The 63,920-nt window shown below is 31.8% G+C and overlaps 3 protein-coding genes and 1 pseudogene across 3 annotated transcripts; 3 read left to right on the top strand and 1 right to left on the bottom strand.

Moving 5' to 3' along the window:
- The first annotated feature begins 6,006 nt into the window (after nucleotides 1-6,006).
- LOC148543661 (disease resistance protein Roq1-like) lies at nucleotides 6,007-23,465 on the top strand. Its single transcript, XM_088500452.1, has 6 exons — nucleotides 6,007-6,510; nucleotides 16,014-17,124; nucleotides 17,244-17,546; nucleotides 19,890-21,380; nucleotides 22,868-22,933; nucleotides 23,433-23,465. The coding sequence occupies exons 1-6, from the start codon at nucleotides 6,026-6,028 to the stop codon at nucleotides 23,463-23,465; spliced, it is 3,489 nt and encodes a 1,162-aa protein (XP_088356578.1). The 5' UTR covers nucleotides 6,007-6,025.
- On the bottom strand, nucleotides 12,358-13,977 carry LOC148543662 (uncharacterized; annotated as a pseudogene).
- Nucleotides 23,466-27,921: 4,456 nt separating the features above from the next.
- On the top strand, nucleotides 27,922-34,217 carry LOC107624702 (disease resistance protein RUN1-like). The gene is made up of 6 exons (XM_088498622.1): nucleotides 27,922-28,415; nucleotides 29,549-30,653; nucleotides 30,772-31,074; nucleotides 32,356-33,858; nucleotides 33,998-34,066; nucleotides 34,209-34,217. The coding sequence occupies exons 1-6, from the start codon at nucleotides 27,922-27,924 to the stop codon at nucleotides 34,215-34,217; spliced, it is 3,483 nt and encodes a 1,160-aa protein (XP_088354748.1).
- A 5,016-nt stretch (nucleotides 34,218-39,233) lies between these two features.
- Nucleotides 39,234-60,564, top strand: LOC107624696 (disease resistance-like protein DSC1). Its single transcript, XM_088498621.1, has 6 exons — nucleotides 39,234-39,739; nucleotides 54,214-55,015; nucleotides 55,451-55,753; nucleotides 56,344-57,822; nucleotides 58,566-58,625; nucleotides 60,511-60,564. The coding sequence occupies exons 1-6, from the start codon at nucleotides 39,234-39,236 to the stop codon at nucleotides 60,562-60,564; spliced, it is 3,204 nt and encodes a 1,067-aa protein (XP_088354747.1).
- Nucleotides 60,565-63,920: the final 3,356 nt, after the last annotated feature.

Genomic DNA, 63,920 nt, shown 5'->3' with positions numbered 1-63,920 from the left:
GCAACATTGCTTTGATAAACTTGCTTCTTGCTTGAGAATCTTGTAGTTATGCCTTGCGATGGGTCACCAATGATGAAATCATGAGGGTAGCCTTTCAGAAACTTCCATTCTCTTAGCCTTTGAAGTAAGGTTCTATCTTGATGAGTTTCAGTAGACTGTTCTGTTCTGGATTCTCTGGCTGGTTCAAGAGACAAAACAGAAATGTCTCTTCCATCCTGATGAGATATTTCTGGACGGACAGGTTCATCACTTGGGACAGTTTTGGGATTGTCTTGGCTTGGTTGATGGTTCATATCGGCTTCACTTCCTGCATCATCATCTAAAGAGGCACTGGAAATTGAATTAGTATCACAAAAGGACACATGTATGGATTCTTCTATGGTGCTATGTTCCTTGAGGTAAATCCAAAATGCTTTGCTAGTGGTGGAGTATCCAACAAACATTCCTTCATAGGATTTTGGATCAAATTTTTTAAGATTTTTTTTATTGTTAAGTACAAAGCATTTACATTCAAAAACATGGAAATACTTAAGATTAGGTGGGGTTCCTTTCCAAAGCTCATATGGAGTCTTCTTTAATCCTTTCCGAATGATGGTTCTATTCAAAATATAACAAGCTCTATTTACAGCTTTAGCCCACAAAAATTTTGGTACATTATTTTCACAAAGCATTGTCCTAGTCATTTCTTGAAGGCTTCTATTCTTCTTTCAACTATCCCATTTTGTTAAGGAGTTCTAGGACATGAGAAGTTATGTGCAATACCAAAATCATCACAAAATTTTTCAAAATCTTGATTTTCAAATTCTTTTCCATGATCACTTCTCAAATGGGCTATTTTCAAATCCTTTTCATTTTGAATCTTTTTGCAAAGAGTGGAAAAAGCATGAAAAGCATCATTCTTATGAGCTAGGAAGAGAACCCAACCGAATCTAGAGTAGTCATCCACCACCACTAAACCATAACGTTTACCTCCTAAACTTTGAGTTCTAGTTGGACCAAAAAGATCAATATGCAACATTTCTAATGGCCTTTTAGTGGAGATTCCATCTTTTGGTTTAAAAGAGGATTTTACTTGTTTGCCTAATTGACAAGCATCACAAGTAATATCCTTTAATGTTAGAAATTCCTCTCACCAAGTTTTTCTTAAGAAGTTTAGAAATTTGGTACATACTTGCATGACCCAATTTCTTATGCCAAAGCCATTTTTCAGATTCAAAAGATGTAAAACATTTTACTTTTTGATCCTTTAAGTCCTCTAGAGTTAATCCATACACATTATTGCACCTTTTAGCCTCAAACAAAATTTTACCGATTTTTTCACATATAACCAAGCAATTCAATTGTCTAAAAACAACCCAATAACCAATATTACACAATTGGATAATGCTTAGTAAATTATGTTTCAAACCATCAACAAGCAAAACATCATTAATAAAAGAAGAGAAGTTCTTACCAACTTTACCTAAGGCCACTATTTTACCTTTTCCGTTATCACCGAAAGTAACAAAGCCTCCATCATACTCATCAAACTTGATGAAGAATGTTGTCTTTTCGGGCATATGCCTAGAGCACCCACTATCCATATACCACATGTTGTCCTTTTCTTTTGGATGCTAGGCAAACCTAAAAAACAAGCTCAAGTGACCTTAGGTATCCAAATCTTTTTGGATCCTTTGATGTCAAACCATCTCCTTTGTCCCAAGCCATTATAATCACAAACAATTTTGTAAACCTTGTTTCCAATCATTCTTTCATTAAAGAAGCACTGAATAGGAAAATGACCATTCCGATTGCAAAATCCACAAAATCTTTGAGTTGCTGTTTTTCTAAAGCTTGTTGGGTTTTGAAACCTTATGTCATTAGAAGATGATGCCATATTGGTAAAGGAAGGTTTTTCAACAATTTTTGCAGTTTTATGAAAACCCAAACCAGCTTTATCGTAAAGAAGTTTTTGACTAGCCAAAAGTTGATTTAAGTTTTCAGAACTTTGAGCAAAGGTGGCTAAGTCCTCTTTAAGTCTTTTTACCTCTTTAAGCAACTTTTCATTTTCTTCAAAACAGTTAAGATATGAAACTACAAAATGCTGTTTTTCACAAGCTTTTATTTCAACTTTCAACCGCTTTGTTTTTTCAACAAGATCAACAGCGATTTTAGCCTCTCAATTTTTCTTTTAGAAAACCATTTTCTGCCTTCAGTATTTCTATTTGAGAATTAAGATCTTGGTTTTCACTTAGGAAACATTTAATTTTTTCAGAAAGATGATCAATCATGAGATGAAGGTCTTAAGTTGAGGGTTCATGAAATATTACCTCGTCAACTATGTCGGCCATGAGGCATGTTTGAGACTTGGTTTCGGTTTCATCATCTTCATCAGAGTCATTTTCCATATCTTCCCAAGAAGCCATGAGACCTTTCTTCTTTCCCTTTTTCGGCTTGTCCTCCTTCTTCAGTCTTGGACAATCAGATTTGAAGTGTCCAGCCTCTTTATAAATAATATTTAAAATTAAATATAAAAGTTTATAAATTATTTAAATTTTAGAACTTATAAAATTTTTAAATTTAAATTAAATAAAATATTAAAAAATTTATTATATCATTATTATGTGTAACAAAATCAAGATAAACATTTATAAAGTAATTATTTATAAACATTATATAACTTTATTTATTTATTGTTTCAACAGTTAGGATTGAGACTCGAATCTAAAACCTTTAGGTGAGGATGGAAAGACTATGTCATTTGAGCTATGAAGCAAAGATAAAACATTATATTCAAAACATTCTTTATCTTCATGAATAATTCTAAATTTTATATTCAATTTATTAAATTATCTTTAATTTTATTACTTTTTTCAAATTATTAATTTATACTTTTATTATATTCTTTCATTATATCACACATTATTATTTTTCTTACTATTATTCTCTATACACATATCTGTTATTGTCTCAACACAACTGTTATATTACCTTGTTCTTTTTTGTTTTTCCTCCCACTTTTTTTTCATTCGATTGTAATTAATTATCACCAAGTATTATTGTTACAATTTTCAATCTGATCTATCACTTTAATCTATAACCATCCATTATGTTAACTTTATGAGTTGTTAAAGTATTATTAAAAGAATTCGTTTTTATCTCTTTTAAATATCTAGATGTATAAAAATAATAATTTTTTATTGACGTGCATGTTAAGTAATTTTATTGCTCTTTTAGTAAAAAATTTAAGACATAAAGCATTAAAAAATTTTGTTCAAATTATCAAAATTTAATTTAATGTTAGTAATTCTAAAAAATAATATCAAAATATATTAATTTTAACTAATATAATAAAAATAGTATATTATTGTAAGTTTTTAACTAATAATTATAAATTTAAGTTACAATTTAATATAATACCTTAGAATATAATGTTATTACTTTTCATATTTGACTGCTATTATATAAGTTTCACGTTTGCTTTATTATGCATATTAATTAAACTATAATTTATTATTTTATTTGTATGTTTTGAAATAATGTGATCGTACTATAAAGATGACATTAATTTTTATAACTAATGCGAATCTTTTTATTATTTTATTTGCCATTTAAATACTATCCTTAAAAAAATAATTACTTAAAGTAAAACACTATATAAAAAATTTAGTCCGTTTCCTCCTCATCCTTCACTTCGTCTTCTTCTTCTTTTTCATCTTTTTTTCTTCATTTTCTCCTTCTTATTTCATTTTCTCAAAATTTTTCTTGATTTATTCTCTTGAGAGGAACAAATACAAGAAAGAGAGAAAAAAAATATCAAATAAAAAAATAAATGACTGCAATAACATGAAAAAGAAGAGGAGAAGGAGAAATAAAAACAAAACGCAGCAACATCACCAACAAAAGAAGGAAGAGGCAGTATACGAATAACAAACGCAAAGTGAAACGGAGTTAATTTTTGTTGGATTTAAACCAACTTGATTGGACTTGATTGTCAAAAATATTTAGATGTGTAGTAGAAATGAAACATACACTCTATCTGCGGACACTCAATCCGACCCTACCTAATCAAGTAGAATTACCAACTCGATTTGCAGCGAGTAGAGTAGGGTGTGAGTATAGTGCTATTGACCAATTAATTTGCCAATTATCCATGCAATACAATTTGTTGATTCGTCGGAAGTTGTATTAGTGACCGTGACAACCGCGTTAGTTTTAGATTAACTATAATAAATGGACTAAATGCAAAGTTAGTGGTAATTGCTAATTGTTAAACGGACAAAATCATGCGTCAGATGATTAAGATCAATATTATTAACATTACCTTGGATTAAAGTTTACAATTAGATTCCACTAAATTGAGCTCAATTTTACTAAGCCAAGTTTGAGCTTAGACCGGCTCATACAGAGCTCAACCCATTTTCAACCTTAGTTGTTAAGAAAGAAGAAAAAGCTAGGGCCAAAACGAGAATAAATAACTGATTTAGAAGACGTGTATTAGTTGATAATGATGTAAGCATTGCCCAATTAATTTGCAAATTATTCACGAAAAACAATTTGTTCATTTGTCCCTAGTGAGCGTGACGACCGCGTTAGTTTTGGATCAAATATAATAATGGATATTTGGGAACAAATTATGGGATTGAAATGTACAAATACAAGAGGTTAGTGGTAACTGATAAAGGGACAAAATCCGCCTCGGATGATTAAGATCAATACTATTAATATATTATCTTGATGCTTGATTGCTTGTGGTAGCAAATAGACAACAAACTATAATTTTCTATATAGCGTCCATTTATGGTTGGGTTGGCAAAATATTTATTTTTAAAAATAATTTATCAAAATTAGTTCTTAAAAAAATAACCTTTTAAATACAGTAACATTTACATTTAATAAATAAAATTAAAAATAATTTTTAATAAACATAAATAATAATTATATTTAGTAAAATAATTTTTAAAATTTAAATAAATTATAATAAATATAAATATAAATATAAATATAATGATAGTTATTAAATTTAAATATTTATTAATATATAAAATTATATTAAATTTTAAAATTTTAATAAGTATATATTAACTCTTCCTTTAAATATTTTTAAAAATATTTTTGTATAATCTTTTTAATTTACTATAAAGAGCTTTTTAGGCAGGACCAGATGCATATGTTGTATTTTGTGCTTGTAGGGACAAGTACCCCACTAACATTTTAAAAAATATAAAAAAGTATATATGTGTGTGTCTTAATTAAAAAATTATATTTGTTTTCACATTAACAAAAAATCTATTTTTATGTCAAAATATTTATTTTATATATATCCTTATATGTAAGTACTAAGCAGCAGTATTAATTGATTGAAAATACTAAAATATCAATATATAGTTTTAAGATTTTGCTATTACGTCTCTTAAGAGTATTGATTAAACATATTATAAAAAATATTTTAGTGTTATTTATTATAAAAATAAATTTATTTACGTTTTTATTATATTAAATATATCAAAAATATTAAAATATATATATATATATATATATATATATATATTTCTTATAGTATGTTTAACTAATGCATTACAGCATTAGAACATAAAATAGCAAAACCACCATATTTTTAATAGAAAAAATAAGAATTAATTAACATTAATTCAATATTTTAATTTTAAAAACGAATACAACTCTCTATTCAGCAAACATTTTAATCATCTTTATTTTTTCCGTTAAGTCCCGAATTACGGTTATAATAAAGATAATAATTTTTTATAGACCCACGCAGAAATTGAAAGAATGAATTCCTGTGACTTTCTCGATCACTCCAGATGCAATTGCTCTCTCATTTTTGTAAAACCACTCACATGTTAATTTCTCGGTTGACGTTGACCAAGTGGAATCTTCGTCGCATATAATCTACACATTAATACAAGATATGATTATTAGCAGTCCTGACCTGAGACAGAGTTGGTTTCTTATTAATTAAGTGCTAAATTATTCCGATCCCCTCTTATGCCCACTGCACTCATCACTTCATTACCATCATACACACATGTCACTTTCTTCTTCTTCTCAAGCACCTCCCACTCATCCATACGATGTCTTCATCAGCTTCAGAGGGGAAGACACGCGCAAAGGATTCCTCAGCCATCTTCAAGCCGCTCTCCGCCAAAACCAAATCCAAACATTCAGAGACGATGACGGCATGGACAAAGGAGGTCTCATCTGGGACGAACTTCTTCACGCCATCAGAAACGCAAACTTGTTTCTTGTTATCTTCTCCGAAAACTATGCATCCTCTACGTGGTGCTTGAAAGAGCTGGTGGAGATCATGGAACGCAAGAACAATAACAATAATGTAGTGATTCCAGTGTTCTACGGAATAGAGCCCACACATATTCGCAAGCAGAGTGGAAGTTACCGCAGAGCTTTTGTAAATCATGAGAGATCTCCGGAGGACCGTTGCCACGTGCAACAATGGAGGACTGCACTCACTCATGCTGCCAATCTTTCTGGCATCACCTTTGATGACCACAGGTAATATGAATTTGTAAGAAAATATTTATTGTTAAGTTTTTTTTTTAATTAACAAAAAAAATAGAAATAATTTTATATTTGAATATTTTATATAACAAATATTTTTATTTATCAATTATATTTAGATATAATAATAATATAAAAATATTTATTTATTTATTATGTAAAAATTTAAAAAAATAAAAAAAGATATTATAAATTTTTTAAAAAAATATTATTTTTATTTTTTTAATATTTTTATTTTTATTACTAAAAATTTATTAAATAAGTTAAAAAATAAAAAAAAAACTTTTTTTAATTAAGTTAATCACATCCAAGCAAGCATTGTATATTAGATTCAGGCAATAAATGATTAAGGTCATTGGTCAAAGAAATAGATCTATATATTTAATTAAGGTGGAAATTCGGTCATTTAAAGTTGATAATTGAAAGCTATTAGATGATTTGACTAAAATCGACTGGACCTGGTAATTGATCCGGCCAAATTAATGGATCATCAATTCAATCAGTAAATTATAGGTTAAATTGATTGACTTGGTCATAATTAAATAATTTTATAAAATTTAATTTTTATATTAAATTAACTTATTTCCTAATTCATTATTAATTAGTATCTATTACATTATTTAAACATATGTTAAAAATATTAATATTAATAAATGTTATATAATTATCAATAACAAAAATATATTATGATTAATAAAATAATTTTGCTTATCTTTTTTTAATTTATAGATATTTAACAAAGTTTTAATTATATATAATTAAAAAATAATTAATTTAAAAAAAATAAATATAAAATAAAAAAATAAATTAAATTAATATAAACACTATTAATTATAATAAAAAGATAAAAAATATTTTACATTTACATGACTAAAAATTAATACATAAAATTATTAATTATGATAAGTCTAAAAATTAATAATATATTTATAAAAAGATACTATACGTTACAAAGAGTAAACTTAGTCTAGTAGTTACCAGACTCTATTACATCTTGCTGGTCTCAAGTTTGAACCCAACCTAGCATATCCTCCAATCTATTTATTTATTTATAATATATAAAAGCTGATATCAACTCTCTCCACAATGAGTTTAAACCTTTTTTTTTCTACTAATGATGCAATATAGTAATTTTAATGACTTGACAAATGATGAAAATCAACCAATCACTACTAAGAAAAATGTTTTAAAAAAATTAAAACAAAAAACTCTTATCTATTATTATTCAATTGAAACAACATCAAGTACTAATTAAATGCAATAAACATACATTAAAAGTGTCATAATAATAATAATTATAAAAAATTTCAGTTACAAATATTCAAATTCTACAACTTATACATATTAAAACTGTTACTACTACTCTTTATTTCTTTAATCTCTCATACTAATTGTCAAAAATTTTTTAAATTTAGTATAATATTTTTATATATTTTTCATTCTCATTCATTTATTTTTTAAATTATTTACAAACAAAAAAAACCATAAGAAAAGACAAAGTGTAGCCATTAATGCAAATCGAAAAATGAAAAAAAATAAAAATACAGTTTTGTATAACTCTAATATAAATAACCTATGTCTTTTTTAAAAATAAATAAATTCAAAATCTATTTATAATTTGTACCAACTTTCTCCGCAATGAGTTTAAGCCATCTTTTTTTTTTAATGAGAAAGGGGGTCGAAGACCCCAAACAAAAGGAAACAAAAACAGCAAAACAAAACTAGGAGTCCCTAGGACGCATACAGCCAAAACAATCTAAATCTAAGGCCAAAGATATATCAAGAGGGGGCACATCCATCATAAACATGGAGGCCAAGGGGAAGAGTCTGTCTTTTTTTTGCAAGGATGTCTGCGACATAATTCGCTTCTCGCAAAGTGTGGGTCCATTCAGAGATAGTCAGACGTTGAGCTTGAATGTTGATATTTGCGAAGAGTGATGCACATGGGTGTCTTGTAGCGCAAACCGCTCTTTACCAGCTCCAAAATTGATGTAGAATCCGTTTCAACAATGATTTGGTGGAAGTTCTTTGTCACTGCAATTTGAAGGCCACGCACAACCCCCCAAATTTCAGCTTGCATTATGGAGCAACTACCCAAATTGCAAGAGAAACTAGCAATATATCTCCCCAAGTGATCTCTAAAAACTCTACCACATGCTGCATTATTTTGATTTTCATAAAAGGAGCCATTAACATTGAGTTTAATAACATCTTCTGCAGGAGGGAACCAGCGGATGAGGTTGTTGCGGGCTGGAACGGTGTGCTTCATTTTCCATTGGTTCTCCATAACTCTTAGGTATTCCGCATGTCTCGCTTTAATATTGATTAAAGCCAAGGCAAAAGGAATCAACTTATTTTCAAACACCAAACTGTTTCGGCAGGACCATAGGTGGGAAGTCGCGTAACCAAACAAATTTGACCAGTTTGTTTCTTTCGATATATTGCTTAAAAGCCAGTTCGAAAGATCAGAGCCGAAGAATGAAGGCAGTTGACCTGAAGGAAGGAGATTGCACCAGATGCTCTTGGCGAAGAAGCAGTCACGAAGGACATGTAAAGTGGATTCTTCATTGCTGCTACACCTGGGGCAGCGATCATCACTTGTCATGTGTCGTCTCTTCCTTACTGCATTAGTGAGGATAGCGTCATAGGCCACTAACCATAGGAACATGCGGATGCGTTCTGGACCTTTCCACTTCCAAACAAGGCTGAAGATGTTGTTGGGTTGACCGGTGGTATCTTGAATATCTTGATAAGCTGATTTAAGTTTGAAAGATCCATCTGAGGTGAGCGCCCAAGCGATTTGGTCTTTCTCCTTCCAAGGAGATGGTGGGGCCAATGCATTGATCTTTTTGACAATATCGTCCGGGAGCCATTCCTTAATCCTCTCGATGTCTCAATCCCCTGACATAGACAAAAAATCCGTGAGGGAGCTATTATAATCAATAGTATCAATACTTACCTGGTGAACATGCTTATCCAGGCTCCCTAAATTTGGCACCCAATTGTGTTTTCAGAAATTGATTTTTGAGCCATCCCCAATCTGCCAAATGGTATTTTTTTTTGAAATTTTTCCAGTCTTCGCAAACTCCTTTCCACAGATTTGAGTTGCTCTATTTTCGCTCTACTCTCGGGATAATGTCTTCACCTCCTCCATATTTGGATAGCAGAACTCTAGCCCAAAGAGCATCCTTCTTCTCAATGAGGCCCCAACCCACTTTCATCATGAAGGCTCGATGGAGGGTACGAGCATGACGAATGCCCAATCCACCATTATTTTTATGCTTGCCAACTTTTCTCCAACTCAAGCGATGAATCTTTTTTGATTGAGCGGTATCACCCCAGAGAAAATTTCTGCATTTACGATCAATAGCATTACAAGTAGTAGAGGGAAGTAAGGCAGTTTGCATAGTGTATGATGGAATAGAAGAAAGGACAGATTTTACCAGGGTGTTTCTTCTTGCCAAGGAGAGAGTTGAAGCCTTCCAAGAGTTGAGTCTCGTGTTGAGTTTGCTAATGATATCATCGAAAGTACTACCAGACACCTTATTGTGATGGAGAGGAACTCCAAGATATTTACCCAAGTTGTCCGTTCTAGCGAAGCCCAAGGCATCACTGATTTCTTCTCTGATGGGGCCCCCAACATTGCTAGAAAAGAAGATATACGACTTTTTTTCCTGGCTAACCGTTTGCCCAGAGCTCTCACAGAAGGCATTAAGACATCTTTTTATAACACTAGCTTGGTCCATATTAGCCTCAGCAAAAAGAATCAAGTCGTCTGCAAAGCATAGGTGAGATAGTGCCGGACCCCGTCTCTTGATGCGAATCGGCTTCCAAAAACCGTGATTGACCGCACAGTTAATAAGCTGAGATAGGTGTTCAATGCACAGGACAAAAATGTAAGGAGATATTGGGTCTCCTTGTCGAATATCCCTTGTTGGTTTAAACTCCTCCAATTCTTCACCATTCCAAAGAACTCGCATTCTTGAGGAGGAGATACAGGAGAGAATAAGTTCAATAGTATTGGAAGGAAGCCCAATGTTCTTTAAAGTATCCTCCACAAAAGACCATTTGAGCTTATCATATGCCTTTTCGAGGTCGATCTTGATCGCCATCCATCCCTACCTCCCCTTTTTATTTCTCATGGAGTGGATTACTTCCTGTGCAATGATAATGTTATCCGAACTTTGTCTTCCTGGCACAAAGTTGCATTGGGTCGGACTGACCAGCTTTTCCATGATTCTTCTCATACGACTAGCCAAAATTTTAGTAACAATCTTGTACGAAACATTACATAGGCTTATGGGCCTCATTTGTTTGAGGTTAGACACAGAATCTACCTTTGGTATAAGAGTGATGAGGGTCACATTCAGCTCACTAACATGTTTGGGATTTTGGAAGACAGTTTGGATCAACCTACAGAGGTTAGGTCCGACTTTATCCCAATACTGTTGGTAAAAAATAGCTTGTATGCCATTCCTGCCCGGCGCTTTTAGGCTCCCAATACTGAATAAAGTATCCTTAATTTCCTGGTGCATCACTTCACCACCCAAGATATTAAGCTCAGTAGTGTTAAGAGTCGGAAATTCATTTTGTAGCACATAGGGAGGGTTATCGCTGGTGTCTTGGTAGAGATTCGAGAAAAATGAGAAAGCAAGCTGCTCCAAATCGTTTTTCTTAGTGACCCAAGTACCATTATCAAGGCAAGAACTCTGTTTCTTCTTCTTCGAATCATCATATACCCATGGAAGAACATGGTATTACGATCGCCAAATTCGATCTAATTACTCCGAGATGTTTTGAAACCACAACAATTCCTCCTGAGCAAGCACTTCTTCATATTCTTTGCATAGCCGAAATTGCAAATCCTCTAGGTAGTGGTTGAATCCATTAGAGAGGGAATTTGCAATGCCTTGAAGTCGAAGGAGAATTTTTTTTTTCTTTTGAAAATATTTCCAAAAACTGAATTGTTCCAATCCTTGAGAACTCTCTGGAAATTGTGAACACTGTTTGACCAAGAACTTTCAAACTTCCAATAGTTTCTAACCATGCCATCAAATTCTGGGTGGTGCAGCCAAGCTGCAAGGAAGCGAAACGGTCTTTTCCTTCCATTACCCATACTATTTTGAGATAATTGAAGGCAGAGGGGGGCATGATCTGATTTGAGCATAGGCAAATGTTTAATGCAGGCCTCAGGAAATTAAATTTGCCAATCTAAATTTTCCAAAGTACGGTCCAGCTTGATCACTAAATTACCCCTTTTTCCAGGTAAAAGGCCAGCCCACAAACCCCAAATCAATCAACCCACAATCAGAAACACAATTCTAAAAGTCAGAGCAAGCGCCAGCGTCATTTCTAATAGCACCTCCACGTCTTTCATGGTCATGTAAAATGGCATTGAAATCACCAATTAAACACCAGGGAGCATTAATATTCTCAGCCAGATTCCTCAAATTGTTCCATAAAAGCTTTCTGTTTACTTTTTGGGGACTACCATAAATGGCTGTGAGTAACCAAGTAGTAGAATTATTATAAGAGACTAAAAGATGAATGAATTATCTATTATGGTCAAGGATGTCAACCTTCCAAATACTTGAATCCCAAAGAGCCCATATACCGCCGGAGTGGCCATTTGCTTCCTCCACAAAGCAACCATCAATACCTAATTTATTTCTAACCTCTTTCCCCCGATCCCCACTTAAATGAGTTTCAAATAAGAGAAGAAAATTAGCATCAAATTCATGCCTTAAATCTCTAATAAGATAGCACCAGTACCTCTACAATTCTAGCTAATAATATTCATAAGTAAGAAATAAGAAAAATAGGTTATGAAAAACCTGGAAATCATCTCTGGAAATTTGGCTTTTGCTTCAGGCCAATCCGGTCTCGGGATAAGCTCTCCTCTTTATTTTTGAATGTTGATGAAATAATCACATGCCCATCAGGTGGTTTGCTTGGCTGGCTATTCGTGGTTTGCTCCATCATGACGCCACCAGATGTGGAGCTTTCAGTCATTCTGCGTTTGGGGAGATCAGTTCTTACAAGGTTCCGATCAATGGATTTATCGGGCTTCTTCATTGCTAGATATGCCTCCGTTTGCTCTTGCTGAAGGCAACGCATGCTCTCAAGCATCACTAATTCTATAGCTTCTACTTCTGGATCCCTGCACTTTGACCTCTGGGGAGAGGGGACTTCGATGGCATCATCGTGAATGGCTACTTGTTTTTCCTGATTCTGTACTTTAGGAAGAATAAACTTCTTATTCCTTGTAACTCCTATTTTGGCATTTGGGTCACTCTTGTGACTAGCTTGGTTTTTTGAAGTATTAACCTTAAGGGTTTTTTTTCTCAAGACTTGTCCTTTATCTAACCCACCTTGGACCTTAACAAATAAAAGCCCATTCTCCTTAAGTTCATTTTCCTTTTTCCCATTTGGGTTTTCATGAGATAAATTTCCTTCCTCATAAAGGCATTAAAACGTGACCCCCCCTTCCAAATAAATGGCTTCCTGATTGGTCACCCTTTGTATATTAGAATTGGAATCATAATCATAATGAGCTCCTTTCTTCTTAGGGAAGGAAATATCTTTTTTCCTTTTAATTGGCCTTTTAACAAGCATCCATGGGCCAAAATCCAGAGAGTCTTTAACACTAGGTTTCTGTGCATTAATTCCTGGATTATTATTTTTCTTTTGGTCTTTCTCACCGTCAACAGTAGCTCTTCCCCCGGTCGTCTCACCGTCACCTGGGTTTGCCAGTTGTGACGGCATTTGTCCTCCAAGATTTTCGTAGCAAGAGTCAAGTCGATGCCCATATTTTCCACAAGAGAAGCAGATTTGATGTAACCCTTCATACTCAATATTTAGTTCACTACCCAACACAGAGATTCGAGACACCAATTTTTTAGCCGGATCAATTTCCACACATATTCTAGCAAATTTTTCTCTTGAATGTATAGAAGTCGTATGATCGATTTTGAACATATGGCCAATGGCTGATCCTACCCTTCATAGGAAGCGTTGATTATAAAGCTCAATGGGCAAGTTAGGTATTCGAATCCAAACAGCAATCCTTCGAACAATATCTTCTGATGTAAGAAAGAAAGGTCTCCATCTCTGGACGATGAGGTAGTGACCCGCAATCATCCATGGTCCTTCCATAAGCGCATGAGAGTAGTCCTTATCATCTGAAAAGTGAACAAGAAAATAGTCATGGTCCATATCAATAATATTGATAGTACCATTTCTTACCCAGTTCCTTTTCAGACGTTGTTTCATGAAGGCTAAACCAACCCTTTTGCCCAGCAATTTCACAATAAGAGCATTTTTCCAAGGCTTGCACCAATCCTCAAATTCTTCCTTTGAGACCGGAATAACCGGGCATGGGTCAAATTCCTTGACATTTTCCTGTTGATCATTATTTTCTTGATACCATCGATCCTCTGGATTAGGATCGTCTTCCGTCATATCATCATCCAGATCAATGTCTGGGCTGCCTTCAAGTCCCGGTCCGGATATAGTCAACAATGAATCCTTATACGTGACCTTTTTTACTATACGTTCAGTAGTTGCCACTCCGTCCGAGATGTCCATTGACTCTCCCGGTTGGTTTAGATCCACTTCATCGCGAGTTTTGACCTTTTTCGTACTTCGTTCAACCAAATCTTCATCCTGAGAAGAAACCCTAGCAGCGCAATCCATTCGAATGTTAAAATCGCATATAGAGTCTCTGAATTTAAAAAATTACTAGTGCTTATTTACGGTAGACTAATTTTAAGCCATCTTTTTTTTAACTAATGATGCAACATCAACAATTTTAATGAATTGGCAAAAGATGAAAATCAACTAATCACTATTTAGTAAAATGTTTTAAAAAAATTAAAACAAAAAATTCTTATCTATTATTATTCAATTGAAACATCAAGTACTAATTAAATGCAATAAACATACATTAAAAGTGTCATAATAATAATAATTATAAAAAAATTTCAGTTACAAATATTCAAATTCTACAACTTATATATATATATATATATATATATATATATATATATATATATATATTAAGACTCTCACTACCACTCTTTATATCTTAATCTCTTATACTAATTGTCAAAAATTCCTTAAATTTAATATAACATTTTTATATGTTTTTCATTCTCATTCATTTATTTTTTAAATTATTTACAAACAAAAAAACCGCAAGAAAAGACAAAGTGTAGCTATTAATACAAATCGAAAAATGAAAAAAAATAAATGAAAAGACAGTTTTGTATAACTCTAATATAAATAACCTATGTCTTTTTTAAAAAAAAAATAAATTCAAAATCTATTTATAATATGTTCTCTAAAATATTTGTAATATAACATTTATTAAAATATACTATATAGTATAAATAATCTACCTCTCTGCGCATTGTGCGGGTCTTACTCTAATTTTTTGAAATTTGAGTGATGCATGTGCTGAGTGCTGACGGCCAACCAGTTTGGTCCGATCCTCAATTTAGATCAGATTTAACCAGTTCATTTGTTTGTCCAGTTAAAATGTTAATCCGACTCAATTTATCGATTTTTCGGTCGAACCGATCGATTCGGTCCAGATTTAATAACGTTTTGGATTCAAATTATAAATACTAATTAATAATCAACTATATATTTAATCTATTATTTGTTTGTGTTGTTGTTATTAGTTGTTACCTTCTTCTTGTTAAACTTGAATACAGTAGTCTATTGTTGTGTTTGTTTTGTTGTTTTTTTCTCATGAACTCAGCTTGACCTTAGGATCCCGCTAGGGAGACAATGAACTATTTGTATAATGTGTATAATGGGCTATTGAGTTATAAAATGAACATCTCCCATACTATTTAGAATAACCATCCGAGTACTAGGGATAATAAATATCTTTCTAAAAACTTAAACTAATTTTGGGATTCACCAAAGATCGAATTCTTGACCTTTCAGATCTAGAGCTCTAATACCATCTCATGATACCAGTCATCCCAAAAACTTCAGCTGATGGGAAAGGGTAACACTAATGGTTATATCTCTGTTACTCCCTAAACCTCCATTGTACATATTGTACAAATATTTCATTGCCTCCTCGTACTTTTCCTAATAATAATAATAATATTTAAATTAGTATCTTTAATGTGAAAATATAATTTTTTTTTTGTCTAAAAAAGAAACACCTCAATGTCAACTTCAATGCTATAGCAATGGCAAAAGAATATAAAAACATAAAAATCTAATAATAAGATCTTCCGAAATCGTAACATTCATTATGATTTTACATTGAAATCAGGTATGTTGTTCAAGATATATTGGTGTTACACGATATTTTTTTCAAGATACATATACAAATTTACTTGACTAACTTAAAGAGAGTATTATTACACTCCAATTTAAATAATGGATTGCAAGGAACTATATATGTTTATCCATTTATTTTCACTTCGATCTATGCTGTGGTTATCTATTTCTAATGCAATAGTTACCGTTGCCAGGGATGATGAAGCTAAGCTAATTAGTGACATCGTAAAAGCAATTTTGCCACATTGTCTGAAGAACAAGTGCTTCATAGATGGACTCAACAGACCTTTTATTTGTAACACAAACTATACCCGCGTTGAAGCTTTGATGAGACGCAAGATGGAGGAGGTTCTTGTCATTGGAATTTGGGGTATGGGCGGTATTGGTAAATCAACCATTGCTGAGGCTCTCTTCAATAATTACTCTTCTCAATATGAAGACTCTTGCTTCTTGTCAAATTCAAAAGAATTAGGAAAGCCATGTCTCATTGACATATGCAGCAGACTTCTTTCCCAATTATTAAACCAAGATCTTCATAATACCAATATTGGAGTACTAGACCCTCGCATTTTAAATAAACTCAAGCAGAAGAGGGTTTTTATTGTACTGGATGATATGGTTGATTTGTCAAGTGCAACTGATTTGGTTCCAGGTTTGCGTACTTGCCTACGTTCTGGTAGCATTGTCATTTTAACAACAAGGGACAGGAGTGTGCTTACAAGTGGAAGAGTTAAACAAATTCATGAAATCAAGAAAATGATTTATGGAGACTCCCATAAACTTTTTAACCATTATGCCTTTTCTGATTCCCATCCCAAAGAAGGGTATGATGAGCTAACAGCTAGAGTCATAGATTATGCTAACGGCATTCCATTGGCTTTGAAAATTTTGGGATCATTTCTTCGCGGCAAAACTGTAGCTGAATGGGATAGTGCATTGAAAAAATTAAGGAAGTATCCCAATGCAGATATTCAACAAGTGTTGAGATTAAGTTATGATGAATTAGATGATGATGAAAAAAACATCCTTTTAGATGTTGCATGCTTTTTCCACGGACATGAAATGGAGGAAATAACAAGAATATTAAATTCTGGTGGCTTCTTTGCAGACATAGGAATAAAAAGTCTATTGGACAAGTCTCTTATAAGTATTTATTCAAATGGTCATTATAAATACATACAAATACATAGTTTGATACAGCAAATGTGTTGGAAAATCATTTATGAAGAATATAGCAAAAATGGTGGTCAACAAACAAGACTATGGAATACCAAAGAAGTCTGTAATATATTCCAAGATGAAAGAGTAAGAAATCATGCTTAAATGGTTTGGTCTTCAAAATGAGTGTATATATGTATGTATCAAAATATTGCCCACAGCAACGTGGTACTAACATTATATTGCAATGCTTTTCAATTTTTCAGGATGTTCATGGAGTTGAAAGCATGATTGTGGATATGAATGAAATTACAATAGATCCACGTATAATCATCATTGCATTAAGGAGGATGCCAAAGTTAAGGTTACTTGCTTTACGAGGAAATGTCAACATGGATCTTGAATGGAACAGAATGTTTGTAGAGGATTTTCAATTTTCTAATGACTTAAGGTATATTGAGTGGAATAACTGTCCGCTTAACTTTGTGCCGCTTATCTGTTGGCCTCAAAAACTTGTTCAGCTTTCTATGCGAGATAGCAATGTTGAAAAACTTTGGGATACACCACAGGTAGGATCATGTTTATATTTTTTTTGGCCAATTCTATGGTATCTATGATTTGGTGCCTAAATTTTGTCTAATTTTTTTTAGTAAATTTTGAATTTTTAAAAATTATTTATTTTTATATCTTTTAAATTAAATATTAATTTTTAACTCTTTTTAATAAATAGACACCACATTTTAGGTACCATAGCATTCACCTTTCTTTTTATGCTTTTTTGATACTTTTGTTAGATACTAAAATAAAGATTGATATATTATATTATAGAAATTAGTTAGTATAAAAAGCGAAATTTTAAAAGAATAAAAAATAGAGTAGTTTTGATATAAGTAATATTAATTATGGGGCGTTTATTTCAATATTTATAATTTATAAACTTACTCTATTATGTAAGATTAATTTATTCCTATATATTGTAAAATATTCTTGCATGCTAATTAGTTTTTAAAAAGTCATATTTTTATCATTTAATCAAAAGAATTTTTTTATATAAACTTTTGTGAGAATAAAATATCAGAGAAAATTTAGGGACCAACACTTTATTAAAATTTGGCCAACACTTAACTATCAAAAGAAAAATGAGTAATTTCACACTATTAGATATATTCATGATGATTAATTAATAACTACAAATAACAAAATTTGCCGACCTTCTAGCATTCTTCTAAAATATCACACTAAAATATTTTAGAACATTGAGAATAAATTTTTATTAAAAAAAAATAACTATAATATCACAGAATAATTAAATTAGTTTTGATGAGAGAACAAAAAATATGTTAAATAATAATAAAGTACATGACTTAGATTCAAATGACATACATATAAAAGAGAGAAATATTAGACTACATACACCCAATAATTATTTATAAATTTCCATCATAATTTTTTTAAATTAAAATAAGAGTAAAGTATCATTTTTGTCCCCAACGTTTGGGATAAATTCTATTTGTGTCCCTAACATTTAAATCGTCCTCTATTTGTATCCCCAACGTTTGTAAAAGTGATTTAATGTTATCCTGCCATCAATTACACATCATGACTGCTTTAGTTTGAGTTTTAAAAATCTCTTCTTGAAGTTAGAATACAAATATCTAGGATAGAATCGATGATCTACTTCGAAAAATAGCTAATCAAATGTTGAAACTAATTCCTACAATATTTACATAATTCACTTTTCTAGGGACATAATTGAATCTAAACATAAATAGTGGGTATAATATTAAAATCGAACACATCCAAGTGAGACCTAATTGAGAATGAATATATTCAAGTAAGAATAATTGAAAAATATAATCTGATTTGTTAGTATAATTGATAGTAGGATAACATTGAATCACTTTTATAAATGTTAAGGATACAAATAGGACAATTTAAACGTTAGGGACACAAATAGGACTTACCACAAACATTGGGGACAAAAACGATACTTTACTCTTAAAATAAAGAACATAATTGGTTCTCAATAGTTTCTTGTCATTTAAAATTTTCTTGTTTTGCTACATCATATTAATTTACTATATGTCATGATGCAATGCTTTCTTCATCAAAAAGAGAATAAAAGTAATAATCAACTACATCAAAGGGTTTTCACTTTCGGAAAATTTTTGCCCCAAACGGATTTTTCACTCCCATAAATTGTATATAGATGATGTTTAATTTGAATTAACCAACCATATATATACTAAATATTAATCAAATCAAGTTCCGTCCATATTCTAAGTTTCGAATAAATTATGTATTATTTTAATATTGTAATGGACAACTAAAAAAATCATATGCTCAATATGATTTTAACTAAATTAAATTCAAATGTATTTTATACCTATTCCGAAATATTTAGTTGAGACACCAAAAAAAAATATTTAATTGTATTGATTAGCTGGAAACACTTTTTTATATAGGTGTAAGAATAAGAGAAGAAAAAATTTGTTGGAAAATATAGTTAATTATTCTGAAAATATGAAAAACTTATTGTCATTTAATATTTGATATTAGATGTATAATAATTTATAAAATTAAAATAAGTGAGAGTGTAACGCATTAAACAATAAAACAACACTTTTTTTCATTCACTAGTCATGTATCGGATAAAAGAAGCCATATGTTAGGAAAAATATAGATAGATAATAAAAATATTAAACAATGTGTAATAATAAATATATTAGATGTTTAATTTACTATATATGCAGATAGTTATTCTAATATTAAGATTTATGAGGTAATTCAGGGCAGACTATTTTTCTATTTTATTGGATCAATTCTAAAATTCATTATTCAAATTATTTAAAAATGTCATTGTTTACCTAAAACAAAACTCTATGTGTTAACATATTTTTTGGGATTGACAGAATCTACCAAGTTTGGAATCTATTGACCTCCAGGGCTGCAAACGCTTGATAGAGTGCCCAAATTTAGCAGGTGCCACGAATCTCAAAGAAATTTCACTCCGTGACTGTGAAAGCTTACGAGATGTTCATCCATCTATTTTCTCTCTCCCCAATATTGAAGATATATGTTTGGTCTTCTGCACATCGCTAAAGAGGCTTTGCAGTGACTATTGTTCTCCCTCTCTCCATCGCTTGTTAGCCAGTGGTTGCTCCAATTTGGAAAAGTTCTCAATCCCCATGATGACTGATCATTCCGAAATCAAGTTATGTTTACCATCAACGGCTTTGAATGAAGTGCCATCTACTATTATGCATCTCAAAAATCTTGAGTGTTTTTCTTCTAACATCAGTTACTCTCTTCAGAAACTTCCTCAATACTTTGCCTTCACAATTGTACTCATGGATCCAATAAAACATGAAGATGACACATGCATCATCTTAAGTAGAATATTGCTCACTCCTGCCTTCTTGTCTCTCAAGCAATTAATTATCTTCGAATGTGACACGTTGTCTAAACTCCCAGACAACATTCATGTCTTACAATCATTAGAAATATTACAACTGCGAAGTTGTCATGTCATTACAAGTTTGCCAAAAAGCATTAAAAATCTTCAACAGCTCTTATATCTTGTGATCGTTGATTGTGTAATGCTTCAATACATTCCTCCACTTCCCCCATCTATTATATACTTTCAAGCAGAAAACTGCAAATCTTTGGAGGCAGTCTCAAGTTTAACCAGTGAACCACCATCCAGAAAACACGATGCGTGGTTTGGATTCCATAACTGCACAAAGTTGGATGATGATGCATATGAAGCAATTTTGAAAGACTTGAAATCCAGGATAGAATTTGTGACAAATAATGATGAATATCCGCATAATGAAGCAAACAATGGTAATAGATTCTTCTACTATTTACCAAGAAAAGAGAGCACAATTAATGAGTGGGTCCCTGACTACTACTCAAGAGAAGCTTTGATCATTGTTGAAGTTGCTCCAGATCACAAGATTTCTTCTTATCTTGTTGGCTGCATCTTGATTTCTCAATACCAATCTTTCAACCCTGCCGACAAAAAAGTGATATTTGGATGGGAATGCTACTTGGGAAAGGATTGCAATGAGTGGGAATGGATCGCAACTTCTGGGGATAGAGCACTCTTGAACGGCTATGTTTCCGATGAGGTGATTGATCAATTGGAAATGGTATCAGATCATAAGGTGGTATGGTATGATGGAGAGCCTTCCAACAAGATAATGGAAGCAATCAAAGAGAGAAAGAGGGACAGCAGTTGTAATCCTATCCTTAAATTTGAGTTCTATGCAAATATAGAAGACAATGAGGAATTAGTGATAAAAGGGTGTGGAATCAGTTGGATGCATGTCCATGTCAATCATGAAGGAGAGATTAGTCCAGATGCCACTCATGAGGGCTATGAATCTCATGACGTTGAGGTAATGCTTTTAAATTCTAATACTAATGGTAGTAGTTTTCACACATTATTGTTGTATTCTCAATTGTTTAGTACGTCTAGAGATCCACAACAAAAATTAAATCATTCAAAATTGATTTTGGTATATATAAGAGTTGGTCTAAGTGTACAATGTGTACAATGGGGTAAATCTTTAGCCTAATATGAATAAAATGAACGTCATCCATACTATCCAGAATACCCGGCTAATTTTTTCGGATCTAGAGCTCTGATACTATGTCATGAAACCACTTATCCCAAAAGCTCAAGCTGATAGGAAAAGGTAACACTAATGGTTATATCTCTAATACTGAATCGAACATTCCTAAAGCTCCATTGTACACATAGACCATTGATTCCCTATACTTTCTCGTTATATAATAGTAGTAAACGAAAGAGGAAGTATAGGGAGCCAATGGAATATTTGTATAATGTGTATAATGGGGTTTAGGGATGTTCGATTCAGTATTCGAAATATAACCATTAGTGTTACTTTTTTCTACCAGCTTAAACTTTTGGGATGAGTGGTTTCATAATATGGTAGTAGAGTTCTAAATTCGAAAGGTCAAGAATGAGTGATTTCATCACATGAGATGTTTATTATCTCCGGTACCATGAACATTTTCTAGCAGTACTCTAAACGAAAACACACCTTTGATGAATTATCTACGTGCTTGAATTTTTTTTTTATTTCTTCTGCACATCCTAGCTATAATTTTTTAATGTTTCTCTTACACAAAACTTCTTTGCTTCAATTTTATAGATATATCATATATATCTTGTAAAAGTCACTACAAGAATTACAAAAATCAAGGTTTACTATGCTTTTTACTTATTATAAATGGACATCTTAACATTTGTTGTTGTACAACAAGTGTTTCACTTTCTCAATAAATTTAAGAAAAAGTATAGGGAGCCAATGGCCTAAGCATACAATATGTACAATGGAGATTTAGAAAGTATTAGAGATATGATCATTAGTGTTACATTGTTCTATCAAGTTACGCTTTTGAGATGAGTGGTTTCAGATATGGTATTAGAGTTCTAGATCCAAAAAGTCAAGAGTTCAATCCTTGGTGAACTCCAAAATCAATTTAAACTTTTGGGATAGGTGGCTTTATGACATAAGATGTACGTTTAGGTCATTGACTCCCTAGCACTACCCTAAATTTAAATAACAAAAACGATAATAATGATTTATTACTAACTTTTAAAAAAACTTTAGACCTCGAAAACGTCAAAGCTACTAAATTAATACATCACTTTGCAAAAGTTATACTATTTATGAATAGACAAAAATTTGAAATAAAACATTTTCGCTATATTGATATTTATGTTCATGATGTGTTATCAATTTTATACCATATATAGTATGTTGTTTGATATCGTACTTGTTTGTGTGGTTAATTATCGTATCGTAGTAATAGTGTATCAAGTGGGGGATCATGAGAAATTATATTCTTGTCACAGAGTCAGAGAAAAGAGAACCGGAAAAAGAGTGAATTTACGTCGTGGTTTCAAAGATTATTGTTACTGGTAAGTTGCCCAATTATGTTAGCTAAGCTTTTGATTATACTTGATGAAATTACTATTTCTTGAGCAGCTTACTTTTTATATTATAATTGAGTTTGTTTTAATATACGGTCTCCTATTATAATTGTAATTGTAGTCGCAACAATCAATCAATATTTTTGTTTTTTTTTAATTCTACTTTTTATTTCTTTTTTACCTTTTTTTATACTTTATTGATTGATTATTAGTTGGAAGAAAGTTAGTTTTCTAACAAAACCCAATGTTATTGTTAATTTGGTGATTATCATATTGAAACCGTGCTATGTCACTGTATGTAATAGTGTATATATCATAACTTCAAACATACTATAATAGAGTTGCAATAGGCTGCAAATTAAATATATTCAAATTCAAATTGCAAGAAAATGAAAATTATACGACATAAACCACAATGCGTATTATTGTAAAAGCTACAATATCTAGAATCTCTACAATTAATTTTATGTTATCGATTTTATAACAGTGTTGTAGAGCAAATACCGAAGAAGAGATATAGAGAAATATCACTCCAAAACAGAATAATATCTTCTTATTAAATTAAGGTACAGTAACTCTCATTTCTTTTGCAGATTAAGTGTTATGTAATATCTTTCCTTTTTTTTTATGTGTACTTTAATTTGTTCCTTTTTTCTCTTCAATTGAGTTGGTTTGTGATTATAAAAATATTAAAGAAAGTATAGCAGTGGATGCTGGCTCAACTCATATATATGTGTTTCTTTCTTTTGACTTATTTTTTCTGCCTTCTGCAGAGAAGAACAAATCATATATATGACAACTCCATTCAACAAGGAAAGCTTCTGTGGGGAGCACCTGCACTTCTTTTTGTTCATTATTGTTGTAATATAATAGTAGTTATCTATTTGGTCACTTTATAGCACACTTTTTCTGAGAACACACCATTACTTATTTTTCTTTATTTGATTATTGTTCAATTTCCCTGTCAACTCGGCATTGTGCAGTTTAATTTGCATATTGTTTTTGGCAGTTTCACGCTCGATTTTATATTCATAATAAGATATTATCTATTATTAGAAGACGGGTTTTGATGATAATTGTGTGATGAAGAGAGGCCATATAAATAAATGTTATATCATTCAGGATGTCATTATTTCGATACAATACTTAGCTTGTTTGCGACGTATGTGTGGTCACCATTCAAACTGAACAATAATAAAATTACACTTCATTATTCTATCTTACCCTAATTATTATCTCATTTCTCTATTTTTAATGGTGGAGAATTCAAATCCCAAAAGGTCCAGGATTCAACTTGCCACTTGCCTCATTATTATTGTAAAAGGTTCCTAGTGTGTGTGGTTTCTTTTTCTTTGTTTAAGGAGTAAAATGTGATGGAAAAGTAGTATAAGCAGAGAATGAGAATATTAAATAATGTAAATAATAAATATATTGGATGTTCAATTTAATAAGTATGCAGATGATTATATTTATTATTTTTAATTAGATAATTTTTTTTATTCAATTTACTCACGCATAGTTAATAATGGTTAGATATTCAATTCAGTAGGTATGTAGATGGTTATTCTAATATTAAAATTTAGGAGGTAATTTGGAATAGAGTATTTTTTATTTTATTGGGTCAATTTTAAAATTTATTATTTATATTGTTTACAAAAATCATTGTCTACTTAGCAAAATTTAAATATAATTAATAAATGAATTAATTCTTACAGGTATAAAGAAAAATCTTTGATTTGATTAAATCATAAGATGTAAGACATAAGTCGATTAGTCTATAGCAATTTTCTTTTTATTTCTTTATTCTCTGTTTAGTTTAATAATGATAAAAAAATGTCATGTTAACACTATCTAGCAGACGTAGATATACATCAGATAAAATTATCATCAAATTAATGTTTATTAGTAAAAAAATATATGTAAATAATTTTTAATCAGTCAATTTTAAATAATTATAATTAATAATTATTAATTATATATTTTTAAAAAAATAAAATTTAAATAATTATTAATTAATAATAATTTAAAAAATTAAAATTATCAATTAATAATAAATTAATTAATAATTGATTAATTAAGTGATGTTAAACAAAATTGAGAAAATTCATTCCCTTTCGTTTCCGATGAAATTCTTACTATAATAATTGATATTTGAGAAAAAGTTATGGGGATGAAATGGACTAAATGCAAATTAAAGTTAGTGGTAATTTTTTTATTGAAAAGTTAGTGGTAGTTGGGAGTGAATTCTTTTCGGTAAAAAAAAAATTAGATTAAAAAATTGGAAAAGATCCATTTTCGTGGTAGTTGCTTTCTGGTAATGGACAAATCATGCGTCAGATGATTAAGATCAATATTATTAACATTACCTTGGATTTATACTCACATATTAAATATGTCAAGCAGTTTGAGCTCATTAAATTCTATGCTCACTCGATTATTTGTAGGGTTTATTTATCCTATATTTTAAGAATATATGTTAAATTTATAAATTTAAAAATTTTTTATTAAAAATATAAAAAATTTGAGTTTTTAATATATATATTTTATATTTATTAAATAAAATATTTAAAATAGATGTTCTAAAATATTATAAAAAATTATTAAAATTTATTCAAAAATTTATGTTATTATACTGTTAAAATATGATCTTAGAGTACAAATTAATTAAATTCTATATATATATAGTTGTAATCATAATTATATATTAAACATTTTCATTACATATATTATTTATCTCATACATTTAATTTATAATATTATTAAGGTGTCTGTGTTAAAATTTTGATATAAAATTATATTATATATTTATATAATTCTTATGATAAAGGACATGTATTAGAGATAATATATATATAATTGATATTTTTATATGAAAATTATTATTTTTATGAATTATAGAAATATTGTTTGTTCCTTTGTGTTTCTGTTCTCTGATCTTGTAGCTTCCACTTAATATGTATGTTGAGGTTTTTTGTTAAAAAAAAATAAAATTAAACTATATAATTAGATTTCATTAAATTGAACTCAATTTTACTAAGCCAAGTTTGAGCTTAGATTGTCTCATATAGACCTCAACTCATCATTTTTAACCCTTAGTTGTTAGGAAAGAAGAAATAGCCAGGGACAAAACGAGAATAAACAACTAATTTAGAAGACGTGTATTAGTTGATACTGATGTAAGCATTGCCCAATTAATTTGCAAATTATTCATGAAAAAACAATTTGTTGATTTGTCCCTAGTGTGAGAGTATGACGACCGCGTTAGTTGGATAAAATATAATAATGGATATTTGCCTGGGAACAAATTATGGGGTTGAAATGTACAAATGCAAGAGGTTAGTGGTATCTGATAATTAAAGGGACAAAATCCGCCTCGGATGATTAAGATCAATACTATTAATATATTATCTTGAATTCTTGATGCTTGATTGCTTGTGGTTGTTGCAAATAAACTACAAACTATAATTTTCTATATAGCGCCATTTATGGTTGGGTTGCCAAAATATTTATTTTCAAAAATAATTTATCAAAATTAGTTTTTAAAAGATAGCCTTTTAAATACAGTAACATTTATATTTAAATTTTTTTTTAATAAACATAAGTAATAATAATAATTATATTTAGTAAAATAATTTTTAAAATTTAAATAAATTATAATAAATATAAATATATTGATAATTATTAAATTTAAATATTTATTAATATATAAAATTATATTAAATTTAACCTTTTTATATAACCTTTTTAATTTACTATAAAGAACTTTACAGGTAAAAATGGATTCATGTTCTATTTTGTGGGGGCAAGTTCTCCACTAACATTTTGAAAAATATAAGAAAATATATATGTGTTTTTATTAAAAAATTATATTTACTCCTATATTAAAAAATTTATTTTTGTGTTAAAATATTTATTTTATATATATCTTATAACTTTTAAAATTAAATTTTAATATATTATTAGTATAAAATAGTTCTATATATTTATTCAATTATGTAAGACCATATCATAAAAAACAACTACCTTTTATATTAATTGGATTCATGTAAATGATCCTCCAAAAGAATAGACGTAATTGAATAATTGTAAAATATTTTACACTGTTAGTACATTAAAATTAAACTCTAATTTATATCTAAAAGTATAAAATAAATATATATTAAATCAATTTAATAAAAATAAAATATTATTGTAGTATTATTTAATTAATAAATTTATTTAGTTAAAATTTACATCCTTAAATTTTTTTCTACTCCAATTTAATATTTACTAATAAATTAAATAATTTTATATGGGACATGTATTTTAATAATTAATTCTTAAATATATATTGGTTTCAAAAATATTTTAAAATTAATTAAAACAATAACACATTTTATACTTTTATCTATCTAATTAACAAATTTTATTATTATTATTATATTATTATTTGAAATTAATTTTCTGTTTTTTTATTAAATGATTGAATAATTATTAAATAATCTATAAAATATATAATAAGGATAGAGAGATTTAGTGCATAATGTTTTATCTAAAATACTATTTATCATACATAATTCATAAAAAATATATTTTAGTTTTATTATTGATTAGAAGATAATGTATTTATCATCTTAATTAATCTCATTTATTATTATTATTGTATTTAATTTTAAAAAACTAAATTAATAACCACATTATTACTTATCAATATTTAATGAATAAATAAAAAATATTTAATATTTTCATATTATTTATTTTGATATATTTATAATTTTTTATTATTTTTTTGCGGATTGCTTAAAATTTCTGAATTAGTGACTGTTAATTACGGGCAAGACTTGATGAAGAGCTTAGACCAAGAGAAGGAAGCCACTGGGTAACTACTTGACGACTATGAGTGTTTCAAGTATAATTATATATACCTGAATAGAGGATCATTTCTTTCTCTAATTAACTCACTACGTAAATCCCAATTAACTGTATGTGCTGAACATATGGCACTTTCCCTTGCTGCTGCTTCTTCTTCTTCCTCACCTCCCACTACTCGATATGATGTTTTTATCAGTTTCAGAGGCGAGGACACGCGTAATGGCTTTACCAGCCATCTTCATGCTGCTCTCCTCAGAAACCAGATCCACACGTTCATAGATTATAGAATCCCCAAAGGAGGTGTCGTCTGGAACGAACTTGTTGAAGCCATCCGGGACTCAAAGTTGTTTGTTGTTATCTTCTCCGAAAACTATGCTTCGTCTAGCTGGTGCTTGAGAGAGCTGGTTGAGATCATGGAGTGCAAGAAAAAGAATGAACAAGTTATTGTGCTTCCAGTGTTCTATAAGATAGAGCCCACACATGTTCGCAAGCAGAGTGGAAGTTACCGCAGAGCATTTGATGAGCATGAGAGATCCTCCAACCGTAAACATGTGCAACAATGGAGGACGGCACTTACTCAAGCTTCGGATCTCTCTGGCTTCACTTGCAATCACCACAGGTAAAGGGCCCTAACCTTCTTAAGTTTTAAAAAACAATAATATATTAGTGTATGCTATGACGAAGAGAAAAATTGATGAAGAGATAAAAATTTATTCTTATATATAATTAGATACCTATCTAAAAAAATGTGTTATTTTATTTTTGTGGAGAGTAGCAGTAGTTGTGTAAGTACTGTAACTGATGCAGGAAAAAAGAGTAGTTAGAATCTTGTGTTAGTTACTTAATCTTTACCCTTCTTGATTTAGTTTCTTGTGTCTCAAGCCCGTGTGATGTATCTATATATCATCACTTCTGAACATAACATACAATACAGATTACACATAATACACTCCAATAGAATTCATTCAAGCTTAGTCTCTTCTCTTCTCTAATTCTCTTATATCATCAATCATCTCAGCATATTCCACAATTTTTATTAATTCTTGCAAAAAACTTTTTCAAATTTTAATCTCTAAAGCCTTTTTTAGAATATATATTTAAAAATTAGTTATTTTTGTTAAATTTTTAATTTTTTTTAAAATTTATTTATTGTTCATATCTTTTGAAATTATTTTTATCATCAATATAAATTTTAAGGTACTATTTTAATAGTTTACTCCATTTAATTATATTTGTCCTTTATTTTATACAGAAATTACTTTATAAAAGTTTTAGGATATAATTTAGTCAATAACACTCTAAAATTGTAATATTCATGAATAATATTAATTAGGCAAATTCATTGTTAAAGGATAATTTTTTCTACTTACACAATTTTAAGCATTATCAAATTTTATTTATTATTTTTTAATATGGTTATTTTTATTTTAAAATGAAAAGAATACTATACACAAAAGGAGGAAATTATTAATAAATAAAATAGTATTAAATAAACTAATAAATATCTTCCTTAATATTATACCCCAAGAAAAGAAAAATCTAGTAAGATTTTTTGTTATCTAGAGTTTGATCTAAGATAACAATCCCAACATAGGCTTGATCTCGCCTTCTACCTAACATATAATGATTGATTGATTTCGCATCAATTACCATTCAAGATACATTGGAGATGCTAATTATATTTATCCATTTTTATTTTATCTGATTATGCATATATTGTTTACTTCTAATGTGATTTTTACTTGCTGCTAGGCATGAAGCAGAGTTGATCGATGAAATTATAGAAGCAATTTTTCCAAATTTGAATTATAATTGCTATAGAGATGAACTCAGAAGTCCTTTTATCAGTAACAGAAACTATACCTCTGTTAAATCCTTACTGAAATTCAAGCTCGAGAAAATTCTTGTGATTGGAATTTGGGGTATGGGCGGTATTGGTAAAACAACTATTGCTACTACTCTTTTTCATGAGTACTCTTCAGAATACAAAGATCATTGTTTTTTAGTCTTTTCAAAAAAATTAGAAAAAAAAGGTGCTAGCCACATATGCACTAAACTTCTTTCTCAATTACTAAATCAAGATCTTTGTATTGATGATATTCGAGTAATACACTTTAGTATTATCCGTAAACTCAAGCATATGAAGGCTTTCATTGTGCTAGATGATGTGGCTGATTCACAAATTGCAACTGATTTGATTCAACTGCTTTGTAATTGCCTAAATTCTGGTAGTAGAATCATTTTGACAACAAGAGACAGAAATGTGCTTTCAAGTGGAGGAGTTGAAGCAATTCATGAGGTGAAGGAAATGAATTTTGAAGACTCCCTTAAAGTTTTTAGCCATAATGCCTTTAATGATTCTCATCCTAAAGAGGATTATTATGAGCTATCAACAAGAGTCGTAGCAGATTATGCCAAAGGAATACCATTAGCATTAAAAATTTTGGGATCATTTCTTCGGGCCATCAGCAAAAAAAGTGAATGGGAGAGTGCATTGAGAAAACTAAAAAAGTATCCCAATGCAGATATTCAACAAGTGTTGAGACTGAGTTATGATGCATTAGATGATGATGAAAAAAACATCCTTTTAGATGTTGCATGCTTTTTTGACAGGCATAAAATAGAAAAAGTAACAAGAATATTAAATTCTTGTGGTTTCTTTGCAGACATAGGAATAAAAAGCCTATTGGACAAGTCTCTTATAAGTATTCATTCAAATGGTAAATACATAAAAATGCATAGCTTGATACAGGAAATGTGTTGGAAAATCATTCATGAAGAATCTAGCGAAAATGGTGGTCGACAAATAAGACTGTGGAATACCGAAGAAGTCTGCAAGATTTTTCAAGATGAAAGAGTAAGAAAATCATGCTTTAATGGTTTGGTCTACAAGATGAGTGTATATATATATCTCGAAATATTGCTTACATCAACATAATACTAACATTGTATTGCAATGCTTTTCAACTTTTCAGGATATTCATAGAGTTGAAAGCATGATTGTGGATATGAATGAAATTACAATAGATCCATGTATAATCATCATTGCATTAAGGAAGATGCCAAAATTAAGGTTGCTTGCTTTCAGAGGAAACATCAATATAGATCTTGAATGGAACAGAGTGTTTGTAGAGGATTTTCAACTTCCTAATGACTTAAGGTATATTGAGTGGAATAAATGCTCACTTAAGTTTGTGCCGTCTATTTGTTGGCCTCAAAAACTTGTTCAACTTTCTATGCGAGGTAGCAATGTTCAAAAACTTTGGGATACAATACAGGTATTCATTTCTCTTCATTTTTTTTAGCATTTTTTTTATTTCTAAAATAAAAAAATATTAGGAGTCAATCATTTTTATCAATGTTAGATAATATTTTGAACTAATACTTTATTTTAATACTGTTAGAATTTAAAATATTCAAATGCAGGAAAAATAATTAGTTGTATACTTCATACTCAGAGACGGACCTAGAGGGGGAGTAGTGGCCTGGGCCCCCCATTTTTAGAAACTATATTTATATATGAGATATGTGTTTAAAAAAAATAAAAAATAAAAAATATTATGTAATTTAGTAATTTTATATGTATTATTTTTTATTATGTAATAAATTTACGTTTTAATTGTTTAATTTATTAATATTTTTCACTTAATTAATTTAATATCATAATCTCAAGTCTTTGTATCTTTTAAATTAGTTTTTATATAACAATTTCTATATTTATTAAAAAAAATCATTTATTTTTTTATATTAACATATTTAACATTTATATTATTATATTAATAATGACTTGCATGATTATATTTTGATAATCACATTATATACTTTAGATATTCTTTTTTTGTAAAAAATATTTCTTTTTCTTCTAAATTTACGTTGTTGAAAGAAAAATTTTTATAAAGATATCTTGTATTCTATAAGGGTATTATGTCTTTCAAATAATTAATAATTTATAATTTATTTTTAAATTTTTTAAAATTTTTGAAAAAATTAATTTTAATTAATAAGATATGTGATAATTTTTAATTAAACACGCTATAAATTATTGGTATTTTATAATTTTATAATTTACTATTGATATTGTTATATTGCTTTTATGTAATTATTATATTAAAAATAAAATTGTAAAAAAAATTTATAATTATATATATATATATATATATATATATATATATTTTGATAAATCTTTTGAAAAACTAATTTCAAAAATTATATGTTAATTATTTTTATAGAATAAAAAAAATTATCTAAAATTCGACTCCTCTATATTAAACTTTTTCTGGATCCGTTCATGTTCATGCTGGAAACATTTTTCTATTTATGTCTAAGAATAAGAGGAGAAAAAGAAGTGTTGGAAAATATAGTTAATTATTCTCGAAATATGGAAAAGTTATTATCATTTAATATTAGATATTAAATGTATAATAATTTATAAAATTAAAATAAGTGAGAACGCAACACATTAAATAATAAAATAAAATAACACATTTTTTCCCCACAGCACATGTACATGTGTTAATAACTTAATATGTTTTCGGGCCTGACATTATAAAATGTTACAGATGCTACCAAGTTTGGAGAAGATTGACCTCGATAGCTGCAAAGGTTTGATAGAGTGTCCAAATTTAGCAGGTGTCACGAATCTCAAAAAAATATCACTCTATGGTTGTGAAAGTTTACAAGATGTTCATCCATCTATTTTCTCTCTCCCCAAGATTGAAGAAATACGTTTGGAATATTGCAAGGAGCTGAAGAGGCTTTACAGTGATTATTGTTCACCCTCTCTCCGTTGCGTGCGGGCCATTGGTTGCTCGAATTTGCAAGAGTTCTCAATCCCAATGATAGGAAATCATTCCAAAAGCTTATATTTATCGTCCTCAGCTTTGAGTGAAGTGTCATCCACTATTATGCATCTCAAAAATCTTACCACGTTCGGTATTAACATCAGTTACTCTCTTGAAAAACTTCCTCAAAACTTTGCGCGCACAATTACACTCATGGATCCAATAAAACATGAAGACGACACATGCATTATTTTAAGTAGAATATTGCCCACCCCTGTCTTCTTGTCTCTCAATCAATTATCTTTCTACAAATGTAAGAGCTTGTCTAAACTCCCAAACAACATTCATGTCTTACAATCATTACAAGTATTAAAACTGCAAAGTTGTCATGTCATTACACGTTTGCCAAAAAGCATTAAGAATCTTCGAAAGCTCATAAAACTTTTCATCGATGATTGTAAAATGCTTCAATATGTACCTCCACTTCCCCCATCTATTATATACTTTGCTGCAAGAAATTGCAAATCTTTGAAGACAATCTCAAGTTTAACAAGTGAACCACCCAAAACATGCAGGGCATCCTTTAAATTCTATAACTGCACAAAGTTGAATGAGGATGCATATGAAGCAGTTTTGAAAGACTTGAAATTCAGGATAGAACTTGCGGCAAGTAATGGATGTTCGAATATACCCTTCTACTATTTACCAAGTAAAGAGAGCATACTTAATGATTGGTTCCCTCACTACTACTCTACAGAAACTTCAATCACTGTGGAAGTTCCTTCAGATCACAAGATTTCTTCTTGTCTTGTTGTCTGCATGTTGTTTTCTCAATTCCAATTTTGCGACTTTAGCAACAAACATTTGAGATTCAGGTGTGCATGCTACTTAGAAAAGGGTTGCAACGAATGGGAATGGATAGCAACTTCTGGCAAAACAGTACACTTGACCGATCATAAGACCACTGTGAATCAATTTGAAATGGTGTCAGATCATATGATATTATGGTATGATGGAGAGTATTCGAACAAGATAATGGAAGCAATCAAAGAGAGAAAGAGGGGCACCACTTGCAATCCTATCTTTAAATTTGAGTTCTATGCTCATCAAACAGAGGATAATGAAGATGTAGTGATAAAGGGGTGTAGGATCCGTTGGATGCATGTCATCAATGATGAAGAAGAGATTAGTCCAGATGTCATTGATGAAGGAGAGATTATTCCTGATGTCATTATTGATGAGGGCCATGAATATGATGACTTGGAGTTGGAGGACCTTCAGGTAATGCTTCTAATGCTAATCTCTGTAGTCTATCTTCACATATTCGATTTTGTTGCATTCTGAATTGTTTAGGCTAAGATTCAGAATAAAAATTAAATCATTTAAAATTGATTTTGGTATGTATATATTGTTGTTGCAGATAACTGGAGAAAGAGTGGATGTACATTGTTGTGCATTGGATATTGTCAATTGGTTCAAAAGATTGTTGGTAAGTTACATTGCCCAATTATATTAGTTAAGCTTTTGTTTGTATTTGATGAAATTATTATTTCTTGAGCAGCTTGATTTTCATAGTATAATTGAGTTTATTTGTTTTAATATATGGCCTGTGATTATAATTGTACTTGTAGTCATCGTAATATTTTTGTTGGAAATTAAAAGAATTGTAAATTAATTTGTTTTATCAACAATAAGTTAATATTTTTCTTTTTTATTTTTAAATTTTATTTTCCGTCTCTTTTCTATACTCATTTTTATTCCATTGGCAGATTATTGATTAGAAAAAGATTAGTTCCCTAATAAAACCAATTGTTGATAAAGTTGTATTAGATGGAAACTCCGGTATATACCACCAGTTTACATAATTTGACTTCAATGTAATTGTAACATGCTTCAAATATGATATAATAAATAGAGTTGCAATGGGCTAAAATCTGATATATTTTGAGATGAAATCATTCTTTCTAAAAATTTAAATTCACAAAACAAGATACATAAATAATCATATAATATATTAAAATTAAAATTCCAAAAAAAAAGAAAATTATACTAAGAACCACAATGCTTATTATAAAAGCTACAACAATAGAAATCATCACAATTTATTTTATGTTGTCAATTTTAATAACAGTGGTGGAGAACAGAGACCGAAGAAGAGATATAAAGAAGATTACTCCAAGTCTCCAAAAATAGTGTAATATTTTCCTATTAAATTGAGGTACAGTGACTCGTTCTTTTGGAGATGATGTGTTGTGGAATATTATTTTTATTAGTCTGTATTTTCTTCCTTGTTTCTTTTTAACTGAGTTGATATCGTTTTGTAACTTCTAAAAAAACAAAAAATTAAAGAGAGGAAATGAGAAAGAAAGTATAGAAGTGGGATGCAAAATGTAATTTCACGTGTCTCCACTCATATCTATGTGTTTCTTTCTTTTAACTTATTTTTTCTCCCTTGCTTCTACAGAGAACAACATATCATATGAGATCTCCAAGAGGAAAGCTTCTGTGGGGAATACCTAATTACCTATACTTGCTTTAGTTCATTATTGTTGTAATAGTTGTCTATTTGCTCACTTTATAGCACTCTTCTTGAGAACACACCATTACTTATTTTCGCTCATTTGATTGTTTTTGAGAAAAATAACAATAATAATTTAATGATAATTAATATTATAATATTGGATTCAAAAGTCTATTTATTGTATATAAAATAAAATGTCTTTAAAACAGGTCCAATTGCAAGAGCCAGTAATTATTCTATTATCTGGCCCATAACAAAAGTGCCAAAGTCCTTTGGCAATATCCTCTTTTTTCGTCTGGTTCATGACTAGCATGTTACACTCACAATCCAAGTTTGATTAGATCAGTTAGATGTTTCAAAAAGAAGAAATAAAAAGGCATGTTCATAAGTGGGTTTAAGCTAAATAAAAAAGTGAATAACCAAGTTCAAGCTGATGGTTCTACTTGAACTTGAGAAGGGAGTTGAATCAAGTTAACTTAAAACTTAGAGTTTAAATTCTGTTTTAGCGAAAGCTAAAGTTGCAGGAGATTATTTCATTTTGTCTCATGCGCAGTACAAGTAAAGAATATGGAAGAAAAGATAAAGGCCAGCATGTATCTTGGTTTGGATTTTTTATGCAATAAATCCTACATCCAGTCTCCACCACAAACCATGGTAAAATTTTCACTAAAATTCACATATTACATACATCAATATTATTGAATTACTCCCTAATTCAACTAGTATTTGCCCCTAAGCTTTCTTCACCAAAGCTTAGTTTCCCATAGTGCTGTCCCAACTAGGAAGGAGAATCTAAACAGATTCAAATTCACCAAGTGCTAACCCAACTAGAAAGGGAAACTAATCCTAGTTCAACAAATCAATACATCAGAAATTAGTGGCTATTATGCATCACTCATGCCTTTTCTCTCTTGCATTTTCAACCTCTCAAGATCAGCCTTTTCTCAAAAACAAAAAATGACACAAGATAGCCATAATACAAAGATCAGAATAAAATTAAGCTTGAGTAGAAGAAAAAGATTCCAGCTCAATGTTTGAGATGGTGATATGAATGTGTGCTCTCTTTTTCTTGCTTTGAAATGATGGAATGAGGCTTCTTATATGTCTTCTACTTGCCTTCATTTCTGCCTCTTCCATTTTCTTGTACCAGCTGCTCGTTGAAACTATCACTGCTAGCATGCAGTCCTTTCTTCATCATGCTCCACTAACTCTGCTAGTTGAGGAGCCCGTCCACCACCGCTGTTGTCCTTTGCTTGGCTTTCTTCCAAGGCATGCACTCCTTTTTCATTTTGCTCCATTTTCCTGCTGCTACTGCTCTATGCAAGTTTGTGTTTTTGCTCAACCACGATCCAAGTATTGCTCTGATGATGTCCTTGGGTTAGTGGAGTGTCCTTCTGTCCTTCTTGCTTTATTTGAGCCACACCTGTCCTTGCATGATCCAACTGTCCTCTTATTGAATTTAGCAAATATATGACCATTTAATATGCTGAGCGGTGCTCTGAGAAGCATTGGGCTTGATTATTACTCTTGGAGCACTAAGGAGCAAATGAACACTAAGTGTTGGGAGCTTTAGCATGTTGATTTGCTGAAACTTATGTTGGTTTGGGCTGATGCAGCATGAACTTGGACAATTGGGCCCGCAACAATTAAAACACCCATTAAATAGCATTGGGCTTTCAATCCAAAGAATGTTTGTCATCATTTGTAAAACCCAAAATCAACTTAGACTTAACACAAGTATTGAAAAAGAAAGAAAGAGAAAAGTCAAAAGTTGGAGCTAAGAGATAAAATCAAATTTGTTGAGTTTAAAAAATTAATAATATTTTGATAATAACAAATATTTAGTATTTAGGTTGAAAATGGTTTGTAGCCCCAAGTAATTTGCAGTCAAGAAAGGATCCAAGCTAAATAGAAGCATTCTCCTTTGCACCAACCATTGCGTCGAAGGTGCTAATCAAAAACCAAAGAAAAAAAAACAACATTGTAAATAAATGAAGATATCTCAAATTAGGTTCAACTGAAAAAAGGTAATCTTTAACATCAAACATCAAAGAAAAAAAAAGAGAAAAAGTCAAATATTGAAGTTGTAAGGAAAGATCAAATCAAATGTTTATTCAGAAGTAAATTATAATTTTTTAGTTTCATTTATATGTAATTATTTTAGCTTGTTGAAACTACTTTTTTCAATGTTGCTCAATTCAAGAAAAAAAAAAAAGAGAAAGGAGCTCTTTCTTTTTGTTTCAAATCAAGGGCTGACAACAAATCTTGGAACCAAAACTAAGATCAATGGTAAAAATTGCTTTTTTCTCACCCATAATTTTTTCCAAAAAAAAAAATGAAGAAAAAGAAATGATAGAACAGAAAAACAAATAAAGCAAACTAACTTCTTTTACTCATGGTTGTATGGCTTCACAAAACGCTTCAAAGAAAGTAAAGTTGCTTTTATGAATCCTCTCAGGATTTCAATAACAACGAACTCAAAATACCATATTTAATGAAACCATTCGGTTCTATAAAAAACTCTTGATGGTTACTTCCTTTTCATATCAATAGACCAGATCGCCTTGAAAAATGCAAACGGTGCAATCAATAAAAAGATTACTACACTTTTCCATACACCTTAACTTCAATCATCTCCCATTTTTAAATTATTTTATTTTAATAAAGTAAGTTGATTTGGGGCTCTATACTTATAACTCATATCGCCAAGTTATAATTCAAAAAGTTCAATTTGCTTTATCAAAATATCACCAGGCTAAACATGGGGCTATGATTTGATCGTTATAACTCGGTTAAAACGTTATAACTTGGCTATAAACACTATAGTTTGGTTATGAAAATACCAAAACGTATAATAATATTCTAAAACGTTATTATTTCTCATTTAAGTGAGATTTTTTGGAAATGTAACAGAATACATCTCATTCCAAATATAAAAGGAAGGTAAAAAAAATATTTGGACATATTGCAACTTGTAAAGCTTATAATTCACTTACTAATTTGAGCATCGAAGTATCTTTTATTTACAGGTACTCACCTCTTTGTTCTTCTACACCTCTTTGTTCTTCTATTGCCTAAGTATAACTCATTCTAACAGAAGGTCTGCAGTCATTCATTGACGAACGCACTATACAATGGCTAACCTATGCAAGAACAATCATGATTATGACTTAATTAACAAATGTCTTTAAAGTAATACTAAAACGGAAAGTCTCACGGACAAACAAATATAACAAATCATAACCATCATTCAGCAGCCAGCATGTACTCATGCTCTTTATATATATTTGGATTTTTTTTGTTTGCTGTAGAAAAATATTAATATTGGTTATTTGCTGACCCAAAAATTAAAAAATTGTTAACCCTATACTAAAAATATGAAAAACGAAAGTACTCATCATCCTCTTAACATATTTAATGCATTAACAATTAAAATAAATTTATTTTGTTTATTAAAACTTAAAAGATTTTATTTATGAGATTTATAAGAAGTGCTTCTGGAACAGCTAATAAACAGAACAAAGATTATCTAGCATCCATTTTGAAGTTGTTAAGGAAGAAGGTAGTTGGGACTTGGGAGAAAGTCAGACTAAATAACGGAATTAGAAAACGCGTATTAGTTCGATGATGTAAACAACTAAATATTTTAATTTGCTAACTATTATTCATGCAATACAAGTTGTTGAGTTGTTCAAAGTTAATACTGATAAAGGGACAAAAACATGCGTCACATGATTAAGATCAACACTATCAATATTAGTATATTACCTTGATGCTTGTGGATCGGAACAAATTAAAATTTCTAATCAAAGCTAAGAAAGACCAAGGGAAACCACTCGGTAATTAACTTCGTGATGAGTGTTTTAATATAATTACATGTATACAACTCCAATTAAGTCTGCTGAACAGATGACACTTCCACTCATCAGATGGTAATTTCTTAGTTGACGTAGACCTAGTCTACATCGCATATAGTCCACAGATTAATACAAGATATTATTATTATTGTTTGCGTTTCGTGAAAATGTGTAGCTTTTAATTTTATTTGTACACAATACAGCATATGTGAGATGAGAACAAAGTATTTTCTTTCTTATATAATTAACTGCTGATTCATTCCCCCCAACATAGAGGCATGGCACTCTCAGTTGCTGCTGCTGCTTCTTCTTCTTATTCTCAAGCATCTCTCACTCATCAATACGATGTCTTTATCAGCTTCAGAGGTGAGGACACGCGTAACGGCTTCACCAGCCATCTTCATTCTGCTCTCCGCAGAAATCAGATTGAGACGTTCATAGATTACAGAATCCAGAAAGGAGGAGGCATCTGGAGCGAACTTGTTGAGGCCATCAGAGACTCAAACTTGTTTCTTGTTATCTTCTCTGAGAATTATGCTTCCTCAAAGTGGTGCTTGAGAGAGCTGGTGGAGATCATGGAATGCAAGAAGAAGAATGAAAATGTGATTGTTGTGATTCCAGTGTTCTACAGAATAGAACCCACAAATGTTCGCAAGCAGACCGGAACTTACCACACAGCATTCGCTGAGCATGAGAGATCCACGGACCGTAAAGAAGTGGAGCAATGGAGGACTGCACTCACTGAAGCTGCCAATCTTTCTGGCTTCCAATGCGATCACCACAGGTAAACCACTCCAACATTCTTAAATTTCAAAAACAATATATTAGAGATAAATGCTTGAATCAGATTGTGATAAATGGATACTATCCTTGATCAGATTTTACCAAAATTTAGTTGAAGAATTAAAAACTTCTTTATATTGCTATTACAATTTTTGTTTATGTTAAGTGTATTTTGGCTGAAATTTCAAATGATACCTTTTTTTCTTTTTAGAGTTTAATAAGTATTAGACTGCATTTGAAAAGAAGATTTAGATTGAGAGATTAAAATTAAAAGATAAATACTAAATCTTAAATATAATAAATTGAGATATTAATTTTAAATTTTAAATAAACTATATAACTTAATGTTAAATCTTAAAATTTTGAATTTTAAATTTTAAAATTTAAATTTTGAATTCTAAAAGTAAAAGTAAATATTAAATAAAAAATTATTTATTACTTATTCATTTTTTACTTTTAATGTAGGTTTGATTTTAAACTTTTTATTGAAAGATCCAGAAATGTGTGTTTTTTATTTTGGAATGATTGACTTACATACATAACCATTTTTTTTTTGCAACTTCAGTTTAAATTATAATAATATTTTCATTAAAAAATATATATAAAAATGTAAACAATTTATTGCGCTTCAATGTATATATGTTTAATTGTGGTATTGATAGAAGAGCGCAGCCAATTATATTTGTGGCTTATTATAACCAACAAAATCCGATCCATTATCCATACACTACAAAAAAAAAAGTCCTATGATCATACTTATTTCTTGTCACGCTTTAAAAGCATGGTTAAAAGTGGTCTATGGTCACGCTTTTATGAGGGTGACGATTGATTAGAGATTTGGTCACGTTTTCTCTTGCTACGCTTAAAAAACGTGACAAAAAAGGTCTATGACCACGCTTTTATGAGGGTGACAATTGATTAGAGATTTATGTACGCTTTTTTTTGCTACGCTTAAAAAACGTACCCATAGAGAACAACAGATACGCTTTTAAAGCGTGCCAAGAGAATTACATTACCGTGACATTTTTAAAGCGTGCCAAAAAGGTATGTAAAACTATTGAAAGCAAAAACACTTAACGTTTTTCATCACTCTAACACATACACTACTTCAGCCAGAGCGTCTTCATTGCGTACCTCCAACCCTAACCCCATGGCGCCTCCAAGTCTCCAACCCTAACCCCATCGCGCCTCCAACCCTAACCCCAGAGATTCATTGCGCTTCCGTCGAGCTTGGCTACCGTCGTCTTCATCTTCCTCATCTCCTCCTCGTGACCCAAACCCAGAAAGCCCTAAGTCTCCATCTCTTCTCTATTCTTCAAGCTGTGTCGCCGCTGCCGTTCTAGTGTTGCCATTCCATTGCCGCTTCGAACCCTAAGCACCAGCTCAGGTTCCCTCTTTTACTATCTCACTCTTCCTTCGATTACACAACACACCAACCTAGATCTATTCTTATCTTCTCGAATCTCAGATCCAAGGTTTGCATATAATGTTTTTCATTTTTTCATTTTTCTACCTTTGCTTGCTGCGTTATTTACTGTTGATTATTTAGTAGATTCGATTTGTTGATGCTATTTGCAAAAATCAGTGGATTCAATTTGTCGATATTAAAAAGGATCGGATGCATATTAAAAAGTGGTGCACTTTTGCAAGATATATCTATAAAATTGAAGCAAAGAAGCTTTGTTAACATTTACAGAGTCAGAGAAACAATAAAAAATTATAGCTAAGTTGTGCAGAAGAAATAAAAAGAAAATTCAAGCACGTTGATAATTCATTAACTGTGTATTTTCGTTCACTACAATTATATATATTCCAAGATCAATTTAGAATGATTTAATTTTTGTTGTGGATCTCTACACTAAACAATTGAGAATACAACAATAATGCGTGAAAACTACTTCCATTAGTATTAGAAGCATTACCTCTAGGTCCTCCAAGCCCAAGTCATCAATGGCATCAGGACGAATCTGTCCTTCATGATTGACATGGACATGCATCCAACGGATCCCACACCCCTTTATCACTACTTCCTCATTATCCTTTGTATAGGCATAGAATTTAAATTTAAGGATTGGATTACAACTGGTGTCCTTTTTTCGCTCTTTGATTGCTTCCGTTATCTTGTTGGAACCCTCTCCATCATACCATACTACCTTATGATCTGATACCATTTCAAATGGAATCTCAGTCTCGGGAACAAAGCCGGTCAAGAGTGCTGTATTGGCAGAAGTTGCGATCCATTCCCACTCATTGCAACCCTTTCCCAAGTAGCATTCCCATCCAAATATCACTTTTTTGTCACCAAGGTTGCAAGATTGGTATTGAGAAATCAAGATGCAGCCAACAAGATAAGAAGAAATCTTGTGTTCTGGAGCAACTTCAACAATGATGGAAGCTTTTCTAGAGTAGTAGTCAGGGAACCAGTCATTAATTATGCTCTCTTTACTTGGTAAATAGTAGAAGAATCTATTGTTTGCTTCATTATGCGGATATCCATCATTATTTGCCACCAGTTCTATCCTGAATTTCAAGTCTTTGAAAACTACTTGATATGCATCATCATCCAACTTTGTGCAGTTATAGAATCCAAACCATGCATGGTGTTCTCTGGGTGGTTCACTGGTTAAACTTGAGATTGCCTCCAAAGATTTGCAGTTTACTACTTTAAAGTATATAATAGATGGGGGAAGTGGAGGTACGTATTGAAGTAGTTCACAATCAATAATCACAAGTTCCATGAGCTGTTGAAGATTCTTAATGTTTTTTGGTAAACTTGTAATGACATGACAACTTTGCAGCTGTAATACTTGTAATGATTGTAAGACATGAATGTTGTCTGGGAGTTTAGACAACCTCTTACATCCGTAGAAAGCTAATTCCTTGAGAGACAAGAAGGCAGGGGTGGGAAATATTCTACTTAACATGATGCATGTGTCGTCTTCATGTTTTATTGGATCCATGAGTGCAATATTACTACTTTAACTGATTTCTGCAAATAGCATCAACAAATTGAATCCACTGAATAATCAACAGCAAATAACGTAGCAAGCAAAGCTAGAAAAAATTAAAAATGAAAAGCATTAGATGCAAACCTTGGATATGATATTCGAGAAGATAAGAATAGATCTAGGTTGGTGTGTTGTGTAACCGGAGGAAGAGCAAGACAGTAGAGGAGGGAACCCGAGCTGGTGCTTAGGGTTCGAAGCGGCAATGAAACGGCAGCACTAGGACGGTGGCGGTGACACAGCTTGAAGAAGAGAGAAGAGATGGAAACTTAGGGATTTTTGGGTTTGGGTCACCAGCAGGAGATGAGGAAAACGAAGACGACGGTAGCCATGCTCAACGGAAGCACAATGAATCTCTGGGGTTAGGGTTGGAGGCGCGATGGGGTTACCGTTGGAGACTTGGAGGCGCCATGGGATTAGGGTTGGACGTATGCAATGAAGATGCTTTGGCTGAAGTAGTGTATGTGTTAGAGTGACGAAAAACGTTAAGTGTCCGTGTTTAGTTTTACAAGTGAAGTGTTTTTGCTTTCAATAGTTTTACATACCTTTTTGGCACACTTTAAAAATGTCACGGTAACGTAATTTTCTTAGCACGCTTTAAAAGCGTGCCTGTTATTCTCTATGGCTACGTGTTTTAAGTGTGGCAAAAAAAGCGTACCTAAATCTCTAATCAATTGCCACCCTCATAAAAGCCTGGTCATAGGCCTCTTTTGCACGCTTTTTAAGTGTAGCAAGAAAAAATGTAGCCAAATCTCTAATCAATTGCCACCCTCAAAAAAGCGTGACCATAGATCACTTTTGACCTCGCTTTTAAAGCGTGACAAGAAAAAAGTGTGGCCATAAACCTTTTTTCTTATAGTGGGATCATTGGCAAATTTATATATTTGAACTAATATATAATTTGAATCTTAAAATTGATACATCGTATTATTTAAATTTATATATTTGACTCTTTAGATATATTTTAAAAGTAAGAATTTTACATGTATGAATGTAAGTTTATATATATATATATACTTCGTAAAATATTTGTAAAAAAATATTGATATTTCAAAATAATTGGATTGACTTTTAGAAAAAAGATATTTTTTCATCTATCTTAAACGATTTTTTAATAGAATAAAGTTATTTCATGTTTATTAGATAGATTGTTTAAAGGGTTAAGTACGATTTTGGTCCCTAACGTAGGGATAAAAAATTTATTCCATCCCTTGCCTTTTTTTCGCTATAAAATAGTCCCGAAGGTTTAACTAAGTTTTAAAATCATTATTCGAACGAAAATACCCTTCTCCCTTCTTCCCCAAAATGAACTGAAGCAGAATAGAAGCCCAAACTGAACCAGAACCCACCACCACCACCACCATTATCATTACGGTCATCATCATCATCATCAAAATTTTTCCAAAATCAACCAAAATAGAAGTCCAAGCTGAACCAGAACCCACCACCACTACCACCACCATTATCATCATGGTCATCATCATCAGAACTTCCCCAAAATTAACCAAAATCAACCAAAAGCAGAACAGAAGCCCAAGCTGAACCAGAACCCACCACCACCACCATTATCATCATGGTCATCATCATCATCATCAGAAGAACAACAAAATTCAGAACCCACTACCACCACCCCCACCCAGAACTCAGAAAATTAGAACAATCAAAACTCAAAACTAAAATTCTTCCTCTTTTATTAACAAAACTCAGATGCAATTACAATAATAAAAAATTCCCAAATTCATCTTCAATTACAAGAACAAAAAATCCATAAATATAATTACCAAAACAAACGATGAGATGAGGTGCAACGACGAGGAAGAGGTGCGGCGAGACGAGGTGCGACGGCGAGGAGAAGGTGCGGCAAGACAAGGGCGACGGCGATGACGTCGGCGAGGGCGATGAGGAGGAGCAGACGTCCACCCTCACGGTGAGATCCAGCGGTAAGGAATGAACGACGAAGAGCAGAAACGGCAGTGGCAAAGAGCAGCGGCGGTGGCCCTTCTCCTTCCCTTCCACCTCTTCTCCTTAAACCAAGACCCAACCCCCCTCCAGCTGATACCCTCCCCCATTTCCCTTAACCCGTGTTTTTTTCTTTTTTTTTTTTAATTTTTTTGTTAAGGGTATTTTCGAAATAAAAATTAAAAATTTGGTAAAAAGGACGATTTGAAAATTAATTTATACTTTTGGGACTATTTTGTAGCAGAAAAAATACTAGAGACGAAATAAATTTTCAGTCCCTACCTTAGAGACCAAAATCGTACTTAACCCTTGTTTAAAAAGATTTTTTAGATATTAAAATTTAAAAATGTTTCTCAAAACTCTTTTATTTTCAGCCCCTACCTTAGAGACCAAAATCGTACTTAACTTTTAGAACAAGCAAATAATTTATTTTTAAAAAAGTATCTTTGTTTATTTTTTTAACAATGGTACTTTTCTTAAAATATGTAGTATCTAAATAATTTTAAAATTAAATAAAAAAATTTTATTTTAAAACAATACCTTTTTTTACTTAAAAATCAACCTAAATGAACACTTAATTTGATCAATAACACTCTTAATTTACTTGTGCTAAGAAATTAAATTATGAAAAAAGACACCATACTTGTGACAAAGGTGCTCCATTCATCAGTCATTCACTTTCAACTTCCTAACATTTAATTTCTTGGTTATGTAAAATCCCTACAATACCCTTACTCTCTTTTTCCCAAACCAAACCCTAACCCTAATCTCAAAATAAATCTCACACCCTCCCTCTTACATACATACACACACACAATTCAGAGAAAGAGGGAGAAGTAACGGAAGCAATGAAAAGAGAAAGGGGAGAGTGAGGGAACGGAGAAGAGAAGAGAGGGAGGCTGTCCACCGTCACTGCCGTCGCCTTGGAGCATGCCGGCGTCGCGCCTCACCGCCGTCCCACGTGTCGCCGCCGGCGCTGACGAAGAGGGGAGAGAGTGAGATGTTGAGGCAGAGAGCTGCCGCCGCGGGAAACGCGATGGAGGAGAGGACGCCACCAGCTCTGTCACGCCTGGTTGCTGCCTAGCATGCCGTCGGAGACCGCCGTTCCCTCACCACTGCTGCGTCGCCGTTGATAAAGCTGTTGCCGCCGCCGTGAGCCGCGAACAGAGGAGGGAGAAGGAGGCGAGTTCGTGAGGGAGAAGAAGCAGCGCTGCCACCTTGCCGCCGTACCTCCTTGCTGTTGTCGAACTGTCCGCTACCATTGTTGCCGTTCTGGTTCGCTATTTTCCCTTGAATCTGTTTCACTTTCGTATCCTGCCATTATGATTTTATTGAACCTCTGCTTTACCTTGGATTTTCCAGCACTCTTTCTTGTTGTCTTCCATTCAATTTGAATCCAATAGTTTCTCTGGTTGCTATGATCATTGACGTTGCAATAAGAAATGGATGCTGCTGTTGTTGCAGCCGCAACTTTCCGCTGCCCGGTCCAAATCCTGTGACTACTCATTTCATTCTACATCGATCCTCCTCACCCGTTAATTTTGCACTTCGGTTTTGGTCTCTTCGGTCCCTTAGGACCACGTTGTGAGTAGGCTTTACATTTATAATTATTTGGCTTTACATCTATAATTATTTTGATATGTGATGCTTGAATTTATGACTATACTTACAAATTACCAACAAAGATTTGAATTTGATTTTGATAATGGATTTATTAGAACTAAATATTTATTTTTGTGAAATTCAGATTTTCAATCTGCACATGAGACTGTATACATGTTTGATGAAGTTTTGTATTATTTTATAATATTCGATTTTATTTGAATATGTGTTTCTGGAACATTGAAGTATTTCTTTTACGCACTTATATACTCTGAATTTGTAAAGTATATTGGACAATTCATATGATTAAAAAGGATTTTGATGAGAAAGTATTATTTGCTTTGATTTGATACGGTATATATTTGAAAGATCAAAGATTGGTTGTATTTGAAATTATATGTTTTGAATTAGTTTGGGAGGCTCGTATTAGAAAACCGTAGTTAACGGCGGTTATGACGTTAACCTAGATGCATCTGGCTCAGACCTCAGCTAGCAGGGGCGTTGCTAGCCTAACGTGTAGGCCACACGTTGGATCTGTTATTCCATACGGACACACTAGAGGAAAGGGCTACCCTTAGAGGTGGAGCCGCCCAAGTGTGGACTATTTGATTTGATTTCTGTATGAGAACTCCCTTATTGATTCACTTATTCATATAAATTATTGTTTTCTAACTAAAATTATTTTCATAATAATGTTTAGATGATCTCATGTGAATTATAGATGTACTGTCTAGTCACTGAGTTGCAAAACTCACCCTTTTTTTAAAAAATATTTTTCAGGAATAAGTATTTGATTATGTGAGCTTATTCAAGAGTAATGATCTGCAATGGGTTCTATTCCTTGTTGAGTTCTTAGACGTCATCTGCTCCATATGTCACAGGCAGGATCCATCTATATTTATTTATTTTATTTTTGTTCAATTATGTAATTATTCATTCTAGAAAGTGTAAATTTATCAAAAATTATTTGTAACATTTTTATTTATCTTATATTCGAATCTGTTAGGCTTGCTAGGGAACTCTTTTTCCTGAGCGCCAGTCATGGCTCATTTTGGGCCGTGACAAAGTGGTATCAGAGCTTAGGTTTAATCTGTGTAATATGGAGCAAGTGTCCTATGGTAGGATCACAATTGTATAAATAGAAGCGCGCCTATTTGTACAAATTGTGGCACTATCAAAGGCTTATAGGAATGTCCTCTTTATCTTCTATGTCATTGTTGTCTTCTGATTACTGTGATCATCTGTCCTCTGCCACTTCTTACTACTCTTGTCCTTTTGTACCCAATCTTGCCCTATCCTTTGCTAGATTTTCTCGAACGTGCTTTTGCAATAGTTTCAGTTTCGGTTCCGGTTCGCGATTCCTGCCTTGTAGCTAGTTCTAACATTTCCCGATTTTGTGAATGCATGCTTTAATCTTTTTCGTCTTTGTGTTGTTCTCTATGATTCCTGATGTCAATATTTCATGAATTACTTAGAAGATCCGATCGGTGTTTGCTGTGAATTACTATCTAATTCCTTTATAGAGCTGTATTTGAAATTTTGGATTGCATGAATTCATTGAGTTACTAAACGAGATGCTTTGTTTTGGACTTGATAAGCGATATTTGAATTTTTCTTTTATGTTGATAATCTTTGAAGTTATGACTAAATTTTGAGTTGCTTGTGATCCTTTTGTTTCAAATTAAGAATTTTAAAAAATTGTTATTCAATTTTTCAAGGAGAAGAACTCTGTGATGAACATATAATGGAGTGTTATTGTTGTTTGGCGAACTGGTGATTTTATCTGTTTAGGGATAGAGAATTATTTGGGTGACTAGTTAGATGGATCGAAGATCTTTACGATTTAGAAGTTTGTTTGAACTTTTCTAATTTGATGATCTAGTTTTATTATAGTATTGTGTTGTTGGACATGATTTTTCTGTCACGGAATTATTGTGATTATGTTCTATGATTTTTCTATTGTTGCTGAATTCTGATGATTTTTGCAAAATGTGATGTTTGTGAAAGAAGATAGTTATTTCAAGAGATTTTTATGAAATATATGATACTTGAATGGAGAGGTTAAGGCTTTTGAAATGATGACAACAAATTAAGGAGTATATTCAGCAGCTACTGGTTTTCAGGAACAATTTGTGTGGCTAGATTGAATAAGGGGATATTTGGATTTTAGATGATTGCTTCTAATTGTATGCTTCTACTATGTATGGTCCTGATTGAACATTGTTTTGTTTTCTCCTTGCTAGTTTGATGTTTATGGAGTTATATATCTGAAATGTGTTCAAGAAAAATGGTTTCGTACACAAACAAGAAAAAATAGATTGATAGAAATATGGTCAGTTCCAAAATAGCATGTTTTAAGTTCTCTTTGGGTGTAGGTGCAAAAAAAAAAGACATTGTTCCTAAATTCATACACATTCCTACCTTTGAATTATATATAAGTATGAACTGTTATTTGTTAATGTGCATGAAAAAAAAAAAAAGAGGTGAGAGCTAACTTGGCAGAGACTTAAATTGAGGAACAAGGAGAGAAATTATTTAATTTTTGGATGCTTATATATATTGTTTTATTGGTTCACACAATTTTCCATCTATTTAATGGGATCCTTTCCATATTATTTAGATGGAAGTAAATATCAAAAGGCTTTCTATTATACTACCTTTATACTTTTCAAGTTTATCATTAGTTAGATTAAGAAATATTTTTTCGTGATCATGTCAAAATAACTTCGTACTTTCAAGTGAATTTTTATGATCATGTTCATGATTTTGAAATTGAAAGTCGAAATAATTTTATTGGTCTGATTTTAGAAGTGCACACCATATCTGATGTGTTTGTGTCTGTGTCTTTTAATAATTATGTGCTATGTTTTGATTTCATGGTTGCAACAGTGGATTACATTTAGACGTGAATGCCTTACTAAAGGGTAGCTCAAACAACATATTTTATGCGTATTATCATGACAAAAAAATTTGTTTATGTATGGATAAGGGTGTGTTAGAATCAGCTCTTCTAATTTTATTTGTTTTGGTGATATTTGTCTTTTATTCTTTTGGTGATATTTGTCTTTTATTCTTTTGGTGATGAACTTTGTTTTTTGGCTAAGATTTGAAACTCGAAAATTTTCTTAACCCTTGCTTTTTTTTTTTTGAAAATTCCTCTGTTCTCAACTATTGTCATTATTCTCAGAGATTTGGAGAGATTGGTTTTCTGGGTTTTGTGAGATTGAGATTGTAGGTCTTATAGATATTGGAAAGAATTTCTGGCGATTTCGGATGGAAAAGATTGGATATCTAATTCCTTAAAGTTGAACAAATTCTTTCTATGAGTTTTTCTCCTTATTATATTCATGGAGTATTATAAAGTAGGCATTGTAAAAAAAAATTGATTTTTTAATTTTAGGACAACTTTGGTGCTTATTTGCAATGTATGAAGATTGTGGATGTCTAAGCTCTAAAGAAACCGATGGGTTCATTTTGAGTCAATGGGTTTAATCTTGAGTTATTTCATTATAACTTGTTGACCTGAAAATTTATGAGTATGGATTGATCATAACTTGAGTGTGGAGGCATAAAATTGTCAATATTTTCTTTTCTTTTCATGTGTTTTCTATTTTTAGTTGGTTCATTTATTTTAGATTTTTTTTATGTTACCTTTGCTCGTTCTAAATATTTTCTTTATTACTATATTTTGATTGATTGTGTTTGAATATTTTGTTTAGTCATTGTTGTTGATGTTTAAAAGTAGAAATTTTTAGGTGATACCATTTTTTATATACTAGTTTCTAATTTTTGGTGTAACATATATGTCCTTTTTTCTAATCTGCTCTTTCAATTATTTGCAATACTCATCATTTTGGCATTTTTAGAGTCTTGATGATGTTAATGAAGAATATTATGAAGCTTTTTCGATGATTTCAACATTTACTTATGCCCTAAAATCTTTTATGCTATGATGATATTGTTATGCTGAACTTTATTTTGTTTTGCTTGTTTTCTAGTTTTGTTGGGAAAAAAAATCTATATTCTATTTAGCGTTGTCACATATTGTGGTCTGATTATTGGTATGGTGCATACAAATGGGTAGAATTTATAACCTGCAAGGAATAGTTCTTCTAAACTCCTTCATTTCTTTATCCAAGTAATGGTAATTGTTATGTTTGGGAACATTAGGTGTTCTTCTTGGGATAGTTTGTGTTGAAGTATGCGCTATAATCGTGCCACGTGATTTGACGTATCGTTCCTTCTCCTATATTTCGTATCGGGAGTTCCTTGTTTCAATTCTTGTTGAAATGAAATTTGATTATTTTATTTCATGTCCTACATCTTATGCATATCTCAATCTGATCGTGCTTTTGGCTATACCATATATTCTCGACAACACAGGTGCTGACATTGCATTCCTTTACGTGAACTATATAACTCCTTGATGTAATTTGAAATTGCTTTACTATGTTACATCATATCTTCTAATATTCTCTTAGAATTCTTGTTCCAGATCTTCTTTGGAAAAACTTTTTTTTGATTTGATTCTTGTCTTGCCTGATTGTATCCTTAATCATCCATTTAAATCTTTGTAAAAATAGCCATTGATTTTGGTTAACCTCTTTTTGTGAACTTTGTACTTCTTTGATTCAACCTGAACTTGTTTTGACCTAATATACCCTATTTTCTTTAATTGTTACTATTAAAGTTTTTTGATTCAGATTTCCTTGTTAAGATGCGATTGACTCTTTCTGGCACACTTAATTATTTCTATACAGCATTGCTTAATTACAATCTTAAGCATCTTTTTACATTCGTGCAAACACCATATGTGATGTTTGCTCTTCTCTTCCCAGGTTTTGTGTCCTTTTGAGTAAACCTGAGCTTGTTTCGGTCTCGTGTGATTCCTAGATATAGTAAGCGATACGTTAGTTTGTTAGGACATAACTTATCGATGTTGAAGTTCAGAAAGTCGTAATTCTAAGGCTTGACGTAAGACCGGCTACTACCAAGCAGATGTACACCAGAACCAAGAGATTATAAAGTAAAAGTGTATTTTGAGGAGATTGACAAACTAAGTGAAAAGTATTATGTATATCTAAGTTGTCAAGGGAACAAGAGTAGGTGAATGCTAATCACATCGTTTTAACAAAAACCTATCTTGTAACTTCTGCACCTCGTTATACTTCTTTCTCATGTTTGGCAAAGTGCTAAAACCATGTAAAGTTTTGCAGATTATACCAATTTTTGAATTTTCGAGGGCGAAAATTTTTGTAAGGAGGGTAGAATGTAAAATCCCTACAATACCCTTACTCTCTTTTTCCCAAACCAAACCCTAACCCTAATCTCAAAATAAATCTCACACCCTCCCTCTTACATACATACACACACACAATTCAGAGAAAGAGGGAGAAGTAACGGAAGCAATGAAAAGAGAAAGGGGAGAGTGAGGGAACGGAGAAGAGAAGAGAGGGAGGCTGTCCACCGTCACTGCCGTCGCCTTGGAGCATGCCGGCGTCGCGCCTCACCGCCGTCCCACGTGTCGCCGCCGGCGCTGACGAAGAGGGGAGAGAGTGAGATGTTGAGGCAGAGAGCTGCCGCCGCGGGAAACGCGATGGAGGAGAGGACGCCACCAGCTCTGTCACGCCTGGTTGCTGCCTAGCATGCCGTCGGAGACCGCCGTTCCCTCACCACTGCTGCGTCGCCGTTGATAAAGCTGTTGCCGCCGCCGTGAGCCGCGAACAGAGGAGGGAGAAGGAGGCGAGTTCGTGAGGGAGAAGAAGCAGCGCTGCCACCTTGCCGCCGTACCTCCTTGCTGTTGTCGAACTGTCCGCTACCATTGTTGCCGTTCTGGTTCGCTATTTTCCCTTGAATCTGTTTCACTTTCGTATCCTGCCATTATGATTTTATTGAACCTCTGCTTTACCTTGGATTTTCCAGCACTCTTTCTTGTTGTCTTCCATTCAATTTGAATCCAATAGTTTCTCTGGTTGCTATGATCATTGACGTTGCAATAAGAAATGGATGCTGCTGTTGTTGCAGCCGCAACTTTCCGCTGCCCGGTCCAAATCCTGTGACTACTCATTTCATTCTACATCGATCCTCCTCACCCGTTAATTTTGCACTTCGGTTTTGGTCTCTTCGGTCCCTTAGGACCACGTTGTGAGTAGGCTTTACATTTATAATTATTTGGCTTTACATCTATAATTATTTTGATATGTGATGCTTGAATTTATGACTATACTTACAAATTACCAACAAAGATTTGAATTTGATTTTGATAATGGATTTATTAGAACTAAATATTTATTTTTGTGAAATTCAGATTTTCAATCTGCACATGAGACTGTATACATGTTTGATGAAGTTTTGTATTATTTTAGAATATTCGATTTTATTTGAATATGTGTTTCTGGAACATTGAAGTATTTCTTTTACGCACTTATATACTCTGAATTTGTAAAGTATATTGGACAATTCATATGATTAAAAAGGATTTTGATGAGAAAGTATTATTTGCTTTGATTTGATACGGTATATATTTGAAAGATCAAAGATTGGTTGTATTTGAAATTATATGTTTTGAATTAGTTTGGGAGGCTCGTATTAGAAAACCGTAGTTAACGGCGGTTATGATGTTAACCTAGATGCATCTGGCTCAGACCTCAGCTAGCAGGGGCGTTGCTAGCCTAACGTGTAGGCCACACGTTGGATCTGTTATTCCGTACGGACACACTAGAGGAAAGGGCTACCCTTAGAGGTGGAGCCGCCCAAGTGTGGACTATTTGATTTGATTTCTGTATGAGAACTCCCTTATTGATTCACTTATTCATATAAATTATTGTTTTCTAACTAAAATTATTTTCATAATAATGTTTAGATGATCTCATGTGAATTATAGATGTACTGTCTAGTCACTGAGTTGCAAAACTCACCCTTTTTTTAAAAAATATTTTTCAGGAATAAGTATTTGATTATGTGAGCTTATTCAAGAGTAATGATCTGCAATGGGTTCTATTCCTTGTTGAGTTCTTAGACGTCATCTGCTCCATATGTCACAGGCAGGATCCATCTATATTTATTTATTTTATTTTTGTTCAATTATGTAATTATTCATTCTAGAAAGTGTAAATTTATCAAAAATTATTTGTAACATTTTTATTTATCTTATATTCGAATCTGTTAGGCTTGCTAGGGAACTCTTTTTCCTGAGCGCCAGTCATGGCTCATTTTGGGCCGTGACAGGTTTCATATCTTTTCTGCCTAGCACCTTCTTTATTCCTCTATTCTTGTTCTTGTTCTTAACATTGGCAGTGGCACTTACGAGAGGAATGGGGCAAAATCAGCAGGAATAATTTAGTTTTAATTGCAATCACAGAATATTACGTGATACATTTTGGTGGTGGTTCAATTGGTTAAATATATGTCACCAAAAAAATTGGTTAAATATATAAATATATAACAAATATTATTTTTAAACTGAAAAAGTTAGTATCCTTTTAAACAATTTTTTGTGTTACCAAAGTCCTTTGGGTAATATAATATATGTAATTTACTTATTTACTTCTTTTTTTAAAAAATAATTAAATGATAATAAACTCTAATTTTTTAAACAAAAATATCATTCGTCACCACATGAATATATATATAGTTTCAATGTCATACACTTATATTATACCCCATCAAAAGAAAAATCTAATAAGATCTTTGGTTATCTAGAATTTGGTTTAACCATAACAATCTCAACAAATAAAGGCTTGATCCTGCCTTGTAATAAATAACATATAATGGATTTTCATTGAAATCAGTTATCATTCAAGTCCATATACTAATTAGGAATTATATGTATCCATATAATAAATAACATATATATAATCTGGTTAGGCATCTATTGTTTATTTCTAATGTAATATTTATTTGCTGCTAGGCAAGAAGCAGAGTTGATCGATGAAATTGTGGAAGCAATCTTTTCAAATTTGAATAACAATTGCTATAGAGATGAACTCAAAAGTCCCTTTATTTGTAACAGAAACTATACTTCTGTTAAATCCTTATTGAGATTCAAGTCGGAGAAAGTTTTTGTGATTGGAATTTGGGGTATGCCTGGAATTGGCAAGACAACAATTGCTACTACTCTTTTTCACGAGTGCTCCTCAGAATACGAAGGTCATTGCTTCTTAGCTTTTTCAAAAAATTTAGAAGAAAAAGGTATTAATCACATATGTGCTAAACTTCTTTCTCAATTGTTAAATCAAGATCTTCGTATCGATAATATTCGAGTAATACACTCTAGTATTATCCGTAAAATCAAGCATAGGAAGGTTTTTGTTGTGCTAGATGATGTGACTAATTCACAAATTGCAGCTGATTTAATTCAATTCTTTCGTAGTTGTCTGAGTTCTGGTAGTAAAATTATTTTGACAACAAGGGATAGAAATGTGCTTACAAGTGGAGGAGTCGAAGAAATCCATGAAGTGAAGGAAATGAATTTTGAGGACTCTCTTAAACTTTTTAGCCATAATGCCTTTCGTGATTCTCATCCTAAAGAGGATTATTATGAGCTATCAACAAGAGTCGTAGCAGATTATGCCAAAGGAATACCATTAGCATTAAAAATTTTGAGATCATTTCTTCGAACCAAAGAAGAAAGTGAATGGGATAGTGCATTGAGTAAACTAAGAAAGTATCCTAATGCTGATATTCAGCAAGTGTTGAGGTTGAGTTACAATGTATTAGATGGTGATAAAAAAACATCCTTTTAGATGTTGCATGCTTTTTGCACGGGCATGAAATGGAGTTGGTAACAAGAATATTAAATTCTTGTGGTTTTTTTGCAAACATAGGGATAAAAAGTTTATTGGACAAGTCTCTTATAAGTATTTATTCGTATAATAATAAAAAATACATAAAAATGCATAGCTTGATACAGAAAATGTGTTGGATAATTATTCATGAAGAATCTAGCAAAAGTTGCGGTCAACAAACTAGACTGTGGAACGCCGAAGAGGTCTGCAATATATTCCAACATGAAAGAGTAAGAAAATCATGCTTTAATGGTTTAGTTCTTGACTTGTCCAGACGAGGAATGTCGTGGAAAATAAAAAAAATATTGCTTACAGCAACATAGCACTAACATTGTATTGCAATGCTTATCAATTTTGCAGGATATTCATGGAGTTGAAAGCATGATTGTGGATATGAATGAAATTACAATAGATCCACGTATAATCATCATTGCATTAAGGAAGATGCCAAAGTTAAGGTTACTTGCTTTAAGAGGAAATATCAACATAGATTTTGAACGGCACAGAGTGCTTCTAGAAGATTTTCAACTTCCTAATGACTTAAGGTATATTGAGTGGAATAAATGTCCACTTAAGTTTGTGCCGTCTATTTGTTGGCCTCAAAAACTTGTTCAGCTTTCCATGCGAGATAGCAATGTTCAAAAACTTTGGGATACAGTTCAGGTAGGATCATGTTTCATTGCTCTTTATGTTTTTTCACTTTGGTTGAATACTAAAATAAAGATTGATATTATAAACAATAGTTAGATAATAGGCAAAATTTTGAAAGAATAAAAAATAGAGTAGTTTTGATCTAATAATAATAATAATAATAATAATAATAATAATAATAATAATAATAATAATGAGGTGTTTATTTCAAGATTTACAATTTATAAACTTACTCTATTATGTAAGATTAATTTAATTTTATATATTGTGAAATATTCTCGTGTGCTAAATTGCTAATCATTTCTTGAAAAGCCATATTTTCATTATTTAATATATAAATTTTTGTGAAAATAAAATATCACACTAAAATATTTTAGAACATTGAGAATAAACTTTTATTAAAAAAAGTAACTATAATATCAAAGAATAATTAAATAAGTTTTGATGAGAAAACAAAGAGTATTTTATGAAAAAAAATATAATAAAATACATGACTTAAATTCAAATGACATATATATAAAAAAAATAAATATTAGACTACACCCAATAATTATTTATATATATCCATCATGTTAACATGTTTAATTTGTTGGGGTTGACAGAATCTACCAAGTTTGGAGTTTATTGACCTCGAGGGATGCAAACGCTTGATGGAGTGCCCAAATTTAGCAGGTGCCATGAATCTCAAATCCATAACTCTCAGTGGCTGTGAAAGGTTACAAGATGTTCATCCATCAATTTTCTCTCTCCCCAAGATTGAAGAACTATATGTGAGCTATTGCACATCGCTAAAAAGGCTTTGCAGTGACTATTGTTCTCCCTCTCTCCGTGACTTGTATGCCACTCATTGCTGCAATTTGGAAGAGTTCTCAATTCCCATTATGAGTGATCATTCCAAATTCAGGTTATTTTTACCATCAACGACTTTGAGTGAAGTGCCATCCACTATTATGCATCTCAAAAATCTTGAGTGGTTCGGTTTTAACATCAGTTACTCTCTTCAGAAACTTCCTCAAAACTTTGCCTCCAATATTGCACTCATGGATCCAATAAAACATGAAGACGACACATGCATCATGTTAAGTAGAATATTTCCCACCCCTGCCTTCTTGTCTCTCAAGGAATTAGCTTTCTACGGATGTAAGAGGTTGTCTAAACTCCCAGACAACATTCATGTCTTACAATCATTACAACTATTACACGTGGAAAGTTGTCATGTCATTACAAGTTTGCCAAAAAGCATTAAGAATCTTCAACAGCTCATAGAAATTTTCATCTTTGATTGTAAAATGCTTCAATACGTACCTCCACTTCCCCCATCTATTATATACTTTGATGCAGTAAACTGCAAATCCTTGAAGGAAGTCTCAAGTTTAACCAGTGAACCACCCAGAAAACACAATGCGTGGTTTGTATTCCATAATTGCACAAAGTTGGATGATGATGCATATGAAGCAGTTTTGAAAGACTTGAAATTCAGGATAGAACTTGTGGCAAATAATGATGGATATCCGCATAATGAAGCAAAGAATGATAATAGATTCTTCTACTATTTACCAAGTAAAGAGAGCATAATTAATGAGTGGTTCCCTGACTACTACTCTACAGAAGCTTCAATCATTGTTGAAGTTGCTCCAGAACACAAGATTTCTTCTTGTTTTGTTGGCTGCATCTTGATTTCTCAATACCAATCTTGCAACCTTGGTGACAAAAAAGTGATATTTGGATGGGAATGCTACTTGGGAAAGGGTTGCAATGAATGGGAATGGATAGCAACTTCTGCCAATACAGCACTCTTGACCGGCAATGTTCCCTATGAGATTGCAATTGAAATGGTATCAGATCATAAGGTAGCATGGTATGATGGAGAGGGTTCCAACAAGATAACGGAAGCAATCAAAGAGCGAAAGAGGGACACCAGTTGTAATCCAATCCTTAAATTTAAATTCTATGCCCATACAAAGGATAATGAGGAAGTAGTGATAAAGGGATGTGGGATCCGTTGGATGCATATCCCTGTCAATCATGAAGGAGAGATTCGTCCCGATGCCATTGATGACTTGGGCTTGGAGGACCTAGAGGTAATGCTTCTAATACTAATGGAAGTAGTTTTCACGCATTATTGTTGTATTCTCAATTGTTTAGTCTAGAGATCCACAACAAAAATTAAATCATTCAAAATTGATTTTGGAATATATATAATTGTAGTGATTAGTGAACGAAAATACACAGTTAATGAATTATCAACGTGCTTGAATTTTCTTTTTATTTCTTCTGCACAACTTAGCTATAATTTTTTATTGTTTCTCTGACTCTGTAAATGTTAACAAAGCTTCTTTCCTTCAATTTTATAGATATATCTTGCAAAAGTGCACCACTTTTTAATATACATCCGATCCTTTTTAATATCGAAGTAAGGTAAAGGATTTGATTTTGATCTTTAATCATATAAAGTTTTACTATGCTCTTTATTAATTATAAATGGACGTGTTAACATTTGTTGTTGCATCACAAGTGTTTCACTTTCTCAATAAATTTAAATCACAAAAATGATAATAATGATTTATTAATAATATAAAAAAATTTTAGACCTCGAAAACGTCAAAGTTACCAAACTAATACATCACTTTACAAAAGTTATACTATTAGACAAAAATTTGAAATAAAATATTTTCGCATATTAATGTTTATGTTCGTGATGTGTTGTTGATTTTATATTATAGTATGTTGTTTGATATCGTCCTTGTTTGTGTGGTTAATCAGCCTATCATAGTAATAACGTATCGAATATGGGGGATCATGATGAATTATATTTTTGTCACAGAGTGAGAGAACAGAGAAATGGAAAAAGAGTGGATTTACGGCATGGTTCCAAAGAATACTGGTAAGTTGTCCAATTATATTAGCTAAGTTTTTGATTATATTTGATGAAATTACTATTTCTTGAGCAGCTTAGTTTTCATATTATAATTGAGTTTGTTTTGATATATGGTCTGTTTGGAGTATTCGTAGTGCCGTTTAGTTCAATTTAAAAAAAAAAAAAACAATTTAATCTATTTCTACATTAATAGTGGGATTTGATTTGATTCGGTTTCTTTATTAGGACGATACAAACCAAACCAAATTAATTAAATTTGGTTTGATTTGGTTCAATTTATTCGATTTAAAAATTTGAGGGAATTTTTTGCAACAAATACAGTCGGTTGCAACATTTATGATTATCTGAGATACCACGAGAGTTAGAGCTGCAGTTAACCAAGAGATAGATCTGGAATTCGAGTATATATGCATTAAAAATCAAAATTGTAAACACAGAATCATATAAAAAGTTTAATAGAAGCAGCAGCCCAACAAAATAAAATAGGTTAAATAAATAATCAATAACAATTTCAAAAAATCAAAAACAGATACTCAATAGGGAGAATAATAGTCAATAACAACAAATCAACAATAAAATAGGTTTAATATCAGGTCCTATAACTGCATAATTGTAACAGATTTTGAAAACATGATAAAAAAAAATCAGAATCTTAAGCACAAAATTTGAATGACAGAATTGTTGAGTTTTTTCTCTTCTTTGTAAGGCACAAGCCTAACTTTTGGGGGTGTATTCTTACACCCTAATGTCTCAACGCTAATCAGATTTTTTAGGTGAATTTGAGAGTGAGAGTGTAGCTACCAAAGAGAGAAAGAAGAGGAAAAAACAGAATTTTCGTTTTTATCCAAAGTAGTAAATTTCAAATGACAGTTTCTAATTCGTTCACCATTGGATCTGCTTGAAATTTGAACTGCATTTTTCTTTCATCTTGTTCTTCATTCTGGTCGGTGGAGATGTTGATTGAAAGTTTGCAGTAAGAGAAATTGACTTCGCAAGAGAGAAAATAGGTTTTTCGATTTTATACAAAGCAGCAATCTTTGAACAGCAGTTTTTCATTTTGTTCATCGTTGGATCGACGTGAAATTTAGACTGCAGATTTTTCTCTTGTTCTTCATTCTGAACGGTGAAGATTTTAATTGAATGTTTGCAGAGAGAGAAATAGGCTTCGAACAACAGCTCTATTTTTTAGGTATATTTCATCTTCTTGCTTCTCATTTATAAGCTTTGGTGCTTTGATATTTTGGCTGATTATATGCACGTTTTTGTGCTTTGTTTGAGACTCTCTTGACCTCATTTGATTATAGTGGGGCTATTTTATTGGTCTGGATAACGCGTGGTTTTTACCTCTTACATTGAGGGAGTTTTCTATGTTAAAATCTCGGTGTGTTATTGTTATTGCCTTACTTGCTATATTTGGTTGTTCATAGTTGCTGCCATATTGTTTTTGTGTTGGATATTTGTGTTGTTTCCGCTGCTAGGCTCTTTCAAGAATCATCAAAATAGAAATAAAAATTCAGAATCATAACACACAAGTTGAAACTCAAAATATATTCAAATTCAAATTACAAGAAAAAGAAAATTATACTACAAAAATCACAATGCATATTATTGTAAAAGCTACAATATCTGGAATCATCACAATTGATTTTATGTTATCAATTTTATAACAGTGCTGTAGAGCAAATGCTGAAGAAGAGATACAAAGAAATATCACTCCAAAAACAGAATAATATCTTTCTGTTAAATTAAGGTACAATAACTCTCGTTTCTTTTGCAGACTTATGCAATATGTTTTCCTTTTTTTATTAAAAAAAGTATAGCAGTGGATGCAAGGTCACATGGCTCAACTCATATGTGTTTCTTTTTTTTAAACATCTTTTCCCTTCTACAGAGAAGAATATCATATGAGAACTCAAAGAGGAAAGCTTCTGTGGGGAACACCTAAACTTCTTTTAGTTCATTATTGTTGTAATAGTTATCTATTTGCTCACTTTATAGCACACTCCTTGAGAACACACCATTACTTATTTTTCCTCATTTGATTGTTGTTCAATTTCCCTGTCAACTCGGCAGTGCAGTTTAATTTGCATATTGTTTTTGCCACTTTCACGCTCTGTTTTATATTCTACAAGACGGGGTTTGATGGTAATTGAGTCATGAAGGGAGACCATATAAATATATATTATATCATACAGGATGTCATTATTTCAATACAATACTAAGCTTGTTTGCCACGTAGGTGTGATCACCATTATGCATCTCAAAAGTCTTGAATAGTTGGGTTTTAACATCAGTTACTCTCTTGAGAAGCTTCCTCAAAACTTTGCCAACACAATTCTACTCATGGAGCCAATAAAACATGAACACGACATTTGCATCATCTTAAGTAGAATATTGTATACCTCTGCCTTCTTGTCTGCCAAGTATTAACTTTATTGTAATGTAAAGTTGTCTAAACTTTCAGACAACATTCATGTCTTATAGTCATTACAAATATTATCAATACAGAATTGTGATGTCATTACAAGTTTGCCAAAAAGCATTAGGAATCTTCCGAAGCTCATAACTTTTTTAATCAGTAATTATAAAATGATTCAATACATACGTCCACTTCCCCCAGCTATCATGTTCTTTTGTGTAAATAACTGCAAATCTTTGAGAGACAGTCTCAAGTTTAACCAGTAAACCACCCAGAAAATACAAGACATTCATTAGTTTCCATAACTGCCCAAAGTTGGATGATCATGCATATGAAATCATTTTGAGAGACTTGAAATCCAGGATAGAAACTGTTGCAAATAATGATGGATATCTGATGGTTTCAGTGGCTAAGAGAAGGGGGGTTGAATCTTAGCCCCCTTTTTTTGTTGCTAACACTTGCTGAACTCAGAGGAGGCTTTTTTGTTTTAGCTCGTCTCTGGACACGAGACTTTTTGTTTTTGCTCGTCACTTACCACGAGACTTTTTGTTTTGTCTCGTCACTTGGCACGAGACATTTTAGTTTTTGCTCCTGTGCAATAGAAAACAGAAATGAAGTAGGAGAGAAGAAATATTACACCCAGATATATCCTGGTTCAGCTGCTAAGTGCAGTGCAGCCTACATCCAGTCTCCATCACAACCATGATGGAATTTCACTATAATCAATCTGATTACAACTTGTAAAGTGCTAACCCAACTTACAAGGGGATTCCCACAGAATCATGAAACACAACATAGATGAACAAAGGAACTCTAAGACATCTATGGCTTTTTCTTTTAATTTTGCACTCTCTGCCTTTTTCCGCTCTATGGCTTTTTCATTACAAACCTCACTGTTTGCCTTTTTCCATGAGACTCAAGACATGACAAAATTAAACAGAAAAATACTAAACAGAATACATTGAAGGAGAAGAGAAAACTGTTAGCTCAGGTAGCTCTGAGAACTCTGTGCCTTGCACTCTCAATTTTTCTCCTTGCTTCAAACAGTGGCTGTCCACCCTTATTATAGAAGAGGGGAGCCTCCACTTATTGAAGCCAAAACCGAACCAACTTCTTCCTCCTTCAACAAAATCGGTTCGGCCACATAGAGAGAGAAGAGATAACCATGCAAAACCCAACATGCAATTACCTCTAGTCCTTTCTTGATCATCACCCTTCATCAATCTGAGCTCTCCATCCTTGGCTTGCTCTCCAAGATGGATTTCTGGCCCTTGATGATTCATGATGATAATGACTTCATCTGCTCAATCTCTGCCTTCAACCATCACTTCGCCACTCTAGCTACTCCCTGTGGTGGTTGAGCAGAATCGAAAACAAGCCATGCTTCAAGAATCTCCCTTGCTGGCCGAGATCTTCTTCTTCCTTTTTGAGCATGCAAGGCTCAAGATAACCTCACCAAATCTGACCACATTTGGTAAGTATCTTAGCCACAGCTCATTTTTATTTTAGTATGTTTTCTAGCCATCATTAGCTTGATGGTCTTGATGCATGCAGCTTCTTCCTTCTGTTGGTTGAAGAACATTTCTTCCATTATTTCCTGGACAAGGACCGAAGAAAGAAGAAGAAAGAGATGAGAGAGAATGTGAAGTTAAAGTAAAAGCAATTAAATGAGAATGAAACAAGTTGATAGATTGCTTTTTACTTCCCTTGCTTTGAGTAGCGTATAGCATTAATCATAATGATTCCCATCAAATCAAAGTCAAGTTCTCTCTCATGTTTCCAATGCTAACATATTAAAATTTGAAATCCATTCTTAACAAAGAGATGGAATCCGTTGGAAAGCATGAAGCCATTTAGCTTTCATTTAACCTTGGTTTCGGACCAGGCTTGGAAACTTTCATCAAAAATAATGTTGGGCTTGGTAGCATTAGAATTTAATCTGGCCCAAATGATAACATTTGCTTTCTTGATGAATATTTGATTCGGATCAGCATGGAAACATTCATCAAAATTCAAATTGGGCTTGGTAGCAATAAAGCTTAATCTGACCCAATGAAATTTTGATTTCTTCAAACCAATTGGGCTTAGTGATACTATTTAAATTCTGGCCCAATAGTAACATTTGCTTTCCTGATGAATTTTTGGATCAAGCATTGTACACAAAGGAAAGCTTTCTTTGGGCTTGCTGTATTTCATTTATTTTCGGCCCAATATTAAAACCTGCAACAAAAATTATTTAATCAAATCAGATTATTAATATTTGCAGTTAATTATTTTTAATAATGTTTAGTCATCATAAATATTAATTAAGAGTTTTCCAAACTGATGAGTTTGGAAAACTCTAAACTAATTTGATGATGATCAAACATTATTAACAGCAAAATTATTAATCTAATCATGTGTTAATTAAGTTTATTTTGCTGTGCAGGATTTTTCTATTGGGCCGGAAAATAAAATGTTGCAAGCCCAAATTAAAAATCAGCCGAGCTATATGTTTCCTATCAAATGGCTGAATTAATTATTGGGCCAAATTCAATGTTATTATAAGCCCATATCTAGTTTTGATAAATGCTTCCTATGCTTGATCCGCTACACAACTCATCAGGAAAGTAAATGTTAACCAAATGGGCCAGTTTTAATTTCAATGTTACAAGCCCAAATTCTATTAAGTGATGAATGGTTCCTACCTTGGTCCGAAACCAAAGAAAAGTGAAAGCAAAGTGCTTCCAACGGAACCAAGCCTTAACCATGTGATGGATTTCAAAATCTATTACATTGTTAATTAATGCATGGGGAACATGAGAGAGAAAAGTTCATCTGAATTGATTGATGGGTGTAATGACTACACGCCACTCTAAGCTAGGGAAGTAAAAGCAACTTTC

Source organism: Arachis ipaensis, chromosome B9 (genome assembly GCF_059453495.1).
Source record: "Arachis ipaensis isolate K30076 ecotype BB chromosome B9, ASM5945349v1, whole genome shotgun sequence".
NCBI classification, from domain to species: Eukaryota; Viridiplantae; Streptophyta; class Magnoliopsida; order Fabales; family Fabaceae; genus Arachis; species Arachis ipaensis.
This window is presented reverse-complemented; position numbering and strand designations above follow the sequence as displayed.

Excerpts from the sequence above, each read along its gene's own strand:
- LOC107624696 (XM_088498621.1), top strand. The coding sequence starts at position 39,234 with ATGGCACTCTCAGTTGCTGCTGCTGCTTCTTCTTCTTATTCTCAAGCA. Across the intron at positions 39,740-54,213 it reads TTCCAATGCGATCACCACAG|GCAAGAAGCAGAGTTGATCG; the intron begins GTAAACCACTCC and ends ATTTGCTGCTAG. Across the intron at positions 58,626-60,510 it reads CATGGTTCCAAAGAATACTG|AGAAGAATATCATATGAGAA; the intron begins GTAAGTTGTCCA and ends TCCCTTCTACAG.
- LOC148543661 (XM_088500452.1), top strand. The coding sequence starts at position 6,026 with ATGTCACTTTCTTCTTCTTCTCAAGCACCTCCCACTCATCCATACGAT. Across the intron at positions 17,547-19,889 it reads AACTTTGGGATACACCACAG|AATCTACCAAGTTTGGAATC; the intron begins GTAGGATCATGT and ends TGGGATTGACAG. Across the intron at positions 22,934-23,432 it reads TTCAAAGATTATTGTTACTG|TGTTGTAGAGCAAATACCGA; the intron begins GTAAGTTGCCCA and ends ATTTTATAACAG.
- LOC107624702 (XM_088498622.1), top strand. The coding sequence starts at position 27,922 with ATGGCACTTTCCCTTGCTGCTGCTTCTTCTTCTTCCTCACCTCCCACT. Across the intron at positions 31,075-32,355 it reads AACTTTGGGATACAATACAG|ATGCTACCAAGTTTGGAGAA; the intron begins GTATTCATTTCT and ends AAAATGTTACAG. Across the intron at positions 33,859-33,997 it reads TGGAGTTGGAGGACCTTCAG|ATAACTGGAGAAAGAGTGGA; the intron begins GTAATGCTTCTA and ends TTGTTGTTGCAG.